This window comes from Pteronotus mesoamericanus, unplaced genomic scaffold, assembly GCF_021234165.1.
Source record: "Pteronotus mesoamericanus isolate MK-2021 breed Mesoamerican mustached bat unplaced genomic scaffold, CSHL_Meso_final contig_27, whole genome shotgun sequence".
Lineage (NCBI taxonomy): Eukaryota > Metazoa > Chordata > Mammalia > Chiroptera > Mormoopidae > Pteronotus > Pteronotus mesoamericanus.
This window is the reverse complement of record NW_026555115.1, coordinates 27,755,333-27,827,421: the sequence shown is the minus strand read 5'-3', so window position 1 is coordinate 27,827,421 and position 72,089 is coordinate 27,755,333. Positions and strand designations below refer to the sequence as shown.

The following is a 72,089-nucleotide window of genomic DNA, read 5'->3' as shown; positions in this document are numbered from 1 at the left end:
ACTGAAAAGTCATATGGTATCATTTCTTCCACATTCTCTTTGTACAATAGAAGCAGTTCCTACGGCCCACTGTGGTTGAAGGGGAGGAAATACAGATTCTACATCTTGATGAGATAGATAGTGACAAGGTTCTGGGAGAGCATGTAGGACCAGGTATATTGCTGAGCCCATTTTGTACAATACAACCTTGCATATTTACCATCTGCCATGTGATGATTCAATCCTCTTACTACTTTTTCCATTTGAACCATTTCAGAATCTTCACTTGTACATCAGGGATCAATGTCATCTGAGTTTCATTTGTTGTGAAAACATTCGCAAACACAGTCTTAGGTACTGAAATTTCATGGAGCATTCTAAAAAAGTCATCCAGATAATTCAGAACAAGCTAAGAATTATTTTTATATTATCACAAAAAGTAAAAAGCCAAATTTGAAAAAAAAAATCTCAGAGAGGTCTTGCAGTTGTCTGAAAATATTTTCTGCATTTGAGAAAATTCCTTCCAGCCCTTACACAGTCCAGTCCAACTTCCTAGAGTGAAGGTCAAAGCCTTGTAATCAGAAGCTGTGTGTATTTGCTGCAAGAGTCCTCTCCCCAGAACTCCCTTGGGAAGCTGTAGTTCAAGGATTTGTGCTTGGCCCTCTATGTGCTTTTCCCTCAGAGACACTGTGAATAGATCCTACTTGTTTTTCTCCATTTTCACCTGCATTATGGCTCTTCAGCAGCCTCTTCACAGCAGTGTGAAAAAAAGATTCTCCTCTTTATGATTGTCTAGAGTTCTGGTTGACATGTCTTACCTTTGTGGATCACCTTCCAAAAGTCTTTCTTAGGATTTTTCTTGGTGTCCAACCTGGAAGACTGGATATCTGATGCAGGCTGCCAGTTGGTAGAAGAGAAAGCATGAAAACTTTCCCGCTAAACCATCTGGCTTCTCCTTCTTTATTATCTGAACATACAGATCTTAAGAATGCTGCTCACTGTGACAAAGCCTTGCTGAGACCTTCATTCAATGCTTTTAGTTATGAAAGAAGACATAGGAAGCATGTCTTCATATATGGGATACCCCCTTTCAGAAACTCTGTGATGGTTGAACTAAGATACCATATATGAAATCTCTAGGGGACAATGCAAGCACAGAGTAGGCCTCAGTGAGTCAAAAAATGTCAGGCAGAATTGTGGTAACAGCCCATACTCCGACACCCGTGGTGTCTTCTTTTTGTGTTGTCAAGTGTTGAACTTCTGACGGTTGCTCCAGGGTCAGAGAGCAAGAGGCCCAGTTGGTGTAGGGCTTCAGAGACCTTTACTGAGCAACTGAAAAAGAAGCACCAGCATATCCTGAAAGTGAGGAGACACTTGGTTAAAAGCTATTTTGTTGTTTCTATCGCATTTGGTAACTGAGAAGCTGAGCTATGCGTTTTCATTTTCTCTTGTATATCCTGGTAAGGGGCCTCTATCTTAAGATGCTTTTTCTCATTCCTGCTGTTCATTCTCCTACTGAGAGCCAAACATCTCTATGACTCAGGTAGTTGCTGTAGAGATAATTCTGATGTCAGGAGCAGAGGCCATTGATTTGACAGGAGGAGAACAATGACTCCTCAGAAACAAATCTCTTCTCATCATGCAAATACCCCTAATTAAGAAATCCAGAGACAGATTCTGTGCCACTGCAACATGATTTCCTCTGATTCAGAGAGTTCCAGGAACTGCTGCAGGCTATCAAGGTTTCTTGATTTTCTGGGTTAAACAAATTTACCCTGAGTTTTCCTGAACAAATGTGAGCTTAATCTTTTTCATCTGCAGGTGTGGGCCTTGTGACTGAGAGATAGGTGTGAACAACAGCAGAGTTCCTGTCCTCAAGGAGTTTCCAATTGAGTAAAATAATCTTTAAGTGGTTAAACCTGAATGGCATGTGAATCCTGATTTAAAAAAAAAAAAAAGAGGTGAAAACTTTGTTTGGACACTGTTACAGGTTGAATTACATTTCTCCAAAATCCATATGCTGACATCCTAACCCCCCAGTACTTCAAACAGAACTTTATTTGGAGAGAGGGTCTTTACAAAGGAAACTAAGATAAAGTAAGGTAATTAGGGTGCACATCAGGCAGTTTGTCCAGAGAGGCCTGGAAAAGATCCTTCCCTCACAGCCCTAAGAAGGAATCAATATTCCTAATACATTGATGTTAGACTTCTAGTCTCCAGAACTATGAGACAATAAATATCTGTTGTTTAGTCTGTGGTACTTTGTTACAACAGCCCTAGCAAACTAATATAGATACTCGGTGGCCTTCTTCTACTCTTGTACAATCTTGAGGGAAAAACTTTGTGTGGATGTAAATAAAATGTTTGCATAGTTTAGACTTCTGATCAAGATGGCAGAGTAGGTTAACACTGTACCCACCTTCTCCCAGAACCATGTTAAAATTACAACTAAACTACAGAAAAATCATTATTTAGAACTTCCTCAAGTCTAGCTGAACAGAAGTCCTATAGCTAAGGATATACAGAAAAAGCCACATTGAGACTGGTAAGAGGGGCAGATACTCGGAACAGGCTGGTCCCATACCCATGTGTGGCAGTTAAAAATTGGGAGGGATATCTCAGCTGTGGAGGTCCCCCATGAAGTAAAAGTTCCCAGCTCCACAGAGGGTTCCCCAACCCAGAGGTCCTGTGCCAGGAAGAGAAGTCCCCATAACTTTTGGCTGAGAAAACCAGCAGGAATTATGACTGAGTGAGAAAGTCTCTTAAAGGGCCCATGCACAGACTTAGTTGCTGAAGACTCACACACTTGCTCTGAGCCCAGCACTGGAGCAGCTCAAAAAGTGTGAGGGACATATGGGGAAGAAATGAATGCTCTGGCTTCAGGTCAGGGGCTGGAGAAGCAGTTTTCTCCCAGATAGAAGTGATGGAAGAAGCCGTTGTTCTTTTGCTGAGCCCTCCTCCTGTGGGCACAGACAGGAGCCACATCTGAGTCTCCATCAACCTGGCTGACATTCTTCACTCCTTCCTGATGATTCCATGAGACCCTGCCCCAGCCAACCTGTAGGCCCACCCAAGCCACTTCTAGTGGCTTTTTCATACAAATGTTCTGTCTTGGCTTCACTACAGACTTTCCTAAAATATCTCAAAGATTCACAAACTCCAAGCCAGCATCATCGTGTCTTGGTGTGCCCCATACCTCTTGCTGAGTGGCTCTAAGACTTGAACTGTGGCAGCCAGCCTCAGTTTGCAGCTTAGCTCCTCTCAGTCAACTCCAAGCCCAGCATAAGGGGCAGCCATCTGCAGATCACTTTGTAGGTCTTACCAGGTGGTCCCAGGCAGGGCTCAGGTAGCAGTTGAGCTTTGCGAACATACCTGATGGCCGGCTTTAGATCACACGAGAACACCACCCAATGACCTCCATAAATGACATACCCAAAAAGCATAGTTGGAAGCACCAGAGTGCTGCTAAATTGAATCTTTCTCTGTGGGGTCAGCCCCTGCACAGTATCTCCTTTGCTATAGTCATGGCCAGTCCTCTCAGCCAGTCAACCTGAGGGTCAATCCTTCCCATTAACGTGCCAACAGAAATCAGTGTTCAACTACAACAAAAGGGCACACACAGCTGACACAAGGGACACACCTGGAGCACCCACAGAAGGAGACTGCCCGACCACTGAGCCTCACTGGACACCTACTACATAAGGCCACTATACCAAGAATATGAGACATAGCAGCTCTACCCAATACATAGAAATAAACACAGGAAGGCAGCCAGAATGAGGAGACAAAGAAACATGTCACAAGTGAAAGAACAGGACAAAACTTCAGAAAAGCAGTTCAACAAAATAGAGACAACCAACCAACTAGATGCAGAGTTAAAAACATTGGTTATAAGGATCTCAATGAACTAACTCTGTGAGAGAACTTTATCAGAGAGATAGTAAACAGAGAAAAGGAGATATAAAACATAAAAAAGAACCAGTCAGAAATTAAGACCACAATAGCTGAAATAAAGATATATTAGAGGGAATCAACAGTGGATTAGATGAAGCAGAGAACTGAATCAGCAGTTTGGAAGACAAGGTAGCAGAATACATGCAGTCAGAACAGCAAAAAGCCAAAAAAACAAACAAATAAAAAAACTACACAAAAATGAAGATAGTTGAGGAGGCCTCTGGGACAATATTGAGTGTAACAACAGTCACACAATAGGGCCAGAAAAAAAGAGAGCGCAAGGAATTGGAAACTTATTTGAAGAAATAATGACTAAAAACTTCCTTAACCTGGTGAAGGAAACAGACATACAGGTCTAGCAAGTGCAGAGAATCCCAAACAAAATGAACGTAGAAGCCCACACCAAGACATGTCATAATTAAAGTGGTAATGGTTAAAGACAAAAGAAAGAACATTAAAAGTAGCAAGGGGAAGACAGTTACCTACAAAGGAGCTCTTGTAAGACTGTTGGCTGATTTCTCAAAAGAAATTTTGCAGACCAGAAGTGATTAACACAAAGCATTCAAAGTGATGAAAACCAAGGGACTACAAAGTTATCCAGAATCAAAAGACAGATAAAGAGCTTCTCAGTCAAGAAAAAAACTAAAGGAATTCATCACCACCAAACCAGTATTAAAAGAAATGTTAAAAGGATTTCTTTAAGAAGATGGGAAAAAAGATGAAAATATAAATAATAAAATGACAATAACTATGTATCTGTCAATAATTACTTTAACTGTAAGTGGATTCAATAATACAATAAAAAGACATAGGGTGGCTGAATAGATAGGAAAACAATGCCCATACTTATGCTGCCTCTAAGAAAACCACTTCAGATTTGAAAGTAAAGGGATGGATAAAGGTATTTAATGCAAATGCAAATGAAAAAAAGCTGGAGTAACAGTACTTAAAATAGACAAAATAGACTTTAAAACAAAGGCCACAGCAAGACAAAGAAGGATATTCCATTGCTTCCAAAGAAACAATTTCATTCTGAGTACTTACCCAAAGAAACTGAAAACACTAATTCAAAAAGACATATGCATCCCTATGTTCACTGAAGCATTAGTTACAGTAGCCAAAAATGGAGACAGCCTAAGTATCCATTGATAGGCAAATGGATAAAGAAAAGATAGTACATATATACTATTTCTCAGCCATAAAAAGAATGAAGTCTTGCCATCTGCAACAATATGGCTAAATCTAGAAGGTATTACACTAAGTGAAATAAGTCAGACATAGAAAGACAAATACCATATAATTTCACTTATATGTGGAATCTAAAAAGCAAACAAAACACAAGCAAACTCATAGACACAGAGAACAATTTGCTGGTAGCCAGATGGGAGGGGATTTGGGAGGGATAAGTGAAAAATGGGAAGGGATTAAGTTGTGTAAATTGCCAGGTACAAAAACAGTCATGGGGATTTAAAGTTCAGCATAGGGAATGTAGTCAGTAATATTGCAACAACTATGTATGGTGTCAGATGGGCACTAGACTTAATGAGATGATCACTTCATAAGTTACATAAATGTCTAATCATTATGTTATACACCTGAAACTAATCTAATATTGTATGTCAACTGTAATTGAAAAATTAAAAAAATTATTTTAAAAGCATGTTTGCATAGTTTGCATTTACTAGATATTTGACAAATTTGTTTATTTTTTCATTCTCCATCTCCTTACCCTGATTTATTTATTTTTACCTCCACTTACCACAGTCTGGGGAATTATTTTATCTTTTGTTTTCTATTTCACTATTTCTCCACTAACTTCATGTTAGATGCACAATGAACACTCATTGAATAAAAATTTTTTCCTCCCTTATTCTCTCCCCTTTCTCCCTCTATTCAATATTTAAGCACCCCTTATGTCTACTGTGTGTACAGCATTCCAAGCTCATCCCTGTCAGAGCATAGAAAGGTTAAAAAAATGGCTCTTTGGAGTTTGTGATTTCAGGAGAGATAAAGCATGCCCATGAGAGGGGCTGCATTCCGCTACGAGGTAGTGGGTGAGTGTGTGCTGAACGGGGGGTCAGTTCATAAGTGCTGCAGAGGAAAGGCACTCCAAAGAAGGAGGCTAAGGGTGTGCAGGAAAGGCTCATGGAAGAGGAGAAACCTGCACTTGAGATGAAAGAAGGGAACAGGAGAGTATAGGAAAATACAGAATGTTCATAATCCATTTACCTTTTCTAATGCTTGGGGGCTTATGTTTAGGAAGGAAGGGGATTGCTCCAGAACAGAAGGTGGGCAAAGCAAAGGGATGGAGATGATGAATAGAAGCCAGAAGATTCATTCTGGCATCCCAGGAGGTCAGAGCCAAAGCCCAAGTGCTCTCAACTCTGGCTGCACATTGAAATCACCTTGGCAACCTTAGAAAAAATTCTTATACCAAGACCCTACCCTAATCTGGGATGTCCTGGAATCTGCAGGGCTTCAGAGGGAAGACATTCTTTTAGGATATAGATTGACAGCATTGGCTTCTGGCTGCAAGACTCAGGCATCTCTGACTCAGTTATGAGACTTGTAGTTCCAGAGTGATGAAGGTAACTACTGGAAATAAGACATCTGGCTACATCCCACTGGTATGGCCTCCTTTCCCTGAGTGTAAAAGTGACTACTTGTGACGTCAGAAGAATGTGTTGACAGATAGTGTCCTGTTTCCAATTCTCTACTCTATTTTATGGGGGGAGCAGTAGCAAAAGCAGCAGAACTAACCTGCTTTCCCTTTTTTCGGGACCCTTCAGCTTCCTGTAGGGGTTCTAGACAGGAACCGTCCAGAGAGGCATGTTTTGTCATTGCTGGTTTTTATTTGTTAGTTTGTTTGTTCTGGGGAAATTGGACCCAGAGTTTTAGGGACTTACTATTTGGGCCCCTTTTGCTTAATTTTTTTCTAGCATTATCTGTAGGGCAGCTGAGAGTCTCTGAAATGCTAAACTTCAAGTACTGTCTGAAAGAAAAATACTGCCAAATTCCTTTTTGTTTGCTCAAGATACTCTTGGTACAAACAGAAAGGTAGGAGCAAAGAGAGAGTTGGCCAGTCTTCAAAATAAAGCTAGAAATGTTGATTAAGATCTATGAGGCATTGAGCTCTGTGTAAGATATTGTGAAAATGCCATGATAAACATGGCTCTTGCCCTCTAGTCTCTGATAATCTAGTTGGAAAGGCAAAACATGAACGTGTGAAATGTTAACAATAAAGGATGTATATAGCAATCCGAGGCAGCAATAAAATTGTTGTCAGGGCGGCATTTCAGAAGTACATGACTTATTGCTTAATAAATTCTGAGGCCAGTTGGAAATGGTCAGAAGAAAAAGAGGTCACTTCAGGCTGGGGTGGTTAGAGTGAAGGAGAAAGGGGCTGGTGTGAGTAAAAGTGTAGAGCTTGTCAGGGTTCAGAACAAGCCACCCCAGAAAGTGCCTCTGTGGTATGCAGATTACTTTGAACTAAAGGCAACTTTAGCTGCAGGCTCAAGAGAAACTTTTGCCCCTCCCTTAAATTACCTAGAAGCACTTGAATTAGGTAGTGCCCCTGGCCATGAAAAGCTATTACCAGAGAGAACTTCTTTTGACCTATCTATAGGGCAGGGCAAACTTCTATTTTTTGTACTAAATGTCTGTTCTTCGTATCATCCTGAAATGACCCTTTGAAGCCCCCAAGGTGTATTACCTCATCCCTAGCTCAGGATGTCTTCTATACACCCTCATCCCCCTTTCTGTCTCTGAACTTCTCATGCATGTGGGGTTCCCATACATATGTATATATTAAATTTGGTTATTTACTCTTGCTAATCTGTCTCATGTCTATTTGATTATTAGACAGATTATTGTTAACCAGAAGAATCTTGAGTGTAGAGGAAAGTGTGTTCCTCCCCAAGCCTGAGGTAGACCCAGGTATGCTATGGTAACAGAGAGTAAGCCAGTTTGGCAGTAGCAAGATGAAGAGTTTTAGGTGAGTTAAGAATAATGGAGGGCCTTGAACCCCAAACCAAAGTGAGATTTCATCCTGCAGGAAGGGAGTGGGAGTGATAAAGGGTTTTCAGCAAAGTAGAGTTTTGAGTTGAAGAGATTCTATGGCCCTCCCCTGATGTCAGCGTATCTGTCGGCTGTTTTTCATCCTTATGGGGTCTTCTGGGACCCTTACCCAGCGTCATGTTTTTTGTGCCATTTAAAGAGCACAATACTTGAGAAGAAACTCTCAGCTTGGGGGACTGACTGTACTCTTCTTAAACAAGGGACTTGCTCATTTTCAGTATCACTGGTATTTGGCATTGAACTTCCTGAAGGGGGTGGGAGTGACCAGGTAGCTTTAGAAAGCTCCCTCCAGCCTCTAGGAAGCTGTTCAATGACTCAGCAGTGGCAGGTTTTGCAATAGGCTTACAGAACCAGACCAGCTTGCTTTTCCTAAGGAAACCTTCGTGTCCTAAGAAAACCTCAGCCTGGGCCCCTGCCCTGCTGGACTGAAATTCCTTCTGTCTTCTGGTAGCACGCCTGTAGCACATGCTCTGGAACCAGCATTGGGGAGTCTAAAAAGGACTTTGGAATCAAGTCAGATTTCAGTTCAAACTCTGGCCCTATATCTATCCAGCTGTGTGACCTCAGGCAAGTTACCCAACCTCTCCCTGTTTTAGTTTCCTCATCTGTAAAACTGAAATAACCACCACTTTGAGGGGTAGTTATAACTATTAAATGAGACAAGTATTTGGTGGCATGTAGTAGTTATCCCATGTGTTTTTCTATTACAAAGTATATAATAGTTCTCCAAAGGAAATTAGTTGTGTTTCTTGGCTCTGCCCTTAAAAATTCAGATTTCCTGACTTTCCAACTGCACCTTTCCTTCTAGGCGAACCCTAATGTTTGAGTCTTGCAGGTAGCTGTGCTCCCTACAGTAAGTGAACCTGATCTTAGAAGGGGTTCAGGGAGAAAATTCTGTTGCCCAAGAAGTGGGTTGAACTAATTTTCATTTTGCCAGACCCTTTCCTCAGGAATCAACTGAAAACAAAGAAGGGGATTTTGGTATAAAGCAAGAAAACATAAGGAGGATTTCTAAATACAAATCTGTGTTTCCTGAACAACTACCTAAGACAAACACTTACATCATGTTTAGTATGTGTCAGGCATAGCTCAGACCACTTTACAAATACTAATTCATTTGCCCCTCATAGCAACCTTATGACCTAAGTATTATTGTCCTAGTTTACAGCTGGGGAAACTAAGCCACAAAGAGGTTATGCAACTTGCTGAAAGTCACTCAAATATTGAGTAACTTTAAGCCCGGGCATTTCAGTGGGGGTAGAAAATTATTGTATAAGAGTGAGTGGAGAAGAAAGCCCACCTAAAATTCATTCTTTTGACAAAGGGTTTAGGTATTATCACAAATGATCGAAACTTCAGTGTATCCACAACACCGCTGTCCGTGATGAGATGCCTAAGCCTGCATCTGAGGTGACTCCTATTATGAGTTGCCTCACTGAGATCCCTCTTGAGACAATTCCAAGTAAGCCACTCTTCTTTTCTTAGTTTCTTTCTTTTGACAAACATCTGCCAAACATCAACCATGGGCCAGACACAGTGCTGGGGACACCAAGATAATTATAACAAGTTGTGGGCTCATTGTTGAGTGGGGAAGGTTGAGAAATTAATCAACGGTCACATTCATACTGAAGAAAGGGCTCTGCCTTTCTTCATGGAAGTGAGTCTCCCTTTCTCTCAACTCGGAACCAGAGCCAGCACAATCATTTACAGAAGAGGTCATTGCCAAAGTCTGTCCACTGACAGAGCCAAGCAGGATGCCTTTCTTTGCCTCCTCCTTCACCACATCTCCCTTGCCCCTTTTTGTTTTTTGGACTTCTTGTCTCCCTTCCCTTCTTTTTTCCTGTTGATTTGCTTTTCTCTCAGTCACCTGAAAACCTTTCCAGGCCCTCTCCCAAGCACTTACTCTCTGAGCCTCTGCGTCTTGCTCATGTATTCAAACATTCAAAAGTAAGTCAAAGAACAAAAAAGGTTGGGAGACATTGACACAGATCTTGTCAAGCTCATATCAGGTTGTTTCTTCCTATGACACTGGCATTTCTTGTCCCTTGTGACTTCATTAGTGAACTGAACATCCCAAGGTGTTCCCTTATTCAAATGCAGTTTGGTGGGGATGCTAAGACCTGGGACCTCTGGGGAGACAGATCAGAGTAAGTACCAGAGCTGAGGGAGAGCAAAGTCTGAGGACGAAGAGTAGCCTCTCTGCTGCCTTGAGCCCCTTAAGAAGCATCTCTGCATTAGGCCTATCATAACAAAGCCCAGATGGTGTCATTGGGAAAAGTATAGCAGCCAGAGGGAATAGAGAAACTGCTTTGTTTAAGGCTTCAAGAAAGGGGACTCAGGAAGTTGATGGTGATAGAGATGAGTAGACTATTCTCCTGTTAACAATGTGTGTGAAGAAAGTATCTTAAAGAGAAAGCCTTTATCACAATAACTTTCTTGCTCCTCTTCCATTAACTCCATTATTCTACATCGCCTTTCCTTAAAAGACTTAAAGTACTGTCATTTTCAGAATGCAGTTACTTCTGGGTGATCTTGTTTCTTGCTCTCAACTCTTTGGAAGGCAGTGAAACCAGATGGCTCTGCCTCCCTTTCTGCTGCTTTTCTAGAACAGGTTCTTTGTCTTTCTTTCATCCATTTATCTGCTCAGAAAGCTATCCATCAAACAATTTATTAGGCTTATCCTTTGTGCAAAGTTCTCTAGAGGATACAAAAATGCAGAAGATATACTCAATGCTTTCAGGAACTTGAAATCTGTGGAGAAGATACATTTAAATATAACAAAATAAATGCAGACATAGAAGAGATTTTGTGAAACTTGCATAGACTCTTCTTTTTACCATTTTAGATGTAATATGGTTCTTTAAAAGCATGCCTCCTACATTTGATGCTTTCCCCCACCTCCTGTATGAGCTCCAGGAAGGCCAAGTTGATTCTTTAAGGAAAGACAGTTTGGGCACAGGCCAGAGAATAGGGACCCACTTTGGAATCAGGACAGACACACCTGACCCTAAGATTTCAATCAGCAGGGCAATATATGCTTGAGTCGGAATCACGCCTGGATCCATGCAAGACCTTAACACCAACAGAAACATGCAGAGCCCTGATGACAGTAGCAGACACGATGTTTACTTCTCCACAGTTCCTTTGTACAACTTACTGCCCTTTTTTCAAGAGCCTAACAACCAAGAGCATGCCAAAAGTCACTGCTCACTCCTCCTTTTGAGAATTTCGTCACTGGTTTGGCTGGCCTGGGGTAAAAAAAAATCTATGGGAAGGAGCTGGTGAGGAGCGAGGGTGGGTGGTGCAAACATATGTAATGGATTGGAAACAGTATTTTGGGGCGGGCAGTTGTGGTGTTTGGCACATTGTTTTTGAACCAAATGATAGAGAAAATGGGGGTATATTCTTCATCTTTCCAACCAAGTCTATCAAAGTTACAAAGTCATTCCAGGTAAAATAGATAATAGAAACCTCTACATAACTGAGTTTGAAATATGGGTCCCCAGATACCCTTCTTTATTTAACCTTTGGGGCCAGTCAGTTTTATTTTGGGTTGTTCAGGAAGGGCCAAAGAGAGAATGCATGCTCCACCTGAGTCTTGAAGGATGACTAATTCACAAGGTATGCAAAGAAGGGAAGGGAATCCTAGATAGAAGAAGAATGGAGATGCAGAAGAACTGAGATGGTGGGATCGAGGATATAGGAGCAGAGAGAATAAGAAGGGTAGAAAGACGGCCAGGTGTAGAGCCTGCATAGTTCACATTCATGAACAGTAGGCAGCTAGTGGTGACATACTGGGAGGAAAGGATGCCCTGTGGGCGAGAAGAGTCCAGGATCTCCAGGGTTTCCTCTAGGCACTGGGGCAGGTGTTTCTGTCACAGATGAAGTTTGTAACACTTGGAACCCAGGGTAACCCAGTGGCAGCTCTGAGGGCTGTTGTTTGTCCACTCTCTGTGCCTCTACTCCCTGGCCCGAGACCGCAGTTTCTGGAGACTTGCCTTGCGAGCTCTTTCTCTTTTATTAAGTTATCACTTGGGCAGCAAACAAACGGCACAAACAGACACTACAAACCCACACACAGAATAAGTTATGACATTTGTATGTAAAAGTAGATGACAGAAGAAGCTATGCTACTAGGAGGGCCTCCCAATCCAGTGTCTGGAGATTCATGAGTGTCGGCAGGCCCCGCGAGTCTGTGATAAATCTTCTGTGGGACATTTAGAGCCAAATGCCCTGCTCCGAGCATATCTAATAAGGCTTAGACTTCTGCTCATGACCATGTACACACACAAGGTTGGCAGCAGAGAGCGGCCTCCAAACACCAGCCAGCTCAGCAACAAGAAAGGTGGACCCATCTGCGCTTTCCCTGGGGCTCTGGCAGCAGGCAAGTTCCTGGCACTCATCCTTCACCAACTCCCCAGATACCCTGGGCAGTGCAGGTGGGCCCTGAGGCAGTGAGGGCTGCTCCCCAAGGAGGAACCCAGTTTTGTTATCTTGGGGCAAGTGTCCTGAACTGCAGGTGAGCACTTCTCAGCTTTCCTATACTACCCTTGCTTTATTGCCTGGCATGCCAAGACCTGTTTGCCACTCCCAGAAGAATGAGTAAAGAGCTGTATTGCCAGGAAAAGTGACGAACTTGGAGTCCCATGAGCTGTGCTCAAGTCCTACATCAGTCACTCTCCAGCAGTGTGACATTGTGAAAGTTACCTCAGTTCTCGAAGCCTCATACTCCCCATCTGTCTACTTCCCAGGGTTATCATAAGGAATTACTGAAATTTGATACTGCCAAGTACTGTTCCAAACTCAAGGTAAATAATCAAACCTGTTTGCTTTCCTGCCTTCTTCTTCCTCATTTCTTCTTTTCTATTTCTCCATATTCTATTTCCAGGTTTATGTATCTATTAGTGGTCATGTAACCCCAATGGCATCAAAAGTACCTCTTGACCAGCAACAGGGCCTCCCCTACTACAACAGAGATTGTCAGGGTGCCAAAACTGCACCAAGCCGAGGAGTGACTGCCTCAGGGATGACGATGAGGTGCCATGATGGTGGCAAAACATGAACACCAAATAGTGCTGTGGAGGTGGCTGTGAGCTGGGTCTTGTCAGAGGTGCAACCCAGTGAGTGGTGCTGTTTATAACCTTTAACAGGAACAAAACTGCACCCCCTTCCAAGAGTGGGGTACCCCAGGATGCAGGAAACTTATGTTTGTAGCAGGTCTGCACCAAAAGGCCACTTTGATGGGTCAAAATTCACAACTCTGGATCTGCAGAAATTTTCCCTCCATTCTGCCCATCCGTCTGTCTGCTAGCCATCATCTGGTATATAGTAAGAGTTTGGTAGAATACAGGCTGACCAGGACAGAAAAGTTTCTGTGCTCATTTAGCACCTTTTATCCATAGAGTAACTTTTGTGGTCACTCAACTGGTGTCTTTTACAGGAATGCTGTGAGGTAGTAACAAGACAGAAAATACCCTCCCTTCTTTTTATAGATCAAGAAGGGCTCAAGGTTACACAGTACTCAAGTGAGCATGGGTGAAACATGGTAAGGGCTGGTCAATGCAGGGTGCTGGTGTGTTCCCCGAAGGCCAGGCCTAGCCTTCCTCCTGTAGGCCTTTGTACGGCTTGTCCAAGACTGACCTCTATACCCAGACCTGCTCTGCTGTGTCTCACACCAGTGTGGGTTTCAAGTCGTCTTTGAAGTTCACAACAGGCTTTGAGCGGGCCCACAGCTTTTCCCAGGAAGCCAGACCCCCAGCATGCTCAGGGTTGGCGTCTGACGAGCCACTGTCACTGGAATCAGAAGAGCTCTGGAAGCAGATTTCACAGTAGGGCCGGTGGCAGTGGCAGAAGAACTCGTCTGAGCTGCTGGACTCAGTGTCAAGGTAGCTGCACGGAGAATAAAGGGAAGGACAGCCTGGGGACCCCGGGGACTGCAGCTGTTGCTGCTCGGGCAGATCTGGTGAGGCTCTGGATAAGGGTGGGCCAGCAGGACACTGAGCCTGGCCAGAATCAGAAGGCTGGTGAGGAAAGGCTACATGGCTCCTTCCAGCCCCCCTGGGCTCTGGCTGGCATTGTTTGCGGTCCTTCAGGGTTCCTGGTTTGCCTTGAGGATATGAGAGTAGTGAGGGCTTCTTGGAAGAGGGTACCCTCGAATCAGCAGTTTGGGGGTCCAAGCAGAGACTGTCCCTGTTCTGTACATTTAACTTACTTTTTGTACCAGATACTATCTTATTTGCCCGATGTCCCACATATGAGGATACAGAGCCCGGAAATTGTGAGCGAGCCCGCTGCGCAGCCCGCCTTCTCCTCACCATGTGTGGACTAAAGCCCAGCTCCTTGGGGAGGGGCATCTTTGGGGGGCAGTGGGCAGCACTACTCTTCCAGGGCTGCTGGGGACAAGACGGGGAAGCGGGGAGGGGAGCCTCGGGGCCCAGGCCCAGATCTTGTAGGACTTCCTGAAGCTTCTCCCTGATCACTGAATTGACCCTTGGCCGCTTTTGGGGTTCCCCTGAGTCCTCTGGCTGCTCCTGTCTCCTAGGAACAGAGCCTTCTTCACCTGGCACGAGACTCTGGTGGGGGGCCGTGGGTACCTTGTCTCTTCTTTCTGTTCCCTGGCTTTGCTCAGCCTGTGGCTTCTGACTGTAGCTCACATTTAAATGATCAGAAAAGTCTTTTAAGTCAGACATCTTCTCTCCTGGGGAGGACCCAGAGTCCTTCCCCAGCCCCAAGAGGCTTTGTGCACTTGAGGAGGGCGCTGAGGTAGTCTGGGAGTCCTGGGTAGCTGCCCTGGTATCATTCTGAGAGTCAGAGAGGCATTCTGAATGCCTTGGGGGTGCCAGGCCATGCATGGGGGCTGCGGCTTGGCTGTCCTTGCTGTGGGAGGAGGCAGGCAAGACAGGCCACACTGGGGGGTCATAGGCACACTCAGCTGACATCAGCCTCACTAGCTTCTCTTTGGCGTTGTTTACTTGTTCCTGCAGGCTTTCAATCACAGCATTTTTCTGAAAGATAAAAGCAAAACTATCAACAAAATGTGCCACTGAGGGTTTTCACACCATCTCCCATGGGGGAGAAAGTGTGGCACCAGGGGACCTTGGTTTAAATCCTAGTTCCTCTGCATATTAGCTGGTGATCTTAGGCTCTGAGGAGGTACCTCCACAAAGTGAAAACATTTGATGCACACAGAGTGAAAACACTTGTTGCACATGAAGTGCTCAGTGCAATAACTGACACATGGTGTTTGATAAAGGTTAACCATGATTTATTGTTGTAGGATCTTAATCTCTCCCCTATGTCCCCACTCTGGCACTGTCTGTGAGACAGGAGGTTGGAAGAGACACAGCTTGCTGCTTGTGACTGGGGCACACCCTTCTGAGAACTGGGAGGGAAAGGTTGCTCTGCAAGACACACATCTGAAAAATGGCCCAACTCTGGTTTATCACGCTTTTGCAAAATACAGATGAATCCGAAGCACATCTCAAGGGGATGATTGAATGGGGAAACAAGCATTTTGCCTCTTGCTAAACAGACTAGAAAATGGAAAAAGAGAGAGAAGGGTAAAGATTCCTGGGCCAAAGAGATAAGGCTGGAGCCAGGAAGGACCAATGAGAATCTCAGGTTGGTGCTATTACTTGCCTTGGCTGGACCTGGGGCTGGAAGGTGAAAGCTACCAGGTGGCACTATCAGTTACTGGTATCTCCTAAAGATGGGCAAGTGTCGGAATTATTGGAGAAGACTTTTTTTAAAAAATAGGATTGTTGGGCCCAACTCTCTGATAGCTTGCTTCAATAGATCTAGAATAGAGTCCAGAAGATGAATGAGGCTGGGGCATTTCTGCTATTGAGCTGCCTACTTGTTTCTTGTCTGTTAGTTGATACACAGGCTGTGCCCAGGAGGCCTGGCAGGTGCGAGCTGCAGAGTTGTGTCCGTCCTGAGATCATGGGCATGAAGTAGGGCAAGAGCCCTGGAGGTGGGTGTGTCCTGAGTATCCTCTGCGGGAACAGCAGCTGCTTCCCTAACTCAGGCCTTGTATCCACCTCTGAAATTTCTGACGATCAAAGGCAGTGGAGCAGGGAAAAGATCAGGATGGGGAACTGACAACTGGGATCAAGGGTTTGGAGAAGTTGGTAACACAAAGCATTGAGTTCTAGGAACTCTTTGTCCAAATACCCAAATGCTGCCTCTTTGTTGCCCTCCTCTTTAGAAGCTGAGGAGGAGCATTTGGACATCCATTTATTATGTCCTAGAAATAAAAGGATGTTTCCCTTCTGTAGGATACCTGATACAAGTTGCCTATGGACCAAACCTGTGGTGTCTTCTCAAGGTGAGATGGGCGAGTTGACCAGAAGTGACCCTTTCTGAAAGCAGTTCCTTAAGTAAACTAGTCCAGCAAGTTTCTGGCAGCAACTCCAAAGGAGATCTACTGCTTCCTATTTATAAGCAGAAAGGCGATTTCTCTACTGTTGGCTCTCCCAGTTACATCTTGGTTTAGTCTACTTCTTTTGTCACCAGGGGGGAGTCCCAGACCAGTAAGAAACGGGTGAATATGGGGAAGGGACTCGCAGCTGAGCCCCCACCTGCCCATTCTCTCTTTTCCTCACCTGCAGAGCGGTAAGGTCTGGGTGTTGCTGGGGAGACGTAGCAGACTCAAGGACTCCCCCAGGAGCAGAGGGGATGAGTAATTGGGAGACATTCACTCAGGCTTTTCAAGATACCTGGGGGTGCCAGATGGCTCTTTGAGCATCCCATAGGGGTGACTATGCTGGTTGCCCAGGAGGGACCCCTACCCTTTTCCTCCTTAGCAGCCCCTCTTCATGAAGCCCACCCTGCACATTGTCAGGCTGGCTTCAGGAGGCCTCTATTGTCTCACTGAGTTAGGAGGAAGCTACCAACTAATGACAACTACCCAGGGAGTACACTCTCTGTGCTGCCTTTTTTGCCTTATCTGCACATTTCTTTGAGTGTAGAAAAACAGGATAAAGACTGAGTTGGGAAGAATACTCTTCTCCCGGCAGACCAACCATTTGAAGTTGGCTGGTGACTGATTTCTCAGAGAAAAAAGTGGGCCTCTGTCTTCACCATGGCTGCATATTAATTAGAGATGTGGTGTGAGCCATTGCCACTGAGAGACCAAAATCTGACCTACCATGGCAGCTGCATTTAAATGAGCTTATTAATTATTACTTTTGGCACATTTAGGAAAGCAAAACATCCACAGGTATGTTTCCTAAGGTACAGGCCATCAGGAGAAATGGAATCACTCTCTTGTTGCTATGGTTCAAGGAAGAAAAATAACAGGTAGGTTTCCTCCACTGCAGAGTGTAGAAGGAAGGTTCTTCAACTTCTGGGATGGTTCTACCTGCGGGCCTCATACAACCTGGGAAGTCAGCGATGGGTTCTGCCTCAAACGGCCTCTGGGGAACCCCTGGGTACAGCAGCAAAGGAGGCAAAAATGAGAAGATGGACTCCCCAGACCATGGGAAAGTAAGAGCAGGACAAGGTAAGGGTGGCTGAGGGGGCTGCATCATAGGGAAGCTGGCGTCAGAGGCTGCAACCGAGAAGCTGGGCCCATATGGGCTTGTGCACATATGGAGGAAGGAGAGATACTCTGTTATCCACCAGGCAAGGCCAGAGCTGAAGCTTTAGATGCTGGAACCTCTCTACGCCTGCTCCAGGGCCCTGGGATGGCTGCCGGTTCTCAGGCCTTTTCTGGGAAAGATGTACCAGGTGTAGGATGTTGGGACTAGGCCAGTTTTTTACTGCCTGTACATCTGCTCCCTATTAGGGCCTTTCCTCTGCAGATTCAAGGAATCTTTTTGGATAGAGCAGATTCAGTCACTGCGTGGGAAACAGGGTGGTTAGTGTGGCAGAAGTACAAAAAGCACGTCATAAATTACCATAAGGCTAAAGAGTCAGGCCACTTGGCTGTTCCAACATTAGCTGATTGTGAATGAAAACCATCCTGGCTGTTCTCGCCAAGTTTCTGGCCTTCTGTTGAGCTGGGGGTGGGGGTGGGGGGGAAATTGCTTCTTTGAAGACTTCACAGAGTATCAAAGGCAACACTACTCCCTTGCCAGGTGCGGAGAAATCTGGCTTTGAAATAAGGCCCTGAATGCTTCATAAAGAGAACAGGAATAGAGAAGTGTGACTCTGAAAAAGGTCCAGGCTGAGGGTGCAGTGCAGGAGCCCGGAGGGGCATGAACAGGGAGTGCAGTGATGGCTAATCGGCCCTCTCACACAGGGACTTATGACAGCCATGTGCCTCTCCGGTCACAGGAAAATGGTTTCCCAAACTGCACCTATTCAGGTACATTCTGTACTTAAAAAAAAAAAAAAAAAAAGGACGATCATTTAGTGTGAAAAATACTGACTAATCCTTCTGGGCCTTGTGCCTCCTTTCTGAGGCAGGGCGGCCTCAAGCTTTCCCACGTGCTCTCTGCAAGCCCACACCACACTGCCCAGTTCTGGGAGGAGTGCCAACTTGGGCTCAAATACAGAAGAAATAAGAGCTGGGGGCTCCCCGGTCCCCTCTTGGTGCTACTATGGAATTCAGAGGACCTATTCAGCCCTCCTCCCCATTTTTGACATGTACTGACGCTCTGGATTGGTGGGATGATTGAGATCTCTAGTTAGAACCTGCAAGTACAGTAAGGGGCCCTAGGAGAGCTTGTCAATGAGGGCACTACTCTACATAAGGAAAGAACGCATCATACAGAAGAAGCTCTCATCCACTATAAATCAGGGCCTTTACAATGCTGTTCCTCTGTTTGGAAGGCCTCTCCCTGCACTCTTTTCTGGCCAGGTTGTACTTAACCTTCAGCTCCAAGCTCACAGAGTCTTTTCTGACAGATCTAACTTAGGTTCCCTTGTGCTTACCACCCATTTTTCTGTCATACCACCCTGATTTTTTTCCTTCATTATTTTATTGACCGATACCTATTTCCTCCATTAGACTGTGAGCCCCATGAGGGTATGTTTGTCTTATGCATCAGCACTTAGCCCAATGCCTGGCACACATCTGTTCAATGAACAAATAAAGTGGGTGAGATCAGCAATGAGAGAGTCCCTGGGCAAATGCTGAGGTTATGCCTGCTGCTAAGGGGAGTAGGGGAACGGGAGGAGAAGAAAGAACATTAGCAATGTGACACCTGGGGCTCCCTGGTGCCTGGAACTGGAGTTCTTTATAAAGAATCCACCAGGCAGGGATCTCACTTACTTCTGTGAGGAGTCTTTCCATGGAGGTTTTCTCTCCTCTAGCGTGGCAATTCTGTTCCTCACCATACTGGGTATGGCAGCTTTTGCTGGGAGTGCTGAAATACTTGGCCATGCATCTAATTGTTTGGTTTTCCTCTTCAAATGTCTTCCATTGCTTCAGCTGTTAAATAAAAGAACACATGTTATTTATTTAATTACACACCCAGAAACACATTCTCTCATTCTTTCTAAAAAATGCGAAGGAATGACAGTGATATACAAACGCATGAACTATTCTCTTTTCAGAATGTACTTTACTCTGGAAAGCTCATGGGTAGTAATGACAGAAGGCATGGAGAATGCTAAGGTTATATAGACTTTAAAGTGCCAAAGGAAGATGACAGGTAGATGAAATAGAACAATCTTAGCTCAACCCACCCATTGCTGAACTGGTCAAAGAAAACCAGATTGATCTGTTCTCCTAGGGCCATATTCTAAACCCAGAATTTATGAGCTATAACAAGTTTCCGCAATCTAAACGCTGTATGTTTCAAGTGGAACTGTTTCTAGTTATATGTAGCTGTTCTTAATTATCCTCATTTGTTGAGTAATGGTGTGCTTACAGTGATTGAAAACCCAGTTCCTTACTGGAGGACTTCTAACCCAAATCAGTAATCAAGGCTCAGATGGAAAATCACAAATGGCAATAAATATCAATAAAAATGATAGAACATTAGGTCTGCGATCTGACCATCTTTTTTTCCTGACAAAGGAGGGGAGACTCAGAAGGAGTACAACTTACCTAGGCCCATGCAGCAAGTGAGCAGCAGAACCACAGCTGTAACCGGGGCACTGTGCCACACCGCATGACCTCAACACAGCTGATAAAGACAGACCTTGTTAACTGTGGGGTCCTCAGGGAGGTTTTTCAGGAAACACTGGTTTTGAGAAACAATCTGTGGGTGCATGGTCTAGTTTAGTTTAACAGGGATGGAACTGAACACAGAATATTTACAAATGGGGGCCATCCTCCTGAGTCTCTGGGACACTCTCTCTTCCTGGAGAATGCCAGTGACGTGGATGCCAGGGGAGGACCCAGTGCTGGAAGCTTCTGTTTTTCCCTTAGGAATTCTCATAACTAAGAGTGCTAGTGATGTACACTGGGCACTCTGGCACCCTAGCAACAATGCTGGTGGCTGTGGGGAGCCTCGTGGGGAGCCTCATGGGAATCCTGGGACCTCTTTGCTCACTCTCAAACATTTACTAAGTCCAATTTGGTAAATCTCAGTTAGGATTCTAAATCCTCCCAACAGTTGCAATACCACATCTCACCCAAGTCCTCTTGGGTCATTTGCTGACTCAGCATGAGTCCCTCATGATATCAGGAGTCTGTGTGATCTGTGCTGTGTCAGGCCAGGAGCCTCCCCCGTAGAGGCCCTTCTTGAAAGCCTAGGGTGCCCTGAGCTTACCACCCTACTCAGGCGTTATTGGAGCAGGGCACCACAGGGTCACTATGTGGTCTTGAGAGGATGAAGCAGATGCTCAGGGATGTTCCTAGCATTGACCCTCGAAGTGTCACCGTATCTTGGCCCCCTCTCAGGCCCCCTCATTTCTTCAGTTGTACAGCTTTTCCTCTCTCCCCCAGCACCCTCGGTCTGAGCCCCCTCTGCAGGGCTTCTGGAGGAACCTCTCACACTTGCGCAAGGGCACTTTCAGGCCTTTGGGTCTGTCTCATCCTAAGTGGGCCAGGGTGCGCCTTGACAAAAGCCCCCTCCCTCATAGTTCCCCATTTGTGAAGATAGTGGTCCTTCAGACTTGACCCCATGAGGTATCTGAAATATGGCAATAAATGACCCTCAAGTCACAGTTTCAGGCTCTCTCCATGACCATTCCTTCCGAAGGACAGGCACATTCTTGGTTTTCAGCCTCTGGGCTATGTGGGTGCAATAGGCTAAATAATAGTCTCCCAAATATGTTCCCTGCCTAATCCCTGGAACTTGTGACTATGTTACCTTACATGGCAAAGGGGATTTTGTAAATGTGCTTAAGTAAAGGATTTTGAGATGGGGAGATTATTCTGGATTATACTGGTGGGCCCACTGTGATCATGAATCCTTGTGAGAGGGAGGCAGAGTCAGAAAAAGAGAAGCAACAATGGAAATAGAGGTCAGAAAGAGAGAGAGACTTGACGATGTCGCACTGCTGGCTCTAAAGGTAGAGGGAGAGGTCATGAGTCAAAGAATGCAGGTGGCCTCTAGAAGCTGAGAAAGGCAAGGAAATGGATTCTCCCCTAGAGCCTCCAGAAGAAATGCAGACATACCGACACCTTGATTTTAGCCAAATGAGACCCATTTCATATTTCTGACTCCCAGAACTATAAGATAATACACTTGAATTGTTTTAAGTCTCTAAGTTTGTATTAATTTGTTATAGCGGCAACTAATTTGTTATAATTAATTTGTTATAGCAGGAAACTAATACAGTGGTATTAAATTTCAAGCCTTTAAAAGGACCTACTAGGGCCTTGAGAAGCTCATCTCTTAACCTTCAGCCACATTCCCCTTTCTTCAATTCGTGTTTCAAAAAATGTAAAGATGTGTGGTGCTCCAAACATAGTCTGTTCTCTCACACACCTCTCTGCCTCTTGTCCCTCCATCTGAATGCCAACCTCTCCCCCAATCTGCTCAGTGAACTCTTGCTTCTCCTATAAGACTGGGCCCATTCTCTGAGAAGGTGTCATGGAGTTCCTGGACAGGCTGGGACACCCCTTCCTCAGCATCATGTAACATGCCTTCCTCAAACACTTAAGACATGTATTATAATTCCTTTCATGTCTGCTCCCAACTATATCTAGAGATGGGGCCATGTGATGGGGCATGTTCCCAACAGTTAATAAGTTAATGGATGAATAAATAAACAGATGAAGAAAGTTTTCCTTGAAAAAGCTCACCTATCTAGTAGGGTCACTGAGACATAGACAGATAACTCTAAGGCAGGGTAGACAGTCCTAAGTACTAAATGAAACACTTTGGGGTGTTGGAGGAAAAAACAATGTCTTATCTTAGGACCCATCTGCCCCTCAAAGATGGAGGGAGGAAAGGAGAAGGTGTGTGTGGGGATGGTTCACATCCAGGTTACCATCAACAAAAGCAGACTCTGGCTCATTGCTGGTAATGATCTGCTTTTGGCATAAACACTCAGGCATTTCCTGAGAGACCCTGCAGAATGCTACTTGGTTCACCTGCTCTTTATTCATCTCACTCAGCTCTCTAGTGCCACCTAGCTTCCCTTGCAATACCTGTGCCTTTGTTTTCATAAACTCTTCCCACACAGCCCAGTCTGAAGGCTCCGTGGCAAAAAGGAAGTACCCTCTCCCTGCTCTCTTCCCTCCCCATGCAGCTCTCCTCAGATACTCTCCTAAATTTGCTCAGCCGTTTTTCTCTCCTGGGAATACACAGTGCAGCTCTCACAGGGAGACTCTTCTACCAAAGGCCATTGAGCCAGAGGGCAAAGTAAGTTCAAGGGTGCACAAAAACCAGACATATTGTATAGTTATAGATTTTTGCAAGCATTTACTTCCTAAACCTAAAATACAGTGGACTAAAAACATACTTCTAAAGTTTTAGATCTTGGTCAGTTCAAGAGGAGAAAAGGCATGAGAAAGAAAACAGATGAGGAAAGATAAAGAGAAAGGAAACTCAAGACAGCTGGAAGGAAAAATGGGGAACAGTGTCCATCCATCCTGTTCCTGTATCCCATAATTCCACTTCCACTCTCACTTTATATATATACATGTTTTTAATCCTCATACAAGGATATGTTTATTGATTTTAGAAAGAGAGGAAAGAAGAGAAAGAGAGAAACATTGATTGGTTGCCTCTCATCCATGACCCAACCAGGAATCGAACCCACAACCTATGTATGTGCCCTGACCCAGAATTGAACCCACAACTTTTTGGTGTATGGGGGCAATGCGCCAACCAACTGAACCACCTGGCCAGGGCTTCACTCACTTTAACAAATCGAGTGCTTGTTGCTTAGTTCAAACCTGGAAGTCAGATTTCAAGCTGAACTTCATTCTGCAATTGTATGTCTATGTGCAGATGAGAGTGTACCTAGATATCACTATTGCCCTAAGTGCTGAGGATTCAAAAGAGATTGGAACTCGTGTCTGAGATTTAGGATGCAAAAGGGACAGATGTGAGTGTTCAAAGAGGAGATATAAGATAAGTAGAGCCACATCAGGAAGGTTGCTAATTCACTTGATTTTCAGATAGAGGTCTTGTTTTAGATCAGGAAGGCTTTCCTTGGTGATTACTTCTGCCCTAAATTATTTTTATCTTTCAGAGATTCCTATTATCTCTAAATCTTGTATCCCTAGATCTGTTCTCCATATCTTCTTATCTAGTCTCTCATTTTTTAACTGTCTCCTTATGTTCTGTTTCCTTAAATTAATTAACTAATTCAATATTTTTCCATGTCCAATTTCCTATTCAATGTTTCTACTGGGGTGTTGAATTTAATACAACATTTTCCACCCTTATTTAATACTTCATTATCTAAGATTATGTCCTTCTCTTGCTGGTTTGCTTTGGTTGAAGAGAGGCAATATTCTTAAAATCCTATTGACAAGACAAATCTGATATCTTCAATAAACTTCTACTTTACTTCAGAGGAAGGAAGCGTCTCCAAATCTCCAGAAATTTGTGGACCTCTTCTTATGAACTGTAGAGTCTCTTCATAGGCTCCTGAATTTACAGTCTTACATGGGAAAGGCTGTAATTTCTCAGTGTATTACAGTAAATATGTTCTTTTGGTGTTTCCCACATCATCACAAGATGGCTGCCATATAACAAACATTTAAGGTAGAAAGGAGGTGGAAGAGGTGATACCAGTCATACCCATAGTTTTTTTCAGGAAAACAAAAACTTTCTCAGAAGCCTCTCAAAAAACCTTTAGTGTTCAACTTTGTCACATGGGCACCTCTAGCTATAAGGGAGGCTGGAAAAACAAGTGGTTAGCTCTTTCAGACTAGACAGTGGAAATGAGTAAGGAAGAAAGGGTTTGGCAATGGATAGATGGGTTACCAATCAACAACGTTGGCCACAAGGTCTAATGGGTGGACTTCCCAAAAGGCCCCTCCCCACTCCCTTTTCCCCATCTCCCAGAGAAGAACAGCCCTTGGTCTTCATAGCCCTTTTCTGTTACATTCCATTCGGCTCTCAGTGGCTCCCTTCAATCCAGTTCTTACAACATTAAGATTCAGCAAAAATTTCTCTAGTTTCTGGCATAGAGACAATACCCTCCTTGGTTTATAGTACTGCTGCTACAGATATTTTCATATTTGTTTATTCTGTTGAGTGTTTGCACGAGAATTCATGAAAAGGAAGAAGAGTAAAAGGCCTAACCGTGTGTCACACCATCATGGCCCAAACTCCACTCTTCCCTTTGAAAATACCTCATAACCCTCCATCAGCCATTTTATCAGTCAGTGGTGTCATGGCAAAGTCATTCATAGTCAACGAGAAGCTGCAATTGGAACCAGAATGGGGTGTTGAGGGAGTAGTGGGATGAAGGAGGACTCAGGAGAAGAAAAAGAGAACTAGAAGGGAAATGGGAAAAGTGCCTAATGCCAAGTTCATTAATTCAGATGCATGTGGCTCAGTGGTAGCCTTGGGCCCAATATGAATAATTTCACATCACTTTCCTTTCAGAGCCTATGGATGCCTTTGCCTTCCCTCCAACTCCCTTTTTCCCTCTTTCCTTTCTTGACATTTCTGTTTCTATCTTCCTCCCTTGTTTGATTTTTTTCTTTAATCCTCATAATATGAAACACATTTTTACTTAATTTTAATTTCTCTTTATTGTAAAAAGAAAAGGAATCCTAGACAGGAAAGAAGGAAAGGCTCTTCATTCCCAGGCTAAAAAAGGAATGATATTATTAAGATGAGGAAGGGACTGGAGATTAGTGGAAAAGTAGGTCGGCGAGTCCACTGCCAGGGTGGAAATGGGCAGCTGCTATGGCTCAGCCACTCTGGGCTGCCCTCCTAGATGACTGGCAGCAGAGCTGTCTTCCTTCAGAAGATTGAGGTGGGAAGAACAGAAGAGCCAGCTCACCAGGAACTGGCGTTCCTTCTGACTCTGCAATAAATGGTACCCCAAAGTCTTGATAGAAAACACTGAGCAATTTATCATGTCCAGTAAATCCTCTGGAGAACTGGCCTGGCCAAATTCTCCCTAGAGCATACCTGGGGAATGAAGATGAGACAGTTGATGGTGGTTGTGCAAACAAAGATTCCTCCAGATGTGAGGCCAAAGACCAGGTTTGGCCAGGAGTGCAAGTATCTGGTGACCACAAAAAGAAGCCCAGCAGCCAGCACCACAAGGTTGACCCCAACCATGATGGTTAAAGACTGATTCACAGGAGGAGAGCTGACGTGGTCAGTCAGGCCAGCCAGGTAAGCACCGTACAGCAGCAGCAGACCCTGGAGGCGGAGGGGAGAACCAGAGGCTCAGGGAAGTGGAATAACAAACTTGGGATCATAGAACAGGATGGTGCAGGGGACCATTTAAAATAAGGAAAATAATACCTACCTTAAAGTGTTGCTGTGACGATTTACTCAGACATGCAAGGACCCTTCGGGCAGCCCCTTATACCTAGCAGGTGCTTAATAAATGTTATTTTCCTCTTCTGTACTGAGAAGTAGTTTATCAGAGGTTGGCAAGACAGGACTCTGCTGGGATGAGGCATAGGACAGGATGGTATGGGTGGGTGGGAGCCTGACAGAAAGGGTTGTGGGTACTGGCAGGGCAGTGGGCGCATCATGCTTCTGGTGGCGAGCGCTGCCATGTCTGCTATGTGGTTTTCCACTGCATGGAGCTGAGGGCCACGTGGAAACTGAAATAGCCCTGTGGTCTGCTTGTCAAACCAAGCGCTGCCAGCAGGAGCAATGCTCTGAGGAAGGGGCTCTTTTTTCTAATTTTCCCAGAGGCACCATCTGCTTGCCAAGCCCTGCACCTGCAAGACTGCATCTGCCCAGAAGGGGTGCCTCTTTCTAATTTACACAAAGGATCTCTATAGGCTAGCAGTGGCTCTGTGCCAGGGGGTGTTTATGGGAGATGAAGAGTGGAAACAGAGGAGAACAAAGGCAGGCTGGGACCTAGACGGGCCTGTGGGGCAGGCACAGGCAGCAAATGCTCCATCTATACCCTTCGCCCTCTTGGTGACATTCCTGGCTCCTACCACCAGGAATCCAGGGCGCTATGCTTTCCTTTTCTCCAAGAACATAAACCTGCTCTCAGATTTTTCATTTGTACTAAGGAGAAAAATGACTCACAGCACCTTAAAAAGTTGCATTTAAACAGAAATCAAAGCTTTAATCAATAATGTGTAAAATATAGATCCAACATATGTTCCCTTGACTATATGCCCAGTGTCATTCTAGGTTCAGGGCAGGAAACAGTGCTACAAAGAGAAATAAATCATGGTCCTGCCTTTCAAGGAGCTCAGTCTGATAGGAAGAATGAAGGCAAGACACAAATGTTTATGTTTTATAACTGAATCTGAAGAGGCCATGGGGACGAGGCTGGGTGGGAACCACGGGGATTCAGAGGGAGAACTAACAATGTAAATAAGGTCAGGTATCAGAGGACATCTGCCAGTGACCCTGAAATCCCCTACTTGACCAGCTCCACTGGCAGGGACAGCCCTATTGATAATTTTTGGGAGGACTGACTGCCTAAATTGAAAGAGTCATCATGGCAGAGATGCCTTCTGGGTGCCCCCAATGTCCAGTGTCCCAAGTTGGGCCTGACATGTCACCCTGAGACCTTCCGTGGTTAGAAGAAACACAAGTCAGGAGACCAGAGGGGCCTGACTTTTGGGTAACTGATGCCATCAGGTGGCATTTGGCAACGTAGGATTTTTGGTAATTTAATCAAAGGTGAATGAAATTAATTCTATGATTGTGAAATGTTGACATCTGATTCTATTGAAAATTTTTAATGCCATTAAAATTCTTGCCCATTGGGAACAAGGTATTAATAAAGCTCCTCTACATCTATGATTCATGTTTGAGTGAATCACTTATACTTACATGTAATTTGCCATCACTACTGAGAAGTATGGGGTAGTGGGCAGTGGAAAGGCTCAGCTGGGGGCTCCTGGAACTTTAAGTTTAGCTTTGGAGACAATGTATTTCTCGTAAAATGCCTACTCTGTCAGCAGTCGACCAGGTCTCTCTGCCCTGATAACCGACAGGCAGCTTGCCTCATTCATTGAAACAGGCCTGCCCTGGGCTCCCCAGAGCCAGATTCTGTCTCTCTGAGCTGAAAACCAGCTAATAGGAAGTTTATTCTAAGGACCTCCCTTAGTGCCCTGTGTAGGTATCCTGTACCCCCTGGAAATGAGATCTTGCTTCTGCCATCTAACAGAGTCAATGAGCCTAATGATGGGGGATTCAGTGCGGAAGACGCCTGAGGCAGCTGGAATCACTCAAAGGACATCATGAATGTTGTAATCTATCTTAGGGCCAGCTCCGCTTCCAATCACAGTGAGAAAGTTAGGTGGGTGAATGGCAGCAAGATATCTTGGCACAAATCTTCCTTGCAGGGATTTAAATGGGAAGAAAACTGATACTGCCAAATCAATTAAAAAAAACCAGATCAAGAGATGGGAGAAACAGTAGGCAAATTTCACATGATTTGGGGGAGAACAAAATGAGGGCGTGCCAAGAGTTGAAAAGGTGATTCCCCACAAAAGCAGAGAAATAATAAGGGTGGCTTTTAGATTTACGTATCAACAGAGGTCTTCCCTGATTTCAAGATCCTTTGCTGGAATTACCTCATATATTCCTTCTTTATATATTTTGTTGGTGACAGACAGACTGTGTCCCAAGGAAATGTGTTTACCAACCTTGCATCCCAAAACGAGAGCAATCCAGACATCAGAGTACCGGGAAGCGCAGAAGTGTGTGCTGGTCAGTGAGCAGGACACTTCTCTGCCTGTCACCTAGGAGAGACACAGGGTAAGGACTGAGGGCTCCCACAGTTACCAGGAACACACAGCAGATCCCTGCAAAGATCCTTGAGCATGAGCTCCTCTACAGTATAAATATTTCCCCCTTGATGTGTAAAAGCTATAAAATTTAGTTGGCACCATTAGATATATGAGTGACTATTAACTGGAGGAAAAGACGATAAAGTTGGACTGACATGTGGATGCTTGGTGGCAGCAGGGCTTACCCTCTGCTGTGTGCTTGGCTACCACGATGATTCACATTGCTGCATGAGTAAAATGACAAATTACAAATTTCACGTCATGTTCCTGCTGTTTGTTAACAGTTAAAACTTTAAATATTAAATCTGCAATGTCAAGATTCCACTGCATTTCTCAGCCCCTTTTGAGGCTGGAGACGTAGTATTTCCTATTAATTGAACACTATGTACCAGGCACAGTTGACTTTTTTACCTGCATTCTTTTTACTTACTTATAACCAAAGCCCTAAGAAACAGGTGGCATTATTACCTTCATTTTGCTATGCTTCCATATGAGGACATAAAAACTTAGAGAGGTTAAATGAGTTTCCTAAGGTCACATGGCTAGAAAGTGGTAGAGCCTGGTTTTGAACCAGGGTTGACTGACACCAAAGATGACCTCAAAATACTACTTTTACCTCGAACAATTAGGGGAAGGCAACTTCCAGTTGTTGAAAGTTCTCATTATTAATAATGTGGAAGCAGAGACAACTGCCTGGCAGATTCCAGTGTGTTGACATGGCAGTGGATGCAGGTGGAGGATACCTGGGGCGGGAGGAGCAGTGGGAGTGGTGGTGCACCTTGCAGAAAAGGGTCAAGGTCTTCACAGCAGCCGCAGCTCCTGACCTGACTCTCCCTCCTTGGGTCACTTATCTCCATGTTGGAGGATGCCCACACAGTGAGTGCTATTGGGAGAACAACCCCTGGGTGCCCACAGAAGCCAGTTCCCCCAGTTCAGGAACTGAATTCCCCAGGAACTGGGCTCCTCACCGTCATACTGACACCAAGAATCTGGAGGCACTGGATGGGATCAGTCAATACCCACGTCATGAGCAGAATCACATCAGCTATCACCAGGGCTGCCACCAATCCCAGGAGCTGCAGATCTTTGATTATCTGAAAAAGAATCAAGGTCATAATTTTCCTTAGCTTGATGGCTATACAAGGACTAGAGCGCCCTACATGTTCTGAGCTATAGGCTCCAGGGTTAGCTCTCACAAAAATCTTCAAATCCAGACATCAAAGGTGAAAGAGATACTAAATATTTACAATGATTTCATTGTCAATATCATCATCCCCATTAAACATTTCCATTTGTTTATATTTTCCATATCCTGCCTTTTTCCACAAAGAGAAATGAAGGGTTTTATAAAATAAGTACTCCATTATTTCTAGATATTTATATATTTTCACATAAAAGTATTAACAACCAATTACCTGGAGAATGGGATTGAGAGCTGAGGGCGCTGAAGGAGGGATTGCTAACACTTTCTTTATAGTTGTATGAATCACTGGACTTCATACAAAAATAGGTGCTACTTTTTTGACTATAAAAATAAAATTAAAAAAAAAATCCTTCAATGGGATGAAAAATTGAAAAACATTAAGGAAAAGAGGGAATAAAGAGAATTATGATGAAGGCTCAGGTGAGTAGAGTACCTAACACTCATGAATTGGGCAGACACATGGGTCTGAGTTTTTGTCAACCAATGGAAATAAAAAAGCACAACCACCTACATGATACATGGTGTTTTTAACATAAAGACAAATTGGTTGCTTAATCTCAAACTGCTCAAAACCAGTGATATAGAGCAGTTTGAAGCAATAAGGAAACCAAGATACATTATGCATAGAGAAACAAAGATAAGGAAGACATCAGATATCTCATGAGATACATGACCAAGTGAGAAAACAGTGGAGAAAAATCTTTAAAGTATTATAAGTAAAAAAGAAAGCCTCAACCTAAAATTCTATGTCCAGCAAAAAACACCTTTCTAAAACAAAGGTAGGATAAAGACTTTTTCTGATAAAAGCTAAAAAATTCAGCACTAGCATACTCACATGAGAATGTGCGATATCCTTCAGGAAAAAGGAATATAATATCAGAAGAATCCTGTCCAAGAAGAGTAAGAACTCCGGAAATGTTAACTTCATGGAAAAATATGTGACTGGTTTTTATTTTTAAAATATCTTTAAAAGATAACTAATTAAAAAATGCAATTGTATGTGGCTTACATATGTCAAAGTAAAAACAATAACACAAAAATTGAGAAGGGGAGAAATGGAAGCATACTATTGTAAAGTACTTATACTAGGTGAATGCAAATTACACACAAATTGTTCCAGAAACTGAAGAGAAGGGAATACTTCCCAATCAATCCTAAAATGCTGGCATTATGGTGGTACCAAAGCCAGAGAAAGATTTTTCAAGAAAAAAAATTATAGGATAATATCCCTTATGAACATAGTACATACATTATAAACAAAATAAATCAAACAATGCAAGAAGAGCATAATACATCATGATCAAGGGGAGTTTGTCTCAGGAATTCAAGGTTGGTTTATGATCCTAAAATCATTTAATGTAATCCAACACATGAACAACTAAAACAGAAAAACACATATAATCAAGTCAATAGACACAAAAAATGCATTTACAAAATCCAACATCAATTCTTAATAAAAACTCTTGGCAAAATAGGAATAGAATGGAGCTTCCTCAACTAAATAAAAGGCATCTACAATGACTCTACAGCTAACATCATATTTAGTTTTGAAAGACTCAACGTCTTCCCCATGAAATGAAGAACAACTCAAGAATGTCTGCTCCCAGGACTTCCATCGAACATTTTACTATTTCTAGCCAGTGCCATCATCATACAAGAGATTGGACAGAAACTGTCCTTTTCACAGATGATATGATAATCCATGTAGAAAATCTGATGGATTCTTAAAAAAAGCTACTAACTAGAATTAATAAGTAGGTAAGGTTTTCTGCAAACAAGATCAGCATACAAAAATCAATTGTATTTCTACTTATTAGCAACAAAAAATTGGAAAGCTAAACAAAAAATAGTAACATGTATAGTAGCATAAAATATAGAATACTTAGGAATAAATATAAGAAAAGATGTGAAAGACTTTCACTGAAAAGTACAAAAAATTGCTGAGAGAAATTAAAGATCTAAATAAGTGGAGAAATATACAGTGTTCATGGGTTAAAAGACACAATATAGTTAAGAAGTCAACTCTCTACAATTTGGTCTATAAATTCAACACACTCTCAATCAAAATCCCAGTAGAATTTTTGCAGAAATTTGCAAACTCATATGAAAATCCACATGAAAATTCAATGGACTTAGAATAGCCAAAGCAACATTGAAAGAGAAGAACAAAGTTGGAGAACTAACATTTCCCTGATTCAAGATTTAATAGAAAGTTACAGTAATCAAGATAATATGGAATTTGTGTCAAAATAAACTACATCAATGAGACAGAGTACAATTCAGAAATGGACCTACTCAACGATGGACAAATTATTTTCAACAAAGGTACAAAGTTAACTCAGTGAAGAAAGGACAGTCTTTTCAAGAATTCTTGCTGGAACAATCGGATATCTATATGTAAACGAATGAACTTTGGTACATACAGAATACCATATTTCAAAATTAACTCAAAAATGGACCATAAGCTAACTGTGGAAACTAAACTCTTAAAACTTCTAGAACACAGGAGAAAACCTTTTGGGACCTTGGGTTAGGCAAAAGTTACTGATGTCAAAAACATATCAATTAAAAAAATTAAATAAAGTGAACTTCAAAATAAGAAACATCTTTTTGAAAGACACTTCAGGGAATAAAAAGAGAAGCCACAAACAGGAAGAAAATCTTTGCAAATCATACATCTGATAAAGGACTTGTATCTAGAATTAAAAAAATGAATAATCAAAACTCACTAGTAAACAACTAAACTTAAAAATGTGTGACACATGAGCAGGTACTTCACCAAATAAGATATACAAGGTGTGGTAAAAGTAGGTTTACAGTTGTGAGTATGCAAAACAGAGTTTATTCTTGTATTACTATTTCTTAATTATTACATTATTTGCCATATGAACAACTGTGAACCAACTTTTGCTCCACTCTGTATACATGCGAAAAGACCTCAACATTGCATTAGGGAAATGCAAATTAAATCACAGTGAGATACTATTATACACACCTATTAGTATGGCTAAAATAAAAAAAGACCAACCAAGTCAAATGTTGGTGAGGATGTGGAGGAAAGGGACTCTAAGATTTTGCTGGTGAGAATGTAATATGGTACAATCAATCTGGAAAACAGTTAGGCAATTTCTTAAAAAGTTAAACATACACCTACCATATGCCCTGACCATTCTACTCTTGGGTTTTTAGCCAAGAGAACTGAAAGTATATGTCTACGTAAAGACTTGTATATGAATATATTCATAGCAGTTTTATTTTTAATAGCCCCAAACTGGAAACAAACCCAAACTTCCATCAATAGATGAATGGATAAAAAAACAAGTGTGCCTCCACATTGGAATATCATTTAGCAATAACAAGGAAAGAACCACCGATGCACACAACAGTATGGATGAATTTCAAAATAATAATGCCAAGTAAAAGAAGACAGACAAAAAAAGTATATACTGTATAATTCCATTCTATAAAATTTTAGAACATGCATATTCATCTACAGTAACAGAAAGCAGATCAAAGGTTGCCCTGGCACAGGGACAGAGGATGTAAGGACTGGACAAGAGAGGGAGAAAAAGGTGTATGTGGAAGCTTTTGTGGATTACACAACAGGTTTAATGAATGTACACATATGTCAAAATTTATGAAATCTTATACTTTGAATATGTGCAGTTCATAGCATGTCAGCTATGCCTCAATAAAGCTATTTTTAAAAAAGGAAATCGGTGTTCTAGAAGGATGAATAAACTTCTTATCCTTTAGGTCATCTTCAAACGTATGTTTACACACAGCTGAGCTTTTGAAAATGTTCATGATTATTCAATAACACTTGCTAAAAAAACAAAAAACAAAAAGCACCATTCCAGAGAAGTAAACTCCCACTGACAGACATACTGGATCTGGACTGAGCCTATAGACAAAGAGTTTGATGGTTAGATTTTGAGGTTTGGGCAGTTCTACCAGGGGCCCTGATAAAAAGGGGGGAATGTGGTTAGGATGACATCTGATAACAGGGACATGTGGGTGATCTTCTGCCACATAGCTTGTAGGGTTGATTCCACCTGCTGAATGGGTGTCCTCTCCCTTGCTCACTGCTCCAGGCCCATCGTTCTTAGTGCAGAGAGTAGCCTCCTACATAGAAAAGAACTGAGCTCCACTGACAAAATAACTGTTTACACTTGCTAGAGCTTCTACTCTCCCTCCTTTCACTTTCAACTCACACCTGTGCCAAGCAACAGTTTCTCTGGGCAATTCACACTGGTGCCACATAGTGGCCAGCTCACATTCCCATAGCAGTAGCAGGGCCTGGGGTGCATATGCAGCAGAACCTATGTTCAAAGGCCTATCTCTCCAATAGCACCGATGCACAGCTTGGAGACTTAGAAGGCCACATGACTCCAAGGTTTGAAGTGAGGAGCAGAGACTTCAGACTGCTGTAAATGGATGAGACCCAGAAATCTGGCAAAGCTTCTCCAGCTTCTAACCAATAGTGAAGCTGCCATCTGCAGTCAAGCAGCAGATACTTGCTGCTTACTCACCACTCTCTTGTCTGGGACCCTCTGGGTAAACACCTTGTACAGTCGCCAGCTCTTCCCCAGAATGGGTCCGAACACAAGGGAGGTCCCAATGCACAGCATGGACAGTCTTACCTACAGGTGGAAAGAAGCAAGAGGCATGAGAGGAACCATTGTTATTCTGCACACATTCTGAACAACAGAGCTTCAGTCCGCACAGGGGGTGGGGCAGACACTGGACTTCACTGATGAAGCATTCTAGGGATTGCCTCTGAAAGTGCCCACGCCAAGGACAAAGGTAACCATTACCCACAGGAGTAGCTGACTTAAAAATGATCAAAACTTTGGCATTGTACTTAGAGTAAAATCTAAGGCTTCACCTACCTGAATGAGAGTTTCCATTGAGCTTCCCCCCGAAGCATCTCGATCCCGAATCCCAAAGAGGTAAGCACTACTGTAAGTCAGAGAACTGCCCAGTAAGGTCACAATATTCAGATTGGGACTGGACATTTTCACAATCCTAGAGGGAGTCAGGAAAAAAGACACTTACGGTCATGACCCCTCGCCCTGGGAGTGGACAGAGCTTCCCCACCAGCATCATCTCCAGCACAGCCTCAGAGTGAAGGGTCACTGGGAGGAAACCACTTTATAGCCCTGTAAAATATTTTTATGGTTTATTTAAATTTATTTTCAAAGAGAAATAAATTCTAGCACTTCTTGCTTGTATAACTCCAAGACTTTGAAAAGAAGGCCCACTCTTACAAGAGCTAGGAGTTTTTCAAGTTTTTCATGAAGTTTATGGTTGCAAAGAGACTGCCATTTGTAGCCTAGTGAATAAATAAGTATCAGGTAGATACCTAAAGAGATACAGTTTGAAGTCTTTAGAAATTGAGCTGTAAACTACTATTTGGGAAGAGGATTGGGAATTTTCTTTTTCATACTCTGTTAATTTATTTGGTAAGTAAACTGTCCTCTTTATCTGACCAAGAGAGAAAGGGGAATCAGGAATTTGAAAGCAGAAAATATGGCAAGGGTCTTTTCATGAGGGGTTTTAGATAAAGTTACAGAGCAGTTCAAAGATTAAAGGTAGGTGTGGACAGTTACAGTCTCAGACAAACCCAGGATGACAACAGAGGCTCAGGACAAGGTAGATATGTGTGGACTGGTTAACCTTAGGGGAAATCCAGGCTTACGCTGTTTCTTTTTATTTGTCTGCTTTTTGTTATGGATAACAACTGAGAAGTAAAAGCAACTAGTAACAATTAAGGAAGAATGTAATTGTATTTAAGAATTTTGGTCTAAATAGTGTATTTTATATAAATGCAATATTTATACCAAGCCATATGATAATTATACTTAGTTATATTTTTATTTTTAATAATATCTGATGAGGAAAGCATTGCTATCTATAAACCTGGATTACCTGGCTGACCACCTTAAAGTCCAGAGCCAAGGTAAAACCATCTGCTTAATGCAGGCTCTTTTAATGGCAGGCAAAATATCGAGGAGGCATTAAACTGTTAGCTACTGGTGGATTTGCAAACATCATAACCACCACTAGCCCAGCTTGATTACTTAGTGGCTGGGAGCATAATTACATCCATACATGTAAGGACACCAAAGCACTGTCCCAGGATGCTGGCCCCAAGTGTGGTCACCGTAAGCCCGCGTCCAGTTGAACTTTCCCTTGTCTTAGGGCAAAAACCTTGAATTTTTTCCTCTTCTAAAGTGAAAAACCCTTTTATGTATTCCCCTTGTAAAATGGGGATAATAATACCCCTTCCTCTCAGAGCTGTGAGGAGTTAATGAGGCAATACAGCAAAGTGTGTGGCATAGGACCTGGCATGTAGTAAGCATGTTGTCAACATTAGCTGATGATATTACTAGTCTCACAATCTTCCAGGCTTTAGAAACCTAGGAATCACCTTTCTTTCTCCTGGTTGTTTATCACCCATACCCAGTCAATTGCCAATTTCTTTCACTTGTTCTTTCAAAATCTCTCTTGATTTGCCCTCACTCTCCATTCCTGCTCCCATGTCTATCCAAGATAGCAATCATTTTAGGAGCAATGGAACTGGAGTCAGGTTTGGAATGGGAATTCTGGCTCTGTCTTTCAAAGCTGTGTGACTTTGGGCAAGTCACTTAACTACCCCTAGGATCCTGTCTCCTCGTGTGTGAAATGAAGATAATATCACCTTTCATATACACTGCACAGATTATTGCAAAGATCAAATGAGGCATGTGCCAAAACTCTTTGAAAACTCCAAGGCGATACAAAAATACTAACTTGTAAATTTTTAGTGTAAGCTTTAGCTCTCTGTAAATACCTCTGTCCTGTCCTAATACCTCCTGTACATTAATTTCAGACTTATTTTCACAAAGTACCACCATCATCACTTAACAAGAAAGCTGCATGTGTAAAGAACATTTTTAATTTGTTGGCCTTAAGTCTCCTGTATCAAATTTAAGATCTAGCCCTAACAACCTCAGCCCCATGTCTTCAAATGAACTCATGGAGACTAACCTTTCCTAGATTCTTTCTCTTCCCCTAAGAAGGAGGCTATGTGGTGAATATTGACTACCGAACTGAGAACAATGCTAACCAGCAGCTCTGCAAAACATTTGTTAAGAAGAATAATACATCTGCGAGACCAGTGCTGACACTGATTCAGAAAGGAGAGCACTGCTGAGCTGGGATGGGCCACTCAGTGCAGTCAGAAGCTTGGGCAGTGGTATTACCACTGGGTGAGCTCCTGCATGACCAGTAACCGATGCCATTCTTCCCCATGGCCACCTACAAGGTCCTGGGCATGAGCGATAAACATCTGACAATGACCTCCTCACTCAGCAACATTCCGGGTTTCACAGCCTTGCATCTGTGTGGTCTATGTCACTAACAGGTAGGTTTCTTTCTTCTTTCTTCTCTGGACCCATTTTATTTGAACACCACTGTACAATTAGATCTTCTTTTGTTTAATTCAGTACTGTATGAAATCCTGATTTCATACTTTATGAACTCCTCCCCTTCCTGACTTAGGAGGAACTCAATTTAGTTGTTTTTGACAAAACATATATTACATAGAATTCACATCTCAGAATTTGATGCAAATCCATCTTTTAAGTGGACATTTTATAGACATATATGTATATTTCATAGTAAAAAAATTTTACTGAGAATTTACCTCAGAAAAAAAATGAAAGGAAAATGATTTATCTATTTTATTTGGCCAAGTTAACACCTGAAAAGTCACTAAAAAGTGAATCATCTCCAATTCAGTAGATGAACTATGTATGTCTGGGGAATGTTTTTGATAGGAATTCAACCAGCAATGTCATTCATATTTTTCTATTAAACTAAAGAAGAAACTACATGTGCTAAATATTTTAATCGACCACAAACCCATAATTTCCACAAAGGAAAAAGATCTAAATATATACTTAATTGTAAAAAATGAGTCACAAATAGATTATTTGTGTCACATTTGCAAAGAGATAAAGGTTTGGGCTGTGTCACTGGCAGTCAAAAACATGGTGGTTTTTTTTTTAAAGGCTTACATAGTGATCTCATCGTTTTCCTTTATTTATTGATTGGCAATATAAAGCAAGGGCTTTCTTTATTTTTTCTTTGCAAGTAAGTTCTCAATACTATATAAGAGAAATATACCCACCTGCATCTGCAGAGCTTGCATGAATTTGGATTATCATCTCAATAGTCTATAATGAATTCAGATGCATAAGTGACATCCACAAGGGTATAAGTATGATGTTTTAAAAATCTTTATCAAATATTGGTTTCTGAACTTAGAGTTTTATTATTCTCAGAGTTACGGAGGACTGACAGGTCATGCTATTGTTTCTTTTTAACAGTGGGTAAGGACTGAGTTTGGAAACACGGCCTGCAAATGGGGTAGAGGGTAATTCTTGGCTTGCTGCTACTATTAGAAAACTTTCCTAACATGTCACAGGGCCATGCTTTCTAAAATGCTACATGAGTTGATATAAATGGTATCATTGAGTTTTAGGTATATCTAAAACCAAATATGAATGTATTTCCAAAAAGCATTGTAATAAAGCAATAAAGAATTATAAAGATTCTTTGCATTTCTTTTTCAAAATCTACTGTTTTTGATCTGTGCTACTGTAATATTATAAATCTCTCATCTGGAAATGTTCTAAACAGCTTTATTGTAATGCTGTCTGGTATGTTTCAGTAACTGATCATTTTTCTATCTTGCTTATTTCTAATCTATTAGGTTCAAAACCTGAATCCAATTCATATTCTGTACACCTCACACTAATATTTGTGTAACCTGGCTAGTCATTTATATTAAAACTTTGTATCATAAGGGCAACAGCAGCCTGGCCCTCCTCCTTCCTCTCCTGCCTGGGCCACCATCCTAGTAAACCATCCTAGGAGATTTCATTAACCTTTCAACCTTCAGAGTTCTAAATTGTTTAAATATAATGACTTCACTTTATTCCACTTTCAGACACCCATCCCGAGGGTCATTCCCTGGGTCTTATGGTTACTCAGAATGGTACCACTTCAGAAGTTTTGAACATCAATATCCCACTCTCTGATCACAATCCATCCAAAATTTAACTCCTAGTCTTCTCTTTTTTTAAATTTTATTTTGCAATTACAATTGATATTCAATATTATTTTATATTCATTTCAGGTCTATAGCATAGTAACTAGACGATTACATAATATACAAAGTGATACCCTGATAATTCAAGTACCCAGTTGGCTACCATATATAGTTATTACAATATTATTGTAATTTTACATCCCTGTGACTATTTTGTATTTACATTGCTGTGACTATTTTGTAACTACCAATCTGTACTTTTCAATCCCTTCATCTTTTTCACCCAGACCCCTAACCACCTCCCATGTGGTAACCATCAGCCTGGTCTCTCCATCTCTGAGTCTGTTTCTGTTTTGTTTGTTCATTTATTTTGTCCTTTAGAGTCCACATATAAATGAAATCATATTGTATTTATCTTTCTGTATCTGACTTATTTCACTTAGTATAATACCTTCTAGGTTTATCCATGTTGTCACAAAATGTAAGATCTATTTTTTTTTATGGCCGAGTAATATTCCATTGTGTACCACAACATTTTTATCCACTTGTTCATTGACGAAGACTTGGGTTGTTTCCATATCTTGGCTATTATAAATAATGTACAATAAACACAGATGTGAATGTATCTTTTTAAGTTCTAACTCGTAGTTTGCCCCCTGAACATGTTCCTCTCAAATTCTGTGCCCGTTTAGATAATGGAAACTCCATCTTTCTATTTGCTTTGACCAAAAACCTTGGAATGATCCTTAACTCTTGCTCACCACCCACATCCAATCTGTCATGAAATCTTATTGTCTCTGTCCTTGAAATACATCCAGTAATCCAACTATCGTACTTCTCACCAGCTCTGCTGCCATCTCCCTGATCAAAGCCTTCCTTAGCATTTCTCATTAGGATTATTGCAATAGCCCCCTGACTGGTCTCCCTGCTTCTACACTGGACCCTCCCTATGCCTGTTTTCAACACAGCAGCCAGAGCAATCCATTAAGGGTGAATCAGATCACATCACTTTTCTGCTTGAAACCCTGCGATGATGCTCCATCTCACGCTGAAGAAAAGCCAGTCTTTTCCAGGGACTACAAGACTTACCCATTTGGTCCCAATTATGTGTCTACCTCATTTCCTACTTTGTCCTCTGCCCACTCCACTCCACAGAGGCATCCTTACTGTTCCTGGAGATATCAGACCTCACACACTTCAAGGCTTTGAAGTGGCTATGCCTCCTGCCTGGAATATTTAATTCACACATCTGCACAGTTTCTTCCCTCTATCCCTTCATGTCTTTGTTCAAATAGGACTATGATGACAACCCATTTAAAATCACACCCTTCCCCCAGAATTCCAAATCCTTCTGATCCTGCTCTATTCTCTCTATCCCCATCCCACCATAGTATTTATTACCTTGTACTATATTGCTTGCTTTACATATTTATTATTGTCATTGTTTATTCCTTCTCCCAATGAGAATTGTTCATACTGTACACCCAGCACTAGAACATTACCTTGAATACTGAAGGCACTCAATAAATACTCAATAAATGAACGAATCAGACTCCCATCATCTAGCCCTCTCATTTGCTTACCTCTAACACACTTGTTCACTGACAGCCAACAGGCCTCCAGTTCCTTGGTTCTTTTGCTTCCTCACAGTCTATTAGCTTTTCCTCTTTTCCCTAATTTCCAACCTCTGGTTGGTCATCTGAACTGTTCTCTCAACAACACACAGTTCCCATTGTAAACAAGCCATTTTGCTGCATCTGTCCCACAAAACTCTTAACAAAATTACCATCTATTGTCTGCTTTTACCTCCAGGCAGCTGAGTGCTGGGGGAGAAAATTATACAGCCTTGCAGGTTGTTGCCACCAAAATAGATGGCTTCCAACATCAATAAGCCAGGCTCACTCTGCTACCAATTTTTTTATTTCCTTTGTGAGGCATTTCTTAACATTTTCTTTGTAAGTGACTCACCTCATTGGATTCAAAGAAATATGAGCATGTATCTGTCTGGCTGATGCTCTTACTCTAGGTTTGGTGCCCTCCTCTATGTCTTTATAACACCCCAGGGTATATGAGCACCAATACAATTGTCATGTTATAGTCCCAACTTTTTATGTTTGTCCCACTAGACAGTTTCTACTCCTCAAAATCCAGGCTGTTTCTTATTTATCTGAATCTCAGTCCCCAGCACAGTCTTTGGAAAACGGCAAGCATTCCATAACCATTAGTTAGTGAATGAATGAATTCATTAATGGATATGGAAGGCCAATCTTTCCTTCCTTTTTTTATCCCCTTCCCTAATCTCATTTTCACTTGGCAGTGCTCTCTGTTAGCTGGCTAATGGCTATAAAGCAGCAGAGATCCCTGACAGTCAGAGGGAGAGTCAAGCGCTGGTTCAATGCCTCAGTGTTAAAACAAGAGGAGTGCTGGTAGGACTTTTAAGGGGATCCCTTTGGTCCCTCCTGGAACAGCTGAGAACTCCCTGGCATTACTGAACACAAAAGGACCAGAGATATTTTGGGTGCTCTGAGTTTTGTGGACTTCATGGGGGCACTGGGTTTTGACTACTTGGCAAATTCCCCCACTCCAAACCCTCACTGAAAAGCCTCTTCCTCAGGGTGAGCCTCTCCTTTGCTTCCCCATCAGCATGATGCTGAAGGCAGCCTAAAAATAAATGAGAGAAAGGATCATTGTCATTGTGAAGCTTCTGCTCTCCCATTCTCTTTGCTTCTAGGAGAGTGTGGCATCTTGCGGGGTGCGGGAGGGGGATATATTCACATATGAGCACCCACTTATGTATTTACTTGTCTCCAGTGAAATCAGGCCACTTAAAAGATTTCCTTCTATTGGCTGAATTCTTCCTGGAGAATTCCCCCAGGCAATGCTTTTGTCCAATATGCCTCTTACATCATGTCGAGGGCCATGCAGGCCCAGTGATATGAGGACGGCCCTTGTCAAGCAACTGATGGATGAGACCTCATCTTCACGACCACACTCATTAGAGTCTTAGCTTACATCAGCTCAGAGGTTAACAATCACATCCCATTCTGTGACTTCAGAAAATCGGCTGATCTTGGACTGATTGCTGCTTGCAGCTTGCAGCTAGGCTACGAAGCATACCTTCTCTTTACATCATTGCAGCCAGTAAATCATGTTTTGTCATGAGTAAACCACTTAGCCCTGCCTCCTCTTCTGGCTGGGCCCAGACTCTCTAAATTTGCCTGCTTTCCCTTAGTTGTAAATACTGGCGTAGAATTGTTTTACATGAAGAGAGTGAGCTCCCTACCTACTATTCTGTCAGTTCAGGCCTACAGTTGCTGGAGCTGGAAAGGAACAAAAGATATTCTGCCTGCACAATAGCTAAATGGTTAGCAGTGGTTGGACCTGATGAAATCTAAGGTTCCTTCAAGCTCTTCCCTTAACTTATTCCAGAGGAGAATTTTTTTTCCCTGTTCACTGGCTTACCTCCAGTACTGTTTCTCTACCTGAAGCAGGAACAACAGGCTGACCTGACACGCATTAGGATTGTTTCCCAATCAATCAGTTATCAATCAAGCAAAATATGTAATTATTATGTGCAAAAGAAAATTTGCTAAATATCCTGCCCCCAAATTTCCTTTTAGCAGATGACCTCAGTGTCTCCATGTTTTATTCATTATAATCTTTTTAATGATATTCCTGTGTCAAACATTAATTCAACAATTCCTGAATATTGGCTTGTCAGGGTAAGAAGAACTGGAGGCTGGAGGGCAAAAAAGATACAATTTCTGTCCTCAGCTTATTAGGACACCACCTCCCTGGTTTCTAACCTTTTTGTGGCAAAGACAATTTTCTTATTCTGTCTTTTCATCTTTTAAAATAGAACAAAATTTTAATATAATATAAGCAGTTATTTTCTCAATATTCACTGGGCCATTTAACAAAATCCATGTATATGAATGTAGGTTTATTACAGATGTTGATATGTGAACTTCCAGTGTACAAATTTCAGAATACATAGCTCTCCTGGACTGTGAACAGACCTAAGGATCAATTTAAAAATGCATCCTTGTGCATATTTTTAAAGCTGAAATGTGGACACTTAGGTATGGTACCAAATGCCATTGCTTCATTATACCAGCTCAAGCTTAGGACAGTAGTGAAAAAGCATACTGACAGATGCAAGGTAGGCCAGCGATGAGGGGAAAGCCCCAGAGGGCGCACCTAGTAGAAGGGAGTTCTGGCTTTGTTAGGCATATTATGGCCACACTTCCCATCAATTTTTTAAGCAATTAGTTTCCAAATGTATTTTTATTATGTTTTGTGCAATTGTAATATATTTTAAATGTGTTTTTAAATGCCAGGGGAGGGGCGTAAACACTAGAAACAAAAAAATCCTCCTCCCTCATATAAACTCAGACTCTGTAGTGTGAGCAGAGTTGTAATTTATAGAGCAGTGATTTCAACTTCCTTTCTCCCTTAGTTGCAGGGAATAGGCCTTGGGCACTTGCCAGCAGGAGACTTGTCACACTTCCCAAAGGGCAGAGCAGATGCCCTGATTTTAAGTAGAGCACAGAGTGCAAGCACAATTGGCCGCATGAAACAACAAATGACAGGGAGTCTGCTGTGAACCAGAACATTATGGTCTACCAGGTGGCATGTAAATTCATCTCTCTGAGGCACAAAAGATTCGCCTGCCTTACTGGGGAGGTTTCCTTTCCCTCTTCTATTCTTTTTCTTCTTCAGGTTTCCGGCAGGAGAACTTCGGGCCTTGGTGAATTTGAGAGGAACCCTGAACAACCATTGCTGCTGGAATCAGTCACCACTGGGCTAGAATCTGGGAATTCCTGATGCGGAGACTAATTTTTACTTAGCTGTGTCCCCACCAACACATTCTACAAGGCCCTGAACCTAGTGGAAACTTAGTAAATATGTGCTCTCCTGGATATATCATTAGACTTAGAAAGGCTCTTAGAGGTCAGGACTTAGAAGAGATAAAAGGGCTACAGCTAGAAAGAAAGGACCTGCTTGCTCCCCATCACACTGCTCCCGCGCATTGCCTAGGACACAATTTGAGTCTTAGGGTTCTACAGAACATAGCTTACATCAGCGATCTGACCTGACTCCCTTACTTTAAGGTAAGGGACCTGCATACAGTTTTACAGCTGTATAGGGGCCATATTGGGACTGCTTATCCAGATGTCCCAACAGCTGGTTCCCTCCAGTGTTCTCTCACTCTGTCCTCACCCCTCCTCCAGTTTACCCAGTCACCTGAGAGGCAGTGTCTCCTCCTGATCAACATACTTCTGCGAGGGGCCTTCCTGACATTGGTTTCTAACGTCCAGCAGTAGTGCTGGGAAGCCAAGAGTTTCCACTTGCCCCTCAACTGAGTCTCCTCAAAGGCCCCATTTAGCTAGTATTTATCATCAAGAGGGGACAGAGAGGAAGTCCTGAGGGTCCTTGGAGTGCCTTCTGCTGGGCTCTGTCTGCTCCTGCCAATTCTGATTGCTGATCTGAACCTTGGACCTTGGCAAGGTTCTCGTTCTGCCTCCAAGCTTTATTTACTGGCTGGAACTCCAGGCTAAATTCTTGCTATGGTGGCTGTGGGCTCTAGGTTTCTATCATTGTCTGGTGGCTCTAAGTCCTGGCCCCAGCAACGGCCTGGAAATGTCCACCATAGGCTGTGATAGGAATTGTGTCTTCTGTCCTGTAATCTGATGAGAAAGGAACAACTGTTAGATAATCTCTTTATGTGTGTTTAAGCAGCTTTCATAGATTAATGCTGAGGTAACAGGAGGCAGTGGAAAAAGCTTGGGCTTTGAAGTCAGATCAACTAAGTTTACTAGCTGTGTATGGTGCGTGACTTGCTAAGGCAGTTTTTCACCTGAAAATGGGGAAAATAATATTTATCTTCCTGAGTGCCATAAAGGTTAGGGATATGTATCCTAAGTGAAAGCACATAAAAGGCCTGTTATAGAAAGTAATAACTATCAATTTTAAGTTAAATTATCTATATTTACATATATAGGGACTAAGTGCTAATTTTATTTTATTTTCAAAGCAATGAAGTTTTTTTTTTTTTTTTAAGATTTTATTTGTAGAGAGAGGAGAAGGGTGGGAGAAAGACAGGGAGAGAAACACCAATGTTTGGTTACCTCTCACGTGCCCCAAACTGGGCACCTGGCTCACAACCCAGGCATGTGCCCTGACTGGGAATTGAACTGGTGACCCTTTGGTTCTCAGACTGGTACTCAATCCACTGAACCACACCAGCCAGGGCCTAAGTGCTAATTTTATAAAGAGTTCAAATACTGAAGGACTCTGAAATATTTTTGAGTCATCAAAAATTACATATTACAGGTGATTCTCTATTTTTTCTATTAGAATATTGGTAATGATAGGAAATAATATTAAAAAGAGTAGCCAACATTGATTACTTATTTAATGTGTGCTAGGCAGTTGCTAAGTGCTCTACATACACTATCTAATGTAGTCTTCACTGCATTCTGAGATAAGTAGTGTCATTAGCCCTATTTTTATACATGGAAATGGGATTCAGCAAAGTTCAATTTAGGGATCAAGCCACAGGACTAGTAAATGCCAGAGCTGGGATTTGAGGTGGAGCTGGATTCCAGAGCCTGCGTGCTTATGCCATTTAATCTTTTGCTGTTCACACACTTAACCTTTTGTGAACATTGTTAAGGATGAGCCCTTATCCCTCTCTCTGTTTTCCCACTTGGGCCTATTGAGGAAAGGCTTTCGCTTCCCTTTTCACCCCACTGCTCTTCCTACCCCAAGTGAGCAGGAGTGAGCAGCGGGACTGGAGAGAGGCTGACAGGCCTGGGCTGAGTTTTATCAGATGGTCCCCAAGGCAGGAATCTCCACTCCTCTTTCTTTTCCCACCTCCACCTGGCAGAGCGCTCTTCCGCTTCTTGGGCCCCATTTCAGCATTATGTCAAGTAGTGCTTTCTAATCTAGCTTTCACCAGAAACCCCTGTGCTTCTCTTTTCTCAAAAAAACCTTTTTATTTTGAAATTATTTAAAGCTCACAAGCAGTTGCAAAATAGAACAGAGTTTCTGTGTACTCTTCACCCAGCTTTTTCCAAAGATAACATCTTAGGTAACTAGGGTACAGTATCAAAACCAGGAAATTGACACTGGCACAATACTATTAACTGAATTATACATCCTATTTGAATTTCACCTGTTTTTACATGTACTCTGTGTGTGAGTGTGATTCTATGAAATTTATCACAAGTGTAGTAACTACCGCCATAATCAGGATACTGAACTGTTCCATTATGCAAACCAGACAAGACTGCCCTCCAACTACCTCTTTATAGTCACACTTTTCCCACAACTCTAACCCCTGACAACCACAAAAATACAGACCTGGTCATCATCCCCAAGTTTCAGATTTAGTAGGGTCTAGGGTAGGACTCCAAGAATTTGTATTTCTACCAAGTTCCCAGACGCTGCTAAAGCTGCTGGTCCAGGGGCCACATTTTGATGGATAAGACTTTGTTTTACAGGATGAACAGGAGTTTGTCAGCTGAAAAATGAGAAGACTTGTGAAACAAGAAAGTGTGAACAAAAGCATGGTGGTGCAAGTGCATGGTGTACTTGAGGAATGGCTGTTACCTTGCACGATGAGAGCACAACTTAATTTAAGGGAATAAAGCAGAAACTGTAGATGAAGACCAGACTGAAGACAATCTGAAATGCTTACTGAAGGAGCTGTGTAGGCAGTAGAAGTCTATGATGAACAACCAAGTCTATGTTTGAAAGCAATGCTGGCAAGAGGGCAGTAGCTCAATGGGAAATGGATAACTAGTTCAAATAGAAAATGGAAAAGTTAGGGGGCTGCTGCAATTATTCAGATCAGGGCAATGGAGAAGGACTATAGGAGACAGATCTGAGAGGCATTTCAGAGGTTTACTATCTAAGACTTGGTGAGTAACTGGATGTGTAGGGAGACAAAAGGATCCCAAATAAGGAATAGATGGATGGTAGTGTTATTAACTGAGGCAGGAAAGACACAGAAGTAAAGGAAGATCAGGGTAAGATATGAGTCTGGCTTTTGATCACTGAATCTGAATTGACTGAGGAACATCCAGCTGACAATATCAACTATGAAGTTAAGAAATGGAATTTGAAAGAGGTAGGGTTTGGGGATATGCCACAGGAGGGATTAAGACCAGGTGAGGGGCATAGCGTAAGAAGTGAATCAAGACTGGAACCCAACATGATATCAACGTTACATGGGTAGGTAGAGTTCAGAAACCAGGGGAAGCACCTGGTAAGAACTAGAAAGGTAAAACTAGTTCTTACCTTTCTAGTTGCGTTCGTGTATGGTAAAGAAAAGAGGTTTCAGAAAAGGGGAACAGAGAAGATGGTTAAATATTATATGGCTTCAGGCTAAACAGGATGGAGTCTAAAAAGGTCAGTTGACTTAATGACTTTGACAAAGATCATTTCAGTAGAAGCAGGGCATGGGTTGAAGAATGAATTGGAGATGAGGAACTGGAGGTAGCTAGTGAAGATTACCTTTTTAAGACTCTTGGGGGTAGTAGGAGCCAGAGGGTTGGGGTGACAGCTTCAGGGAGAGGCATGACCAAGAGATACATTTCTTCTTCTAGAGGCCTTCCAATGTCTCAAGAGGAATGCCAATGGATCCTAGTGATTAATAAGTATTTATTCGTCTACCTGACTCAAAATATGCAAAACACCAAAAAACTATTTGATCAACAACTACTGATCCATCCACAGGGGGCATTTTGAGTGTGCTAATCATTCTGGTACCTTTATCTGTAAAATCAGAGGCACATACTTAGTTTAGTTTTGTTGTCTTTTGGTCTGAGCATACTTTGCCTCCATTATTACCAGCAAAATACCCCACCTTTATTCTAGCTTTTTCCTTTTAATAGGTTTAAGTAATCCCTTTATGGGATCAAGATGGCAGAGGAGTGAGTGGAAGTCACACTGACCTCCTCCCAGGACCAACCTGGACTTACAGCTAAATTGTGGAGAAATCACCTGGAACAAACAACTGAACAATAGTGAGAGAGGAGCCTTGTAACCTCAGAGACAGAAGAATCACCTTTAGTGCAATCTAACTGGTAAGGAGTGTGGTAGAGACTCAAGAAGGTGGGCGGGGTGCCCACAGATGGCAGCACCAGAAGGATATCGAAATGGCCAGTTGGATCTCCCTGAGAAGAGTGGGGTCTAAACCATAAGCAGGGATCTGTAGCCTACAGCACCAGAGCCCAAAAAGTACACAGAAAACAGCCAGCTGTGAAAAGTGGCAGGGTTGCTCTCTGCCAGAGACAGGTGGCTGGAGATGCAAAGAACCATTTAAAGAGCCAACACATACATTTTTATTTGCAGCCACGTGCCCTGGTCTCCAGGGGAGTTGGGGGTGGAGTGGGCTGGAGACACCTGGGGAGAGACTGGGGAGGGAGGCTTTGGGGAGAGAACTGAGAGAGTGTCTGGTGGGATATTGGTGCTGACTCATCCCTCATGCGGCAGCAGCCATCTTGCTCGGGCAGAGACCACTCCCCCTGAGAGGCAGCCGCATCAGAGGACCCAATAGCCCCGCCCACAGGTGGGATTCTACCCCACCCTGTGCTGTCTAAGACCACCTGCTGAGTGCAGTGTGGAAACCACAGATAGTAGGTCCCTGGCTAAAGGGGGCACAGAGAGGTCTAGAGGAACTGGAGGAGAGACTGTGGATGGAGGCTTTGGGGAGAAAATGGAAAGAGTAGCCAGTGGGATCCCAGTGCTGACTCCTCCCTCTACAGTAGCAGTGTGAGAGGACCCAATAATCCTGCCCCCAGGAGGGACTCCGCCCCTCCCTGAGCTGTCTAAGGTGGCCTGCTGAGTGTAGAGTGAATAGATTAACAGCTGAAGGAGACAGCCAAAAACAATAGATCCCTGGAAGTCTCGAACAGACTGCCTAAGGTAAGACAGGGACAACACCTGACATCATCAGAAGCAGATCCAAAAAGTAAAAACAGCGGTCTCCTACCATAGAAGTTCACACCACAAAGTCAGGAAATCAAGACAGATCAACTTAAGAAGCAGAAGCAAAAATAAGAGTCTCACAAATATCAGTAAGACAAAGAAATACCCCCCACTCGAAGGGAAAGGAGGAATCCCTGGAAAGAGAACTAAATGAAATAGAGGCAAGTAAATAATCATATATTGAGTTCCAAACAATGTTTCTCAGGAAACTCAATGAGCTCAGGGAGCTCAGAGAGAATTACAAAAAAAGCTACAGGGAAACTACAAGGAACTTACTGCAAACTATATCACCATGAAAAAGGACACAGAAACTATCAATAAGAGACAAGAGGACATGAAGGATACAATTTCTTAATTGAAGAACACAGTAGAAGGAATCAAAAGCAGGCTAGATGGAGCTGAGGATCGAATCAGTGAGCTGGAGGACAAGGTAGAAAAAAGCTCCCAGAAAAAGCAAGAAAATGAAAAAAGACTCAAAAAGCACAAAGAGGCACTTAGGGAAATGCAGGAAAAACTGAAATGTAATAATATCCATATAATAGGGATACCATAAGGAGAAGAGGATGAAGAAAGGATAGAGAACCTGTTTGAAAAAGTAATGATGGAAAACTTCCCTAATTTGAGGAGAGGAAAAAGTCACATAAGTCCAGGAAGCACAGAGGGTCCCATTCAAGAGGAACCCAGTGAGGCCCACTCCAAGACACATCATCATTAAAATGGCAAATATCAAAGACAAACAGAGAATCCTAAAGCAAGCAAGGGAGAAAGAGGTCGTAGCATAGAGGGGAGCCCCAATACAGCTAGCAACTGATTTTTCAACAGAAACACTGCAAGCCAGAAGGGAATGGCAAGAAATATTCCAAGTCATGAAAAGCAAAGGCCTGCAACCAAGACTGCTCTACCAAGCAAGATTCTCAATTAAAATGGAAGGCTAAATAAGGAGTTTCCCAGACAAAAGAAGGCTAAAAGAATACACCTCCACCAAACCAGCAAGGCAAAATATGCTAAAGGGACTGCTTTAAGATGAAGAAAAAGAGTCTATGAATATCCAGTTCCTTTCACAGTTGCCAATACTTGATATTACCAATATTTTTTATTATGTATTAATCTGACTGTGAATGATGTGTTATTTTAATGTTACTTAACTATTTGTTGAAACTAAACCTGTTTTTGTACATTTCTTGCCTATTTCTATTATTTTTAAAAAACTTTAACTGACTATTGGCACTCTATGTCCATTTTTTGATTAAATGTTTGTAGAATTTTTTCCCTAAAAAAAAACCAAAAACAAACCATTAACCTCTTTTTACATGTGTTGCAAATACTTTCCTATTCTATTACTTGTCCATTAACTTTTTTATATGTATATTACTGTAGAGTCTTAAATGTTTAATATAGTCATATTGTCAATATTTTACTTTATAGCTTCTGGGATTGAATATTTTGCTTCACAGTAAGAAAAATATTAGTTTGTGTTTTCTCCTAAAACTCCTTAGATTCTACATATTGATTTTTAAGTCACCTGAATATTTCCTGTATAATGTGTGAAATAGGGCTCTATATTTGTTTTATTTCAAGTAATAGTGGTCTATGCACCTTATTTGTTGAATAAGCCTTATTTTCCCCATTGATTTGAAATATCAATTGAATCATATATTACATTGTTAGACAGATATATACGTTTGTCTCTAGAATGCTCATTATATCATTGATCTACTTGATTGTTTCTGTGCTGGTGTCATGTTGGTTTATTGCTGAGACTTTATAATGGTTTTAAATTTTTTAGGATTTTGTAATTAACTTTGACATTTAAAAAAATAAATAAAATCTGCATGAAAGAAAGAAAGAAAAGAAAGAAAGAAAGAAAGAGATGGAACTCCTACCTTTTGCAACAACATGGAAGGAACTGAAGAATATTAAGCTAAGTGAAATAAGCCAGCTGATGAAAGACAATTACCATATGATCTCACCTATAATTGGACTCTATTCAACAAAATAAACTAATGAACAAAATAAACCACAGGAATGGAAACATGGAGCAGAGTGAAAGTGACCAGAGGGGATGGGGAAAGAGGACAATGGTGGAAAGAATGGGAGGGGACTAGACAAAGAACATGTATGAATGACCCATGGACATGGACAACAGAGTGGGCATTGACTGGGAGTGGGGGATGGAGGTCAGTAAAGGGGGAAAAATTGAGACAACTGTAATAGAATAAATGTGGTTTAAAAATTTTTAAAAATTTTAAAAATAAAAAATAATAATAGAAAGAAAAAAAGAAAAAGAAAGAAAGAAAGAAAGAAAGAAAGAAAGAAAGAAAGAAAGAAAGAAAGAAAGAAAGAAAGAATCCCTTTATGTGTTTTGAACTCTCCTCCAAGGTACTTCTTGAAGTCCTTTTTCCTATTTTGTACCTAACCTGACAAATTCCGTGGGCTCTCTGCTTTCCTCTGGGATGCTTTTTATATTCTTTGAGAGATGTCTTTTTCCCTCCACTATGTCCCCAATCTTCCTATGACTTTCAAAAGCCAAACTTTCAATTTTTTCCTTGTTAATATTCACATTTTGTCAGTTTTCTTTTGAACACTGAATAATTGAGATAAATTTTCTGGGCTTATGGATTCAATAGTGTCATGATTACTCACATTTATTGCCTCACCCACAGTTACTAAGACCATCTCTTAGTCACTAAGTAAGAACCACAGCCAGGCCATTTTCTCTAACGGTAGGTGGTTTGAAACTTCCTGCTATGAAGAAGTTCATCCTATTAAAATGTTCTTATTAAAAAGTTCACGTCTACCTCTTGAACTGATTTGGTTTTTTACAATTCACACTTAGATTAACTTTTAACACCTGGCATGATTTCTAAGTTTCTAAATCTTTAATGTTTCTATATTGATATCATCAGTTTGGTCATCTAGTCTATAGCACTTTTCTCAAACATTGGAATCACCTGCAGGGTTTAAAAAAAAAAATGCTGGTAGTGTACTAGCCCCAGGAATTCTAAATTAACTGGTTTAGAGTGAAGCCTGGGTATCAACGTTTTAAAAATCTCCCTAATGATTCTAGTATGAACCAAATTTGAGAAGCCACTGGTTTAAGTATATTTCTAAGACACATAATCTACTTTAAACAACTGTGAAGGATTTGAATAGACATTTCTCCAGAGAAGATATACAAGTGGCCAATATGTTCATGAAAAGATGCTCAACATTATTAGCCACCAGGAAACTGTAAATCAAAATCACAATGATTTGAGTAAAATCAAAACTATAAAACCACTTTGTTGGCTAAAGTACAAATAAAGAAGATAACAAGTGGTAGCAATGATGTAGAGAAATTGGAACTCCCATACACTGCAGATGAGATTGTAAAAAGGTACAGGCACTTTAGGAAACAGATGGGCACTTATGAAAATACGGATCCAGCATATGACCTAGCAATTCCACTCCTAGGTACACACCCAAGACAAAAAACAAAAACAAAAAACAAAAGACACATGACCTCACAAAAACTTGTACATGAATGTTTATAGCAGAATATTATTTTTAATAGCCAAAAAGTGGAAACAACCAAATACCTATCAACTGATGAATGGAAAAAGAAAATGTGGAATATGCATACAGCAGAACATTTTTCATCAATAAAAAGAAATGAAGTAATGCTTTCTCCTACAACATGGATGAACCCTGTAATCATTATGCTAACATTGTGTTAAGTGAAAGAAACCAGACACAAAGGGCCACATGTTTTATGATTCCATTTATGTGTATTGACCAGATTAGGCAAAGACAGCAAGCAGGGTAGTAGCTGCCAGAGGCTGAGTCGGGGGAGGAATGCGGAGAAACTGCAAATGGGTATGAGGGTTCTTTTTGGGGTAACAAAAGCTATCTGGAATTAGACAGTGGTGATGATTGCCCAACTTATTAAAAACTACTATATTAAATATATTAAAAACTATTGAACTGTACACTTTAAACAGGTAAATTTCATGGTACATGAACTGTATCTCAAAAGAAAAAAAAGTAAGTATATTCCTATTGTTATCTGATATGTCTGAGAAATGTTTACCCGTGGAGATTTAAGAAAGGCTCCTTTTGCCAATAACATTTCTATTTTACTTCTGTTTGTTGTAGGTCTCACACAAAACTAGGCCACCTCCTTTCTTTTCTTCTGAGACTCTAAAGTTCAAGGTAAAGTCTCATAGTATGCTACAATAAAACATCTGGCTTTGGTCACAGAAGGAAAATCAGTTCTAGAGAAGGAGAACTAGAATGTCAGGGTCTCTAATGAATGAGGACAGGCTATTATACACTGCACCTGGAAAGGGGAAGGTCAATGGGGATGTGAGAGAAACCGATTAAGTCACTAGGAGATTTTGAGTATGGTAGAATGAAATTCTGGAATACCTGAAAGACACTTAAAAGTTCAGATGTGCAAATTTGGGACATGAAAAATAAAGTAACAACTTCATAAATCAGGTAGTAATTTGAGGATGAACATTATATCCTACGAGACTGTGTAGGCAATAAAATATAGTTTTAACAAAATGGCCCCATGATAGATTATTTGACCAAAATGAGTTACCTACTAATAAGGGTTTTTGTTGCTCTCTCTTTAAAATATTTAAAAAGTTTTAAAATTGTGGTAAGATACAATTAAATTACATATAAAAATAACATAAAATTACCATCATAACCATTTTTAATTTTTTTAAATCATCACCCGAGGACATTTTTTTCTCATTATTTTTAGAGAGGGTGGAAAGGGGTGGTGGGGGGAGAGAGGGAGAGAGAGAGAGAAATACCACTGTGAGAGAGAAACAGCAATAGGTTGCCTTCTTGTGTGTGCCCTGACCTGGGATCAAACCCACAACCTGGATCCACACTGGCCAGGGCACCTTCTTAAACATTTTTAAGTGTATAGTTCAGTCATGTTAATTATATTCATATTGTTCAAACAATCTCCAAAACTTTTTCATCCTGCAAAATTGAAACTAATTAAAGAACAATTAACTGAACATTAACTGAAACTCTGTACCCATTAAACGATAATTCCCCATTCCTCTCTCCCTGCCAGCCCCTGGCAACCACCCTTCTAGTTTCTATCTCCTTGAGTTTCTATGATAGATACTTCATATTAGTGGATTCATACAGCATTTGTCTTTTTGTGTGTGGCTTATTTCATTTAACATAATATCCTCAAGGTTCATCCATGCTGCAGATGTGTCAGGATCTCCTTTCTTTTTAAGACTGAATAATATTCCATTGAATGTCTAATACCTTTTATTTATCCATTCATTGCTCAAATGGGCAGTTGGTTTGCTTGCTTCTCTTTTTGGGAGCGAGGCCCAGTCACCATGGTTGACATAGGAAGATTAACCTGTCTTTTCCTAATGAGGGGGTTGGTAAAACTATCAGAAACATAGAGACTATCAGAGTTGGGGGTTCAAATGGTGGCTGACGAGGTTAGACCAGAAGAATTTGAATTCAGGAGTCTAGGAAGATTCATAAGATTAAGACACATAAACCAGATTTTGGGAGCATGAAAGTAAGGACAAGCAGTGGTAACCAGGGATTGAATATGCAAGAATGTTTAAAACTAGGAGATCATTCTGAAGAAAAGAGAAGACTCAACTAAGGAGTAAACTGTGAAAATCAAGCAGGGTCAGGGAGTACAGAAAATGAGCAGAGGTCCCAGTGAGTGAGAGGTGGTACCAGAAAGGCCTGGGCTAGCGTAAATACCATCTACAGCAAAGGTTTAGGACTCCGGCAGGCAGTGGGCCACCAGAAGGAATGAACAGACTCTGAATAGGCTCTGGCTCTGAATGCCCTCTAGCCTCTGCCTCAGGGCATACTGACCTGATAGAAGGAGGGAGGAAAATGAAAATAGATAAACCAGGCCCAGAAAATTTATACTGGATTTTGGAGCTGACTCCCAACATCCAAAAGGGTGTGGCTTTGATTTTTATCCAGGCTGGTACTGGTATCACCAGGGGTTGGATTTGGTGGGGCGGCAGAGATATCTACATACTGGGGATGCTTGGGGTTCAGAAAGTGTTAGTTACAGTCTGAAGGTTCAGTGGGGTCTGCTATAAAATGAATTTAGTTCTAGTTTAGAACACTTATTTTCTTGTGCCTAGAACTCAAGTATGCCCAGATTCTGGAACTGGGACTAAACTGATAATTGGAAGTTCAGGGGGTGCAGTTACGAAAAGAAGAAGGGTACAGAGGTTAGAAGACAGTCAGCTCTTTGCAATCCAGGACACTGGTCCAATGTGAAATTTCTCAGAATGGGAATTAATGGTTCAGATGTTACGTAAACATTACCAACTTGTTTTCCTTTTCTCTTTTTTCCTTCTTTTAAGAGTTCAAAATATATAGTACAGATGTTCAGGAAAAATATGATTCTAAAAAATTATATTCACAGAGAAGCTTCTCTAACTTGCCAATTTTTCTGTGCTGAGGCATGTTTTCCAGCAAACAAATGCATGAATAAATCTATCAGGGACAGAAAGGCAGTGGGAGACAGCTGCAGCCACAGCATCCAGGAGTGACAATGATTAATTCCTACATCTGCTCAGTGAGATAGAAACAAAGGTCACTGTGCATAGATTAGCATCCTGATCACCACCTCCTTCTCTCTCTCTCTCTCTCTCACACACACACACACACACACACACACACAGAACACACACAGATACAGAGAGAGAGAGAGAGAGAGAATGAGAATAGTATCTTTTATGATTGATAACAGCAAAATTCAAAATGCCTGAGACGTGTTTTATTCTCTGACACCCCCCTCCCCATAAGCAAGCTCTTTAGTGGGAGATGAAATAAGGCACAGAATATGATTAAAAAAAAACCAACTGATTAATGTCAGATTACTATTTAATCTTGTTAGCATCCAAATTAAGTAAAATTCTGATGCTCGGCCACATTTATGAAGGCAAAGGGAACAGGATATTTAAGAATAAATCTTGATGCAATAATTTGACCAAAGTAAGAAAATGTATTAGTGTGAAACAGTCGAACACATGTGGACATTCGATATTATTATGTAAGGAAGGTATTTGGAAGTTGGCTCTGTCCTCATGTTCAACAGTCCCCTGAAGACATTGCCATTTCCTTTTCATGACTCCTATAATTGTAGGTCCTTGATAGGTTGACTTAAAATAATAATAATCTTGGGCTACAAAAAGTATTTTTAAGTGCATAAATTATAAATATTTAGCTTGGTGAATTATCATAAAGAAGATACCTATGTAACTATCACCTGAGTCAAGAAAGAAAACATTATACCTCAAAATCCTCACTTATAATATAACCCTCCTGTCCTTCCTCCCCAAAGGTAAATCACTACCTTGACTTTTGACACAATACTTTAGTTATGCCTGGTTGTAACTTTATATAAGGGGAATCATATAGTAGATGCTCTTTGGTGGCTGACTTTTTAAATTTGACTTTTGTGAGCTTCTTTCCTGTTTCTGGATGTAAGTGTAACTTGTTTGTTTTCTTTGCTATATAGTATTTCACCGTAAGACTACACCATAGCTTATTTATTCCTTCTTCTACTAGAGGGCATTTGAGGTAGCATTACAAATAATGCTACCGTGGGTAGTCTTATAAAACTCAGGGTATAAATGTGCATACACTTCTCCTGAATATAATTTAGGAATGCATTTGCTGGATATGTGTTATTTTTGAAGATATGCCAAATTATTTTTTCAGAGTGCTATAACAATTTGTACTCTCACTATGAGTAGATGAAAGTTTCATAGCTTTGCATCTGTATCTTAACATTATCTTTAAAAATTTAAGCTATTTGTTGTTATATGTCTGACAAGAGAAAAATTCTGAGATGCCCCAAGTTAAATTACAGCAGGTGGGAGGATGAGAGAAAGGGACAAGAGAGGTTAATCAGTTAACAGCCTGGGGTCTGAAGCCAAAAAAAGGCTGCTCATGTTCTTGAATGTATGTTGATTCTCTACATTCTGTTCCATTAGTCTATTTATCTATCCCTTGCCCAACAGCATACTTAGCATGTCTTAATTACTAGCTTTATAATAAATCATAAAATCCAAAAGAGGAAAATCCCCTCACCTTCTCCAGTTTTTCCAGGCTATTTTTGGCCCTTTGAATTTCCATATACATTTGAGAATCAGCTTGTTGAGTTCACCAGAAAAAAAAATTGTTAGAACTTTTACTGTGATTACATTTAACCCATACATCAATCTGGGGAGAAAATATGTCTTTAAAATATTGAGTCTTCTAATCTATAAATATATCATTTAATTTTTTAGAACTTCTTTAACTTCTCTCAAAAGTGTTTTATGATTTTTGATATAGAGATTCTTCATCTCTTTTCCTAGTGTATTAGTTAGGGTTCAGGCAGAGAAACAGAACCAGTAAGAGATACATGGATTTGTCACAGGAAATTGGCAATAACCATCAAACCAAAAATTATACAGAAGATCCCATAAATCCTTGTATGGCACAATATGAGTGCAAACTTTCTTGGAGCTAACAAGATCAGTACTGTTTTCCTTTCTTCCCCGTTACCTTCCCTTCAGCTCCAATTACTCAAACCATAAGGTGAACGGACCTGAAACAATTAATATGGAAGAGGCACAGCTACTACCCCTGCAGTAAGGAATTAGTTTTTGAAAAACTATTTTTAAAAAACAGAATGTACTTTTTGGACTTGCTTATGTTTTTCTACCCAGGTAATACATTTGAAGTTCTAAGGAACCCTTAAAAACACATTTTACACAGCCTCCGGAGCACAGTAGGTGTTTAGCTCAGGAAATATTTACGGTTTATATTGATAAACCTCACTCAGGTGATAACACAAAGACTTTAAGGAATGGAAAAACAAAGAAAAGATGAGGATGAGTCTAATCCTTTTCAAAAGTGTTGAGATCTTGGGGCCTTTTATTATAATAGAAAATAACATTAAACCTGGGGAGTCAGGAAGATTCTCATAAAGGTACAACAATAACATGCCTGAGAACCAGGACTCACACAAGCGTGTTGGATTTTCTGAAGGCAGAGAGAACAAATACAGCATGGTACAGGAAGTGAGCCAGGGAACTCTGATATTTGCTGCCAGAAGACCTGCATAACAACCTATCTAGGAAATTGTGCTAGGGGGAGGAGGCCACAGGGATGGACACATTTCAGCCATGTACCAGCACCTGGTCCTCTGGCTGCCACTCCAGCCCAGGGTGCAGGCCGAGGTGGCAGGTGGCTTTGTGCACAGTTTCCAGGGTTGGGAGAGGCACTCTGCCATGTACCCTGAGCAGCTCTGCACGTTCTCGCTGGTACACCAAGAGGCAAGGCCCTGACTGCTCTTTACTCAGGCCATTTTTCAGGGTTGTGTTTGCAGTGAGAAACCTTGGGAGATGAGGTAACATCTCCCCCCAGACAAAAAACAGGCTTGCTAAAACTCATTATAAAAATGACAAAATTACCCTGGTTGGTGTGGTTCAGTGGATTGAGTGGCAGCCTGCAAACCAAAGGTTGCTGGTTGGATTCCTAGTCAGGGCACATGCCTGGGTTGCAGGCCAGATCCCCAGTAGGGGGTGCACCAGAGGCAACCACACATTGATGTTTCTTTCCCTCTCTTTCTCCCTTCCCCTTTCTAAAAATAAATAAGTTATTTTTTTAAAAAATGCTTTAAAAATGACGAATTCCCCAGGTTCCGGTTCCTGTCTTTAACGGCAGCCCACCGTGTGCACAAGCATCATCCACTGGGCCCTCCGTTATCTGCATGGAGCTGGGGAGCCTAGGTGCTGGCAAAAACCCACCATGAAGCTCTGACTACTGCTTTTGCCCTGAGTGATGAAGTACTTTGTCTCTGACCCAAGAGTCTCATGTCTTTTTCTAGCGTCCAAAAAAATGGTAATAGGTTAACCTGTTAAATTGCTTGCAGTGCAAAAGCTCACATCCTATACAACTCTTATTACTCAAATTTCTGGATTTCTCAGGCAGTGAAATCCCAGATACTGGGCATTACTGTGAGAATGTCACCTTTAACTTTGAGAAATAACAATATGTAAATAACAACAACCATTTATAATCATTATCGCAAGTGATAGTGGGTAAGCTCTCAGAATAAAAGACAGTGCTTCACCTGAATGAGTTTAGCTGCATGGAGAACTTTTGACATTACCCTTATTTTACACATTTCAGAGGAGGCACCAGAAAAGCAATCCTTTGGGCCTAAAATGTCTGCTTCATTCCAAGAGTTAAGTCATTATGGTTCTTATTAAACTGCATGAAGGTTATAGAAAAAAGAATTCATTATTATATTAGACCTTAATAACTAGCAAAGTTATCAGATGGGTTTTAGGTCACCTAGTAGGACCCTTTGGAGAAGGATACCAGATACGGTGTATTTTGTTTCCTCATGAGAACCTTCTCAGAAAGACAAGAATGTGTATAGGCTACATTTCCAAATAGCTTTATTGGGTATAACTGACATACAACAAAATGTACGTAGTTAAAGTCATGGTTTGACAAATTTTGATAAATGTATACACTTGTGAAATACCACAATCAAGGTAATGAACATATCTATCACCCCCCCCATAGTTTCCACAAGTCCTTTTATAATCCCTCCTTCCTTTCCCTCTGTGTCCCCCACCCCATGTACCTGCAGCCAACCACTGATCTGCTTTCTATCACTACAGTTTAGTTAACAATAGATTTGCTTAATTTTCTAGAATTTTGTATAACTGGAATTGTACATTATATAATCTTTTTTTCTGGCTTCTTCCACTGAGCATAATTATTTTGAGATTCATCCATGCTGTTCTAAGTATCAATAATTCATTCTTTTTAATGATGAGTAGTATTCTAGTCCATGGATATACCATGATTTGTTTATCCATTCACCTGTTGATGGGTATTTGTGCTATTTCCAGTTATGGGCTATTAAATTAAAATTCTTATGAACATTGGTGTACAAATCATTGTACAGACATACAGTTTTATTTTGCTTGGATAAAAACCTATGAGAAGAATAATAGATCATGTGATAGGTGTGTGTGTTGAATTTTTAAAGAAACTGACAGACTGTTTTCCAAAGTGGTTGTACCATATTGCATTTCCACCAGTACTGTATGCCAACACTTGATTCAGTCAGTCTTTAAAAATTTTAGCCATTCTAATAGGTGTATAGTGGTAGTTAATTTGTTTTATTTATTTATTTATTTATTTATTTATTTATTTATAGAGAAAGGAGAGGGGTGCAGAGAAAGAGAGAGGGAGAGAAACATTGATGTGAAAGAGAAACATCAATCGGTTACTTCTCATACGCACCCTGACTGGGGCCTGAACCTGCAACCCAGCCATGTGCCCTGACCAGGAATTGAACCAGTGACCTTTTCACTTTGCAAACAACACCCAATCAACTGAGCCACACTGGTCAGGATGTATACAGGTAATTGGTTTTAATTTGCATTTCCCTAGTGACTAATGCTATTGAATCTCTTTTCATATGCTTATTTGCCACTCATATATCTTCTTTGGTGAAGTGTCTGTTCAAATCTCTCACTCATTGTTTTATTGTGTTTTCTTATTATTCAGTTATTACTGTGGTTTATATATTCTGGATATGTTTTCTATCAAGTACATAATTTATATATATTTTCTCCTACTCTGTAGTTTTTTTCTTTTTATTTTCTTAAGATTCTCTTTAAAAGAGGCCCTGGCTGGTGTGGCTTGGTGGATTGAGTGCTGGCCTGTGAACCAAAGGATTGGTGGTTCGATTCCCAGTCAGGGCACATGCTGGGTTGCAGGCCAGGTCCCCAGTAGGGGGCGTATGAGAGGCAACCACAAGTTGATGTTTCTTTTCCTGTCTTTCTCCCTCCCTTCCCCTCTCTAAAAATAAATTTAAAAAATTTTTTTTAAAGATTCTTTTTAGAAGAGGTTTTTAATTTTATGTCTGATTTACCAATGTTTTCTTTTATGGTTTGTGCTTTTAGTACTGTATCTAAGAAATCTTTGCTTATTCCAAGGTCACAACATTTTCCTCCTACATTTTCTTTGAGGAATTTTACTTTTAGGTTTTACAGTTAGGTCTATGATCCATTTTGAGTTAATTTCAGAATATGGTACAAGATGTAGATGAAAGTTCATTTTTCATGTGAATATCCAATTGTCCCAGCACCATTGTTGCAAAGACTACTGTCCCTTCTCCACTGAATGGCCTTTGAACCAACGTTTCAGATACACACACACACACACACACACACACACAATCTTTTATTATGTTTCATTGCTATATAGGTCTATCTCTACACCAAACTGTCTACAGATTAAAAATCAGGTGGTTCTAGTACTCCAAATTTATTCTGTTTTAAAGTCCTCCTGGCTATTCTAGGCCCTTCATATTTCCATATGAATTTTAGAAACAGCTTGCCAATTTATTTTAAAAAGCACCAGCTGGGATTGTGACTGTGATTGGGTTTAGTCCATACATCAATTAGTTGAGAATTAACAATACTGAGTCTTCCTACCCATGAACACAATATCTCTCCATTCATTAATAATTTGTTTAATTTCCTTTAGCAATGTTTCATAGTTTTCAGTATACAGATATTCATATTGTTTGTTAGGTTAACAATTTTTATAGTTTTCAGTGTACAAGTATTTTATATTGCTGGTTAGTTATCCCTAAATAATTCATATTTTTGTTGCTATTATAAGTAATGCTGCTTTTAATTTTACTTTTCAATGGTTGAGTTTTGTACATTGATCTTGTATCCCGCAACCTTGATAAACTTGTTTATTAGTTCTCACAGTTTTAAAAGAAATAGATTACACTGGATTTTCTACGTAGACAATCAAGTTACCTGAGGGTAAAGTCATTTTAATTTTTTCCTTTCTAAACAAGGTGCCTTCTGCTTCTCTTTTTTATCTTATTGCACTGGTTATAATCTCCAATGTCAAATAAAAATGGTGAGAGCAGACATCTTATCTTCTTTCTGATCTTGATGGAAAGTAATCAGTCTTATACCATTAAAAATGGTGTTAGCTACAGGTTTTTCATAGATGCAATTTTGTTAGGTTGAAGTAGTTCTATTTCTAGTTTGTTGATACTTTATCAGGAATGGATGCTGAATCAAGTCATTTGCTTTTTCTCTATTAAGATGATCACATGATTTTTTTAAAGTTGGTAAATATGGTGAATTATATTGATTGATCTTTGAATGTTAAACCAGTCTTGCGTTCCTTTGTCATGATGCATCTTTTTGATATTTGGATGGACTCAATTTATTAAAATTTTGCTCAGAATTTTGGATCTATGTTCATGATCCAAGAGATCATGAGGCATATTGGCTTACAAGGGTTTTTGTTGTTGTTATTGGGTTTTCATGTCAGGGCAATGCTGTCTGCATAGAGTGAATTAGGAAATGCGCCATTATTTTCAGTGTCATAGAAGGGTTTGAACAAAACTGCAACAATACAGGCACAGATTAGCTGGGTGCCTCTGGAGCGGGGTCTCTCATAAGAATGCACTGAACAGGTCAGCTATGGCTGCTGTCCTTCCAGGCTTCACTGGGGGGAAATTGCTTCTAAGCTCATTCACATGGCTGTTAACAGGCTTCAGATCTATTTTCCAGCTCACTGACGTGGCTGTTAGTAAACCTCAGGTCCTTGCTGCCTGCAGTCTGGAAACATCAGTTCTGTGCCATGTCGGCCTCTACAAAGGGCAGCTCACAACATGGCAGGTGTCTTCCCTCAGAGTAAGTGACTGAAAGAGTGAGATGGATCCAAGAAGAAAGCCATAATCTTTGTAACTTTGTCCCAAAAGTGACATCTTATTTATAAGCAAGTCAATAAGTTCAGCCTATACTCAAGGAGAGAGGATTTCACAAAAGTGTAAATATCAAAAGGTAGAAATGATTAAAGAACATCTTGTAGACTGCCTATCATAGTTGTTCTTAACATTACCTTATCATCCTTTAATACTTGTAGAATCTGAGGTGAGGTCACTTCTCCCTTTCTCATTTGGGTAATTATATCTTCCCTCCTTTTTTTCTTGATCACTTGAGCTAGCAGTTGGTCAATTTTATCAATCTTCATAAAGAGCTCTGGTTTCACTGCTTTTTTTTTTTCTGTTTTCTATTTTACCAACTTCTCTGATCTTTATTTCTTTCTTTCTTCTGCTTACTTTGGAGACCATTTGCCTTTTATTCTTTTCTTTTTTTTCTTTTTTCTGTTTTGTAAAGCAGATCTTTCTTCTTTTCTAATACAGAGTTTAGTGTTATAGTCCACACCCCACCCCAAACCTCCACCACCAAGCACTGCTTTAATGGCATCCAACAAATTTTGATATGTTGTATTTTCACTTTCATTCAGTTGAAAATACTTTATTTCTCTTTTGATTTCTCTCTTGTTTCTCTTTTGATTTCTCTCTTGTTTCTCTTTTGTTTTATTCCTTGACCATGAGTTATTTTAAAGTGTTCTATCTAGCTTCCAGATATTTCAGTATTTTCCAGAGATTTTTCTGTTATGGATTTCTAATTTAATTCCATTGTGATCAGAAAACTTACTCTGTATGATGTGAATCCTTTTAAATTTAATGAGAATTCTTCTATGTCCCAGAATATGAGCTACCTTGGTAAATATTCCATGTATACTTGAAAGAATGTGTATGCTACAGGTGTTGGGTGAAGGGTTAGGTAGATATCCATTAGGTTAAGTTGGTTGACAGGGCTATTCAAGTCTTCTATATCTTTACTGATTTTCTCTTAAGACTACATTTTAAAATGTTATCAAAAATGTAATATATGCAACTGAACTTGAATATTATTATATCACTTAGTTTTATTAAAATGTTTTTCTTTCCTCTGGCACAAATGTGTCAGAGACCACAGAACTGGAATGAAATGAAGCATCTAACTCTGATTCTGTACCTTTGAACAAATTTTATCATTTAAGAAAGCACTTTTGAAAGTGGGTTATCTTATCTTTCCTTATCTGGGCTTGCAAACTACGTAATTGCAAAATATGTTTTCATTCATAGTGCTTCTTAATATTTTATTCTTCATGCCAAGCCATGCTTCCACAACAAGCAAGACAGACAGCAAATATAGTTGTTCTACTACAACACTATTTACAAGTGTTCCTATTTTAACAGGATATACAAGTGATTTTAAAATCTTGCACTGTACAAAATTATGTATAAAAATAATGTGTTTTGGGAAAAATATCATGGGCCATAAAATTGAAACATATTTAACTTTGTAATCAGAATACTAATAAACATAATAACTATCCCCATTAAAATACTAGCACCTGGTAAATGTTCACTATCATTTGTACCCAGGATCATAGCTGATTTTTATAGTCTTAAATCTGCAAGATGTAGGTCCTCAAGGGCATTTCCCTCCTATAAATAATATTACCATCAAAATCTGCTCTGGATCTGTGCTTTCTTTAACAATCAATTATTTTAAAGCACAAGGGAAATATCTTTTCTGCTTCTTAATCTATTCCTATGGCTTCACCAGACAGCTTCATGTTGTAGGAAGGACACCGGTTTTTGAAGCCATTAAATCAGCTGCTATTCGTTGTAATGGAAGGCAGTGCCATTGTATTCTTAGCTTAAGGCTTCCTTTCTCAACTATAAGAAAGCTTGTGCTTGAATTCTTTAAACCATTGATTTTTCTGGGGAAAAAATTACATATGAACCAATAATATTATTTTCTTATTTGCCAATCAGGAATTAATTTGCATTTAGAAGTGTGTTGCAGCTAAAAAGATGACTCCATAGTTCTTTGAGCTTGAAATGTGTGATTTTCCTAGTCATTTTCCTTTTTAATTTTTTTATTCTCACCTGAGGACATTTTTTCATTGCTTTTAGAGAGAAAGGGCATGAGAGGGAGAGAAAGAGAGAGAAACATTGATTGGTTGTCTCTATATGCGTCCCAATTGGGGATCAAACCTACAACCTAGGCATGTGCCCAAACCAGGGATTAAACCCGCAGCCTTTCAGTTTATGGGATGATGCTCCAACCAAATAAGTTACACCAGCCAGAGCTCTAGTCATTTTCTTGGAAGCAGCCACCAAAGGATTAAAATCTCCTTCCTCCTAGGATCCCTGAAAATATCTTTACTAAGTACCTATTATATTCCACAGTCTGTTCTATATGTTGGAAACAGTGGTGAACAAGACAGACAAGGTCCCTGTGTTCACAGTCTTCACAATTTGGTGGGGGATACAGATAATAAAAAGGTAAATCAATAAATATGGTAATATCAGGGAGTTATGCTTGCTATGAAGAAAATAAAACAGTGGTGGGGAATGGAATGAGATGTGGTGGCCAGGTGGCCATGGGGTAGAGGCTACATTAGGTTAAGATCATCAGGGAAGGCTTCTCTGAAGAGGTGACATTTGAGCTAACACCTATACAATGAGAAGTAACTAGTCATGGGAAGATCTGGAGAAGACTGTTAGGTAGTGAGAATATTACGGAGCCTTGCGATTAGAGTGTGTTTAAGTGTAACTGAGGAAGAGAATGAAAGTGGCTGGTGCATGTTTAGGAGTATACTCAGGACAGTGTGCAACATTTCACTGCCATGTAGAAGTTGACCCAGCAGATCAAGTCTCTGATGCTTAAAAATTTCGTGTCCTCCATGCTTCAAATGGCCAATGGCACCCCAAAATGCCTGCTAGACAAATTCAACAGACTGATCCTTGTCTGAATGCCAAAACCAGGTAATGGAGCACGATACACTTGATCACTACCAAGTGTAAGGCTGGAGTGGGGCCAGACAAGCTTGGCTTCTCTGAGGGATTTGTTGAAATCTGATGTGGGCTCTATCCAGAAAAAAACAGCTGTAGGGCAGGGAAAGAGGGCTGGAGGCAACCTGGGATAGCGGGGCAGGATGAGGGTGCAGAGCGTTAGAGTGAAGAGATGGAACGGTCCCTAAGGGAAGGATCAAATAGCAGTGAAGGCAAGATTCTGCAAGTCCCTTCAGAAGAGAGTCCTCATTTGTTTCTTTTGCCAACCCCAGAAGTCATAGCTCCTTACCCTGATGAGCCAGTGACTTCCCAACCAGGCGGAATTATCTAGCAGAACAGCCAGGTAGCAGGGCTTCACTATTGTGCAGAAACCTTAACCCACTCAGACTGATTCCAGTTATGCTGCCATAAACTTTAGTGTTGCTTTGGAAGATTCCTCTACATACGCTCTGTTTTTAATATAAATACCTCATCTTCTTAGAAGGATTTTACCCTCCTTTATGAGGAGAGACTCTTCACTCTCTTTTTGAGAGGGGATACTTGTAGTAGGTAGCACAACCTTGGGCTAGGTCTTTCTCCTTTTCAAGAGGGAACTGTACCATAAGGCCAGGGCCATTTAGCAGGGAACTTCTTACATAGTTTAATGCCACAGTAGGAGATAAGCTTTATGGATTACGGATCCCAGCTATCTGCTTATAGTGCCAAAATGATACTAACACTCTGGGTTTCATAATCCAGGCTGTGGGAGATGAGAAACGAGGCACGGGCCTGCTTACCTGTTCTTTCTGTAGCGAACTGTGAAGCCAAGAAAGAAGACTATCAAAAGAAGTCCACAGCTGAGAAAAGTCCACACAATGCCCAAGAGGACAGGAGATAATGAAGAAATTGTCTTACTGCTGTGGTGGGAAGACGTCTGAGAACAGAAGAAAGAGAAGCTGTTAGGAATGAAGGTTCTTCTGTAGATCAAACGTGACCTGCCCCCATCATCACCAAAGGCTGGAAGCACATGTCCTTCATAAGCATTTCCTCCTCCTCCCCCGCCCCCAACAACATGTATTTCTGAGCAGCTCTGACACCCATGGCTGCTTACTTACAATTGTTGTCTTGCAGAGATCATGAATGGGTCTCCGATCCAGCTCCTGGCCAGGAAAACTGTCACACAATTCAGAGCAGTTTATTTCAGGCTCCATGTCATTACATGGCCCTCTTGCTGCGCACTTCTTTAATCTTGGGTACTGGCTGGTAGGTAACAAGCAGATCTTTGACTAAAATGTAAGAGCACCTCAAATCTTTTCTTCAAAGGTACCATTTTGGAGCTGGTTCCTCGCTCAAAACGTGGGATGAACAACCCATTCAGGTGGAAGTGGAGGGTTATTTCACTGAGCTCCTTCATCGGCTTCCCTCCAGGTTCTGGTCCCCTGTTGCCTGTGCATATTATGTGTGTTAGGAGTGGGCATCTTAATGACCACAAAGTGATGATTTTGGCTTGCCACCAGATGGCAGTCACTGCTCCAAGCACTCTCACACAGGTCCCCAAGGAAAAGAAAGCAATTAAACCTGTTAACCAATTATATAAATACAAATTATATATATATACACACACAAAAACACAAATATACCTATATACATATATGTATAAATGGTTTATTAGAGATTCAAATGCTTTATATATTTTAATTATATAGTTACATTTTTATTATATATATAGTTATATACTTTATTACATATAACAAAGATTTAAGATTAAATATATACTTAAACAAATACATTTAAACCTCTTTAATAAGCAATAATTTGAAAACAATGACAAAGCACATCTGACAATTAGATATAAAGCTTTATAGATATAAAACCCTACAGTCTCTCTTCAGATCCTTTTTATGGCCCAGCACTGTAAAAACTTTAGTTTAGACATGTGAGGCACATCTTCCTTTTTTCCCTACTGAGAAATCCTCTGCCCTTACAAGGTCTTTCCATGCAACTCGTGGCTTAAGCTCCGTCTGATCCTGGGAGGTGGTGGACTCTGGCGTCCTGCTCTGTCTGCCTGCAATGTCTGTTAGCCACTCTGGCTCTTGTTCTCTCAGGGAGTGGGGGAACTTTCTATGCCCATTCAGCTGGGGTCACAGGAGGATACATAAGCCTTTTGCCAATAGCTTTTTGTTTGTTTTCAAACTGTTAGAGTACTAGAAGTGGGATAGACTACTCAGGTAGTAGGGAGAGAAACTGAAGACTCTAGGAATGCCCACACAGTGGGTGAGTGGCCAGAGAATGGCATTCTTTCTCCCAAAAGATGCTTGCAATATGGATATTGTGATCTAAAAGAGAAGCTCTTCCTTACAGAACCAAGTATTAATGCAGAAAGGCTCAAATTAGCTCCAACACAAAAGGTAGACAGGTCCTTAGTTCTTTAAAGAAATCTATTGCTTAATGCAGAAAACAGACTTGAAATTTTACCAGTGGAAATGTATAAGAGGATACCATTTTTGCTTTGTGTTTTTGAAACAGCTTAGCACAGCTTTCTTTTATTGTGGAGAAAAATTGGAAGAGGAAAAAAATATCAATTATTATTTCAGTAGCTACAGAATATAGGACTTGTGTTTAAGCCAGAACAATAGTGACAGGTGTAGAATGCCATCTTTGGATTCTGCATGCTTAGGCATGAACAATATAGCACCAGGTGCTGCCCATTCTTTGGCCTCTCATATGGTCCTGAATTATTTACCAGGTTCATTACAATGAAATCCCAAGAGTATAAATAGCCACTATCTCCAGTCAAGATATTTAAATTCTTGTGCAGTTTAGTCAGATAAATGAGTGCCAAATTAAGAAGTAAATATAAAAATACAACTATCTGCATCCTAATATAGTTGAAATTGCTGAAAACACCATTTTTCTTTTTCTTTATTTAAAGTTAAACATTCCCTATTGTGCCTTCTTATGTAAGAGTAATAGTATAAGCCACAGGGAGTCCTGTACCACATTGATAGATTATATTTGAACAATTATCAAGTCCATGTTTGTGTAACCTTAAATCATATTGAAGTATATATCAGTGTGTGTATATAAAACCTCATTGTCTTCTCACTACAACAGCATCATGGGAGGTAAACAACACCAATCCCTCATTTTCAAGTGAGAAAACTTAAGAGCAGAGAAGTGGAGAAACTGGCTCTAAATCTGCACAGGACGTTCCGAAGTCAATGTCCTCCCTACATGAAGCAGACACTCTGGACTGACTTCTCCCAATAAGTCACCAAATGGTCTGATGGGCTTTTCATGTTCAGTGCCCAGAGCTTCACTACTATGGGTTCCCTGGAGCATCTATACCAATAGTTCTTCACTGGAGTGATTTTGCACCTCCAGAGGACATCTGGCAATGTCTGGAGACATTGTTGTTGTCAAAACTAAAAAGAGAGGAGGGTACTACTGACATCTAGCAGGTAAAGGCCAGTGACGCTGCTAAACATCCTTCAATTCACAGGATGGTCCAAAGAACAAAGAATTATCTGGCCTCAAATGTCAATCATGCCAAGGTTGAGAAACCCTGGTCAATACTGTGGATCCTAGAAGGCTAACAATCTTAAGCCCAAATCATCCTTGGGAGAGTCTGTGAATAAAATAGGGCTGTCCATCTGAACATAAATTCCCTAGGGTATAAATTTCTGAGTACATTTCCAAGGTCTGCTTGAGCAGACTGAACTCACTGGCATGGAACTTTGAGGGCAAAGTCCCCCTTCAGTCCATGGATATCCACTGCAGAAACTACATAACGTGATACTGGGCAGGCACTCAACTCCAGTGTCAGCACATATTCACAGAGATTCACATGTCAAGAGCTGGTGAAACAGTGAATGGCTCATTCATTGGGAGGAGAGAGTTGAATGATTTCAAAAAGTGTTAAGTGATTAGAAAAATGGTTTCCATACGACATGAGCAAATAGATACATTACTTGAAGTAACTCAACCTCAGGTTACCCACTAAAAAAGATAAACTGTGTAATCAACACCACATGCAAATGCATCAAAAATGTATGAATTCAAACCGCCACCACCAACAGCATTGTACGAGATGTTCACTAAGGTTCCTTCTGGCACCAATATTGTCTGAGGTATTAGCTCTCTGTTAACTATGCTAATGTAGGCAGCAGATACATGAGTAATTATAAACAGCAAGGAATGTAAAATGCATTTTTAATTACCTTTGAGTGCACTGTGTTATGTTCTGGTAGCAGATTTACAAACATCCTGAATATGGGTCACTTATACTAATAGTAAATTCACTTCTATTCTCTGAGCATATGTACACTGCTTTTCATGGGGACAGCAAGATGCACACAGGGCAATGGGGATTCAGCCTCTCCTAACACCACCTGCCATATAAGTCCTCAGTGGAGAAGATGGTTCACAGTTGTACATACTTCCTAAGAGAGCATGGACATGAATTTGGGTGGGAAAGTATTGCATATCAAGGAAGAGATACTTCAGCCAGGGAAAGAAAGTGAAGTAATAGATATGGTGGAGCTGGAAGAAACCTCAGATATCTAAAAGTCCAATCTCATCTCTTCATTTTATGCATCAGAAATCAGCCCCATGGAGGTTGAGAGGCTCAGGATCACACAGTGAGTGTAGGAATAGACTCTAGGTCTCCCAAGTTCAGTGCTCTTTCTATACTACTTTAAAGAACCTTTAAAGGAAGTTACAGATAGCCTTTCACACATTTGGAACAGGTGGGGTGGAGGCCTGGGCTTGGGAAAGCAGGCAGGGTCATAAGGGCAACAGCTTAGGGCTTGGTGAGAAGTCTGTGGAAGAGGTCCAAGGAGATAAGAAACCCACTGGAAGGGGAAAAAATACTCTCTTGAGAGAGTGTAAGTCTTGGAACTTGTACGTTTTCTCCTCAACAGGGTAAAGTGGACTGAGTTAATCTGCTTCTCAGAACCTGATATTTGCCTTACAAAAGAGGGAGAGATAGTAAAAATTTCCTTTTAAAGCTTTTGAAGTATCTCCAATAGAGGTCTGCACACACTTTCGTGGTTTCTGAATAGCCACCCCAAGGGCCCTGAAGCTGGGCTCCCACAGGGATGCTTTATTCACCTGAAGGGAGAGCAGGAGGAGGAGAGGTGGCTGCCCCCATCACGTCTCTCCTAGGGAATTTTAAAGCAGAATGGGTTCACTTGGTGTCCCTTGTCAGGAGTGGAGGTGGGTGGGGAGGAGGGAAGGAGAGCGGATTTCATGCATTCCCTTAATCTTATATGGATCCCAAAGAAAACAGAGTTCTGAGATCCTTGGGCTTTGTATGACTTTTTGAACTGTCCTACCATCCTTTCCTGATCCCGGTGTTCCAAAGCCTCTCCCCTCCTAAGCTTCCCAGAACACAGCGATCTTCCCACAGTCTGGAGAACATTTTTGCTCAACATTATACAAAGTTGTTCACAACCTCTTAGTTTCATACTACTTGTAACTTTTCTTCTACTAAACCTGATTTCTCCATTTGTTATACAGTATTTAAACTTTTCTGGTTGCTAGGTACAATTATAATGAATCAGGCTACTGGATTGGGTCCCCCATAGGATCTGGGAAACAGTGTTGTAAATAGTAAGTTTACTGTAAACAGTAGGTCAGCTAAATAGAGGACACATCCCTGAGCCCTTGTCTGATTCAGCGCTCCATCCCAGTACTAGGAATTTGGTTTCACTTCACATATCCTAGGACTAGCAGGTGTAATGAGTAGCATTGCACCGACAAACCTGAGGCTGAATTTAAGTCTCAATGCCAACATTTTCTGTGGCTTCAGTTAGTTACCTAAGTCATCTCTTATTTCTTAGATGCCTCTTCAATAAAATGAGGATGATACTATTTACATCTCAAAGAATTTGTTGGTGATTAAGTCATATGATATATGCAAATATAAGCTAGATCGTCAATAATCATCAGCTTCTTTCATTTCCATGGTGTATAAGAATCATCTGTACAGAAGACTAGGGGCACGTAACTGAGGTTATCTATCTTGTTTCTCTAAATTTCCTAACAGAATCCCAAGTTATGAATCATTAACATATCTTCTAACACAAAGAATATTTTTTATACTGTATTCAAAATCAGATTTGGTAAAAATAATGAATTATAGATCCTTAATTGTAGAGACCATAATGAACTATTATGTGCTAGTCACTATGCTAAGAGCTGGGGATGTGGCAGGGAACAAGCCAACATGATCTTGCTCTAGTACCTAGCACAGTGCCTGGTATGAAGTTGATGATCAGTATCTATTTGTTGAAGTGGACCAAAGACATTTAGAAAACATTATATAGAATAGGAGTCCTAGACTCCTCGGAATGACCCTCAGGATTGTCTAGATACCACTATAACTCAGGAGAAACAGGAGGTTTGGTCCATGAAGGAGGGCTAGGGTATCTCCTTCTGATACAATGGGAGGATCTGCTGCTTTCTGAGCCCTACTCTGATGTATTTTGCTGACTTTTTCTGAACTCTCAGGCATAAGCTGACACAACCACACAAACTGGGCTGTCACTACCACCTTATAGATGGACTTTAGAGACCTTTTAGTATTCAACAATTTTGCCAGGGACTGGAGTTGGGAATGAAAAAAACCAAACAATAAACAACAGCAACATACTAATACCCTTACCAACATCCCAGAGTTGCATTGTTACCTCAAAGCACTTAGGTACTATTATTCAAATTATACATGCATGATTTCCATAAAAACCAGTCACAAATTGTCAATTAGTGCTAATTAATATGCAAT

General features: G+C 41.0%; 1 protein-coding gene across 2 annotated transcripts; it reads right to left on the bottom strand.

Annotated features, from left to right (window-relative positions):
* Nucleotides 1-13,612: 13,612 nt before the first annotated feature.
* Nucleotides 13,613-66,622, bottom strand: GPR156 (G protein-coupled receptor 156). Of its 2 annotated transcripts, none has more exons than XM_054574975.1 (9): nt 66,418-66,622; nt 66,100-66,236; nt 34,361-34,496; nt 34,001-34,111; nt 29,233-29,358; nt 28,121-28,216; nt 25,455-25,691; nt 19,229-19,387; nt 13,613-15,014 (listed from the first exon to the last, which is right to left on the bottom strand). In XM_054574975.1, exons 1-9 carry the CDS (start codon nt 66,511-66,513, stop codon nt 13,680-13,682), a joined length of 2,433 nt encoding a protein of 810 aa, XP_054430950.1. In that variant the 5' UTR covers nt 66,514-66,622; the 3' UTR covers nt 13,613-13,679. The 2 variants fall into 2 exon arrangements, with proteins under 2 accessions (XP_054430950.1, XP_054430951.1); XM_054574976.1 differs by having other exon boundaries at nt 29,245-29,358.
* Between the last annotated feature and the right edge of the window lie 5,467 nt (nt 66,623-72,089).

Coding starts and splice junctions, on each gene's coding strand:
- GPR156 (XM_054574975.1), bottom strand. CDS start 66,513: ATGGAGCCTGAAATAAACTGCTCTGAATTGTGTGACAGTTTTCCTGGC. Junction 66,237..66,417: donor ATCTCTGCAAGACAACAATT/GTAAGTAAGCAG, acceptor TTCTGTTCTCAG/ACGTCTTCCCACCACAGCAG. Junction 28,217..29,232: donor TTCTTGGTGTCAGTATGACG/GTGAGGAGCCCA, acceptor TGTCTCTCCTAG/GTGACAGGCAGAGAAGTGTC.